The sequence below is a fragment of the Miscanthus floridulus genome, chromosome 2, assembly GCF_019320115.1.
Source record: "Miscanthus floridulus cultivar M001 chromosome 2, ASM1932011v1, whole genome shotgun sequence".
Taxonomy (NCBI): domain Eukaryota; kingdom Viridiplantae; phylum Streptophyta; class Magnoliopsida; order Poales; family Poaceae; genus Miscanthus; species Miscanthus floridulus.
In genome coordinates this window covers 48,846,892-48,918,980 of record NC_089581.1, presented here as the reverse complement: position 1 = coordinate 48,918,980, position 72,089 = coordinate 48,846,892, and the positions used below count along the sequence as shown (strand labels likewise).

General features: G+C 41.0%; 1 protein-coding gene across 1 annotated transcript; it reads right to left on the bottom strand.

The window, feature by feature from the left end:
- Positions 1-29,888: 29,888 nt before the first annotated feature.
- LOC136536511 (ABC transporter G family member 50-like) lies at positions 29,889-52,949 on the bottom strand. Its single transcript, XM_066528778.1, is given in 24 exon segments — positions 29,889-30,757; positions 33,806-34,060; positions 34,138-34,309; positions 34,491-34,581; positions 34,584-34,717; positions 34,879-35,012; positions 35,727-35,794; positions 35,797-35,809; positions 41,394-41,684; positions 41,788-42,120; positions 42,222-42,295; positions 42,525-42,641; positions 42,722-42,875; positions 42,949-43,052; positions 43,135-43,295; positions 43,395-43,708; positions 43,808-44,083; positions 44,183-44,484; positions 44,601-44,691; positions 44,769-44,822; positions 45,046-45,122; positions 45,219-45,378; positions 50,626-50,708; positions 52,862-52,949. Coding segments are annotated over 24 exon segments (3,813 nt in total). The 3' UTR covers positions 29,889-30,490.
- Between the last annotated feature and the right edge of the window lie 19,140 nt (positions 52,950-72,089).

Here is a 72,089-nt window from a genome sequence, read left to right as displayed (position 1 = left end):
AAAATCCAAGGGGTACAAGGAGCATCTAGCTGATTTGCGGGAGACTCTAGAATGCACAAGAAAACATGGTCTAAAGATGAATCCTAATAAGTGTGCTTTTGGAGTGTCAGCTGGATAATTCTTGGGTTTCATGGTCCATGAGAGAGGAATCGAAGTTGGTCAAAAAAAGCAGAAAAGCAATTGATGAGGTAGTTCCCCCGACTACTAAAATAGAGTTACAATCTTTGCTTGGTAAGATTAATTTTATCAGAAGATTCATTTCAAATTTGTCAGAAAGAATTCTGCCATTTTCTCCCTTATTGAAGTTGAAAAATGATTAAGAATTCAAGTGGGGTGACATACAATAAAAGGCGTTTGAGGAGATAAAAAAATATATAAAATGTCCACCTGTGCTCGTCCCTCCTCAGAAAGGTAAGCCTTTTAAGTTGTACATATCGGCTGATGACAAAACAATTAGATCGGCCTTAATGCAAGAGTTTGAAGGAAAAAAGCGAGTTATTTTCTATCTAAGTAGAAGACTCTTGGATCCAGAGACAAGATATTCTTCCATCGAAAAGTTATGATTGTGCTTATATTTCTCTTGCACTAAGTTGCGACACTACTTATTATCGACCAAATGTACAGTTGTTTCTAAGGCTGATGTGATTAAGCATATGTTATCAATGCCAATACTGAATGGGAGAGTGGGGAAAGTGAATTCTCGCGTTATCGGAATTTGACTTCAAGTACGAATTAGCTAAAGCAATCAAAGGACAAGTAATGGCCGATTTTGTCACCCAGCATCATAAGCTAAGCATTGATTATGTAGAGCCGGTACCTTGGACGTTGTTCTTTGATAGATCATCATGCAAGCAAGGTGGTGGCATTGGTATCGTTATTATTTCACCTCAGGGGGCAAGTTTTGAGTTTGCTCTTCCAACTGAACCAATGAATACCAACAACCAAGCGGAATATGAGGCTATTCTTAAAGGACTTCAGTTTCTTCATGAAGTAAAGACTGAAGCAATTGAAATATTTAGAGATTCATAGTTAATTATTAATCAGTTGATCGGCCTATATAAGTGCAAAGAAGATACTTTGAGAGGATACTATGATGAGTGCCAAAAATTGCTCAAGGAATTTCTTTGTCTCTTTTCAACATATTCCGAGAGCACAGAATCAAGAGGCTAATCGTTTAGCTCAAAGTGCGTTAGGTTATCGAGTGTTTCAAGAAGTCTTGAGTAGTGAAACCTCGAATGATGATTAGAGAGTTAAAATAGCTGATTACCTTAGGAATCCATCACAAAAAGTTGCTAGAAAGTTAAGATATAAATTGACTAAGTATGTGTTACTGGATGATCAGCTATATTACAAAACAGTCGATGGGGTGTTGCTCAAATGCTTATATTAAGAGGAAGCTAAGGTGTTGATGGGCGAAGTACATGAAGGGATATGTGGGGCTCATCAATCTGCTTATAAGATGAAATAGATTATTCATAGAACTAGATATTTTTGGCCAATAATATTGGAAGACTATTTTGAATATTATAAGGGGTGCCAGGACTATCAATGTTTTAGTAATGTCTAGAAATCGCCTGCATCGGCTATGAATCCTATAATCAAACCATGGCCATTTTGAGGTTGGAGAATTGATTTAATTGGCCAAAATTTTTCACCCTCAAGTAAAAGACATAAGTTCATATTGGTAGCAATGGATTACTTCACTAAGTGGGTTGAGGCAATTCCTTTGAAGACGGTAACCTCAAAGAATATGGTTGATTTTGTCAAAGAGCATATTATGTATTGTTTTGTGATTCCTCAAACTATCACTACCAATCAAGGGATAATGTTCACATCAGAAGAGTTCAGAGATTTTACTGCCAATATGGGAATCAAGCTACTAAATTCTTCTCCTTACTATGCTCAGGCTAATGGCTAGGCAGAGGCGTCTAATCAGATTATGATTAAGCTGATCAAGAAATAGATTGAGGAGCAGCCAAGGAAGTGGCATTCAACGCTTAATGAGACACTATGGGCATATAGAATGGCCTATCATGGATCGATTAAAACGTCACCCTATGAACTTGTGTATGGCCATAATGCGATCCTTCCTTGGGAAGTTCAGGCTGGATTGAGGCGTGTCACATTGCAAAATGATTTGTCAGCTGAAGTCTACAAGAATCTTATGATAGACGACTTAGAGGACTTGAGTTGCCATCGGCTGCGTGCTCTTGAGAATATCGAAGCCAATAAACTGAGGGTTACAAAATATTACAATAAAAAGGTCAAGAGCGAGCAATTTTCTGAAGGAGAATTGGTCTGGAAAGTAAAATTGCTGATCGGGTCAAAAGATAGCAAGTACGACAAATTGTCACCTAATTGGGAAGGACCTTATCGGATTAAGTGTTGTGCACTTGGCAATGCTTATATTTTGGAAACGCTAAGAGAAGAGGAAGAATTTGGCAGAGCAATCAATGGGAAATATCTAAATAAGTATTATCCTAACATTTGGATCAATACTTGACAACTGATTTGTTCGGTCGTCGGCTCTAATAGCCGAAACCAGAAGAGTATCGTCTCTAGTACAAAAAATAAACCTAGAAGGGTAGAAGCCGGTATGATATGTATCACCTATAAGAGCAAAGCAAACACAAATAGATTGATGCATGGAATATGAAGTACGAGGCAAAAGAAAAATCACTTAGAACAAAGGAATTGTTTGCTGATATCGTCTATTACAAGCTATAGGCCAGAAAACACTTTGTTTATTATATCATCGACCTGAGAAGTAAGGGCTATAGAGTTGGCGGTGCTGAAGCAATCCTTGACCAGGCACTCATGATCCCTAGGGTGTGCTATGGCTGGAAAACCATGGGGAAGAAGCCAAAGCTCATGGCCAGAATGGGCTTGCACAGCAGCCAACACTATGGCAGCACCATGACGAACGCCATGCAAAGTGACCTCCCTGACATGGTTCGAGATGTCATGTAGGCGAACCACCAGGATGGCACCTCTAGCATTGATGAATCCCACCGCATACTCTGCAGCCGATCGGAGGCTTTCCAGCTGAGCTGGCAAATCTAAAAAGATTCAAAGGGGAGATAATCAGGATCTTGAGGATAAAATTGAGAGGAGAAAAAAGTTATGATGGATATCTCACCCATGATTCTAGCCTCAGCCTTGGCCAACCTATCCTCCACCTAATCGGCATCGGACCATGGCCAGAGCCGATTCTATGAGGGAGAGACAGACGGTGAGATTTTGGCCATGCCTATCGATGGAGGCTAGTAGGTCATCATTGTTGATCCGCCTCCTCGAATAGCATGGGAGCTGGTGGTGAGCTATTGATGAAGACAACCCCAAAGGCTAAACGGAGTCGGCCCTATGACCCAAGGCAATGAGGGGATCACAAGTTGCACCCTCCTAGTGATGAAGGCGCTGGCGTGATGACATAGCTCCATTGAGGGCCTCCTCAACAGACCTCTTACTGTTCTCCATGATCTCACACCTATGGGAAAGCAGAAATCGCACTAAAGACACGAAAGGTTTGAGACAAAGCGAGTTGTTTTTCAATCCATAGCCATGGCCCATATATATAGCCCAGTAAGGTGAGAAGATAAATTTTGCTGGGGTTATAGAATTAAGATCAGATACGGAAATAGATCGACACTCTAGAAATTCAGGGGACGGATAGCGAAGAGATAATAGATTTGGATTTATTGCTTCCCATAATCATAAAATATCATGGGATGGATACAAAAAGTTTACATTGACCAGCAATCAATCGACCAAGGCTTCTTTGGATTGAAGGGAGTCTAGATCCCCACAAGTCCGAAGGTCATCATGAACCAAGTCATATCAGCCTGTTGATAAAATTATGCCAGGAGAAGGGGAAAGGCCGCTTTCTTCAACAGATGCCCAGCTGATTTCTCGGTGACTGGGAAACTATGGGAAAGAATTCTGTAGCTTTCCAGATGGGCATTTGATGGAGCAAATAAGAGAAAGGTGTCCACACATTTTAGCCCTTGCAAACACTAGAACAGCTCTACGAGCATGGAGAGAAGACTCAGGTGATATCACAAGAATTCTTCTAACCGCAGTAGCTGATCCTCTTACTCGACAAGGCGCTAAGATGAGCGACACAATCACCCTATGCACAAGAATTCTTCTAACCACTCAAAATCTTCATGGCAAAAAGATAGACCTTGGAGGGTCCGGTGGACTCAGAGGCACTCAAGGAAGTAGATAGAAGAGAAACATAGCTGAATTATTGAATTACTCTCGCCAGAGTCAGATAAACATTTTATGGTTGGCCTGGAAAGATGGATCCAAGTGCCCGTGAAGCAATGATGCTCTCGTAAAAGTTTTTAAGCATGGGCTCATAAGCTGACATAGACAGTGACAAACAGTAGACCCCAGATCAAGATTCTCTACCCGTGACTGCAAGACCTATCGGGGGTACATACGTGATAATTTTGGAATAAAATTACTTTTATCTCAAAATTGGGTGGCATGTGTTTACACCGAATTTGGAAGAAGGATTGCAGGAACTCGAAAGATCCCAAGATCATGTCATCAAGGAATCAATTACATTAAGGTCGGTATCAACTGATTTGAATGCAGCACTGGTATCAGCTGATTTTTTTATATTTTAAATTTGAGTATAGGAAAAGCCATACTACAAAGGGAGACACAATGCTTAAGCTAACATGTGCTACCAAGTGCTCAAACATACACATACATCCTCAGATTCATAGCAAAGATAGCCTAAATTTCACTCTTACTCTTGCTATTTTGACTGGTGCGGCACTGCCGCACTTAAGCCATGGCACTGCCACGACTTAAGTGACCGTTGGGGCTGAGGGGGTATTTATACGCATCCTCTTCCTCCCCAATGGCAATCTTCTTTCTTCTACTCATATCAGCTCATCCAAAACAAAAAGGAGCTCTCTCCCTCCCTCCATTAGTGACCTTGAGCCCTCAAGCAAATCTATTAATTTCTCCATCAATTCTTGAGAGAAAAGGGTCCAAAACTCAATTAGAGAGCAGCTCCATTGATTCCTCAACTCAAAAGAGCACTTGGTTCACATTTTGTCTGGCGGTTGTGTTTATTACTCTTGGAGCTTGGCTCCTAGTCGGCTAGAGCGTCGCCTGTGGAGCTTGCCAACTTGTGTGGCAGCCCCAAAAGGTTTGTAACCATCTCTTAAAGCTAGTAAACTCACCCCTCATCTCAAGAGTTAAGTCTCTTGACTTGAGAACAAGGAAGGGTTGAAAAGCCCTAAGCCTTAGTGGCTAACTTCAACAACGTGGACATAGGCAAGCCTTAGTGGCAAGCCGAACCACAGGATAAATCATTGTGTCTCTTGTGCTTGATTTATATTACTTGCATATCATATTGTTGTTGAGGTGATTTCTAGGGTTTCTAGTTGATCTACTTGTGTGTGGTGTTCCTACTACTTCTAGCTCTCGATCTGTGACTATCATACCTGCAATAAGCTGAGAAATTTCTCTGATCTAAGTTTCCATTCACTGATTTTCAACTGTGACTCGAAGTTGTCTACAAGTGCGACAGTGCCACTGTTCTAGCCCGACAGTGCCGCCCGTCAGAGCGGCAGTGCTATAGGGTGAAATTGATAAAAGTTGTGTTTTTTATAGGCCTATTCACCCCCCTCTAGGCCAACTAGAGATACTACAGTGCATGATGGCCAACCAGCGATGCTGCCAATCAACTTTCATTGGGCTAAAGAGTTGGTGCTAGTCCATGCCTAGTATGATATCAAGTGACTGATAGGCAAGATCTTCAGATCATGTACAAATTGATACTAATGGATAGTCCAAACTACTTCAGGCATGTAAGAAGAGCAGTACATAAGTTTGCCATTGGCCACTCTAACAGCCATAGTCTAACAAGAAGCAGGGAATACTGGAAGAGCTAAAACTAGCTTCTGACTAATGAAAGAAGTTGAACTGCCGAAATCCAACAAGATCAAGATGGGCTGCTGTTGAAATTGTCCCTAAAATTGTAAGGTTTTCACCCCTGAAACCTCAAAACCATCAGCAGATAAGCAACAACAAACGTCTTCGACCTCTGATTCAGTTTCTTGATCAGTTGTCATACCCGCTACGGTGTCTTTAGAAGTAAAAAGAGCATAGAGCTCGTCCAGTACATGGAGGCTAACCTAGGCTGCACACTTGTGTTCATGTCTCCATTTCTCTCTGTAGTGATCACATAAGCCATGGGCATGCTGGTAAGCCTTGAGATCAACGACCTTCTTGTCCAATAGCTTATGATTCAGCATGGACTTGTCAGGTACCCTAGCTTGCAGGCGATCTTGATGGGGTGGTAAAGGATATCCCGCCTTTTGATTCCATTGCCTAAAATCATGCTTCCTTGATGACTCCATCGCTTCTTCCTGCAACAACACTAAAGTATGCGCAATATCTAGGGAATCGAGGCACCAAACAAGAAGGACAACATGAATGTCCAAATGCAAGCCATCTAAGAAGCGAGTGATGTAATGCAAGGCACTGGTTGAGGAATCATATGCTTTTAGCTAGTCAACTAGCTTAGAGAAACGATCCACATAGTCTTGAACCGAAGAAGTTTGGCAAATGCAGTTCATTTTGCGAAGGAGGAACTCATGCTGGTCACGATCAAAGCGGGTATGCAAGGCTTGACAGAACTGAGACCATTTCATGGTCTTTAGTTCATTAGTCACAGACTGAATCCAACGTTTAGCAGGGCCAAGGAATTACATGCATGAGCACTAAATCTAGACGGAAGAATCAATAGAGTACATATCAAAATAATCTTCAGCACAAGGTATCCAAAGTTTGAGGTTAGTGCCATCAAAGGTGGGGAAAGTCATCTTAGGCAGCCTGCCGGTGGGGTTGTGGTGGGATTCTGGTGGCCGATTGCGCGGCATGTCTAAATCAAATGCAGTGCCATGAAGCTTAGGGGGATTTATGGAGGAATCCTTCATACTCATGACTAGGGAAGTGTAACAGAACCGACCAATTATACGAAATTAAGTAAGAAAATCATCCGCCAGAGCAGACAATTTAGCTAACTTAAGCCCGTATAACCCGGTAGTCCGTGAAATCACGAAGGATTTCAAACCAACTTCCATTCTAGCCAAGATCATAATAAGTTTAGCGGTCACCATCACATATTACATAGAAGTTCGCAATCTCAGATACATCAGAGTTTCAACATAGTTATTACAAAACCAGTTCGAATAAAAGTAGCGGAAGTCATTTGTTCAAACCACACACACACTCACGTGGAGTTTAAATATAGTGCCAGCGAATGATCATCTCCAACAAAAGCATCAGACGAGACGTAAGGAATGACCATGCCCATGGTCCTAAGCATCACCAATCGCAGGATAAAGGCAGTTGATATAGTAGCCATAATACATCTGCCCATCTGCAACAAGTGAGAATAAAACCCTGAGTACGAGGAGGTACTCAGCTAGACTTACCCGACATAACCGAAAATAAGTGACACCAAGGATTATGAAGGGCTTTATAGTAGGGTAGCTGACTCATTTGCAAAAAGAAGCATTTTTAGCATTTCAAGAACCTTTCTAAAAGCATTATTGTCAAGTTAATTATTATTGACCTGTCGACTAGATTTGCACCTATACTAGAGTAAACATGTGATTAAGCAGATAATGATAACCAATGATCATTAAACAACTTCCATACTGTCATATTCATTATAACTGTCCAAGTGTTCCATAAACATTTACTACGATGAAGTCACTCAAGTCAAGTGCTCACTATCCAGGAGCGATGGCGATTCGAATCAATTCCTAACCAGCTGGTGATTTATTCCTTACACAAACCTCACTCACCCGCTAAAGTGAGATATTGATCACCGAGTCAACTTTCCAGGTATCTCGAGTTTGCCAGGAACCACATGTACCCGGGGGTCGACCGACTGCACTTTGGTCTTATCATCTCACCCCCATGTCCTACCACACCTGCTCCGGCACAGTGCGTTGCGGGCAATCTACTCGGCCCAAAAAATCTCCCAGCTTCGTGGTCAGAAGGTACTTTATCCGGCCAGCTAAATGTAAGGCATGCGTTCAACATGACTCGAGGCCCAACAACGGTCGGTCCTTAATCGACACAGACGGAAAGCACTATAGTCCAAAACTCTGCAAGTCTCCGTCCGGTCTCAACTTCATTTAACACTTAGTTATACCATGACTTCATAGTCATCCAAGCAGATCCAGGTAACCACCTATAGCTCGCAGGTGACAGGGAATCACCCGACTTCTATCGGTCTAAGCCAGCTAGGCATTGACTCGACTGCGGATACCTAGGTAACAAGGATATAGTATAACAAAGGTAGACAAGGTATAATGCAGCAATGGTTGCAAACAACTCCTGAACGTAATGCATCAATTAAAGTAAAGCATTTAATGAAATAATCGCAAACTGGGAGAAAAATGCTCCGGGGCTTGCCTCTCTCGAAGGAGCTCGGACGGTGATCTGGGCACTAAGGAAGTTCCTCAACGTCCTCCTCGTCGGCTTCTGGCACTTCCTGTGGCTGCACCTCGAACTGCTCCTCGGGCTCCTCGGGTATGACGACTGGGTTCTTGGTTTGTGATCCTGTATGATGCAATGTGCGTAAGTGCTTATGTAATCGGTGCATCGGATGAGATGAATACAAGGGATATGTTTAAATGCAAGGTAGTCAACATCATCCAAGAAAATATACTACAAGCACATGTTATCTACTGCATTCTCTTCTACTACTAATATGTTAAGTCAACATATCTTATGAAATGCTTCAAAGATACACCAAAGCTTTGCTAATTTCTTAAACACATAAAGCAATGCTTAATTAAACCCTAATTAATAATAGGTTTGAATAGCAACTTCTATTTTTCTTGCTTAGAAAAATCTTAGAAAATTACCATAGCACATTACTACCCTAAGTAGTCTATTATCAAATTTTCATGGTATTTGAATGAGTGGATTAGCCTACACAAAAATCACAAGCTGTGGCAAGATTATGAACATAAAAATACTTTGAACTGTGAAAAGTGTCAAATGACAGAGTTAGTATTTTTCCTAGGTTCTTCATAGTATACAATGACTATACAAAAATTATCACATGCATGTTTTATACAAAGTTTGCCCTCTAGCTAAAATAACAAAAATCAGCCATTAAAGGTACTTGAACTACACCTCAAAATTTTCCCACAACACATGCATGAAACATATTTTTCCTAGGAAGTACATGACATAATAAGATTAACAAACTTGGAAATCATATTTTTCTGAAGCCTATAGATTTTTCTACATATTTTTCAAATTATCAGCAATATACATGATTAAATAAAATTCTATAGAAAAGTATCTCAAAAAGGACATGCAATAATTTTTCCTAGTAGATCTGATGATAAGGAACCTAGACAAATTTATTTCAACAGATTTGGAGCAACTTTGAGTATCCAAACATTTTGCAAACCATTTCTATTTTCAAATAATAAAGAATAAATTGAAAACAATTCCTTCAATCGCTACTAGGCCAGCCCGCTGGAATCAGCTGGCCCACGGCCGCTTTTGGCCTGCGCGGCCTGAGCGCAAGGGAGGGGGAAGATGGCCTAGCAGGGCGTCGGCCCACGGCCATTCGGCCTGGCTGGCTGAAGTAGAGGCCACGCCGGCACTTGCGCTGGCGCGGCGGCGTGGCTCGGCCACGAGGCTGGCGGCCATCTCCGACCGAGACAAGGTGAGCTAGCGGGCACATGCAATGTGCGGGAAGATGGCAAATGCGGTAGGGTAGCTAGGCGGGGCTGGAGAAGAGAAGGAAGGGCCTTCCATGGCGACCGAGCACGGCGACGCCATGGCCGGCGGTGGCGAGGCTGAGACAGCTCTACCTGAGCTCGGCAGGCGGCTCAAACGCGAGCGCGACTTGAAGGAGGGCGAGGCGGAGCTGCGGGTGCGTGATTGTTGGCCGAGGTGGAGGAGTCGCGATGGATTTCACCGGCGGGTGCGTGGCGCGGCGAGAGGCAGAGCTGCGGGCGCTTGGCTCTGGCGGAGAGGAGAGGCAGCGCGGGAATGAGCCAGCGAGTGCACTGGCTTCAGCAGGTGAAGGCGGGTGCGTGGGCGCGGGCGTAGGCCGGCTGCGACGCGTGGCAGCGTCGACGGCGCATGGCCGCCACGCGGCGGGCGAGCTCTGCCGCGGTCGGGATGCGCGGCGCGGCGCGTCAGTGGGCAGGCGCGCGGAGGTAGGCCAGGCGCGGCGCGGCGCTAGGCTAGGCTGGGCCGAGCGAGGCGAGGCACGTGCGGGAGGTTGGCTGGGCCGGCTTCGGTCATGGGCCAAAAGCGAGGCGGCGGCCCGCGAAGGAGAAAAATTCCTTTTTCAATTATATTTTCAAGGAATTTTTACATGCCATCTTTCAAATATTATTTTGAGCAAGAAAATGACATCTTTTGAAAATGTACCAGAAATAAAAGTTGATTAGAATTTAATTTTCTACAACTTTGCTTTTATGACCAAAACCAAATTCTTTCTAGATTTTGAATTGTAAATTCAAAGTCCATGTTTAACTCAAAATCCTAATTTTTGGGAATTTATGTTTGAAGCCAAATTTCGAATTAATTTGAATACAACCTTGCTCCAAAAATTGAACTAAACATCGCTAGATGCTTTACAATAGTAGCCAAACATGTTTTACTAACCTAGCAAGCAAAATCAGGGCAAAACAACTCTTAAACAGGTGTACGCAACATTCAGGTTTCACACACGTTTCAAATGTTTCGAAGCAGTGTTTCAATTGTTATTTACATGATTAGGCATGTATGATTAGGATGCTTGATGATGCCTGATATGTATGATTTGCAGTGACTAAATGTAGGCATAACACCGAGGTGTTACAGGAAGGAACTAGGGTAGTGACAACCCCATGATCCTTCTCTCGGTAGCTATGTTTGTCGTGGTGCCCATTGGGCCGAGCAGCCATATAGCCCGTAGATGCAGGTGCGACGTACTGCTCCAGCTTGACCGAGGTGTTACAGCCTTCCCCCCTTATAAAAAATCTCGTCCCGAGATTTGGGTTATGAACCATTTGTTATAAAAATCTTCATAAGCTTTTTGTAGATACTCTCCTGTTTCCCAAGTTGCATCTCCCTCATCATGATGATCCCACTGTATCTTGTATGTTTTTACCACACTATTCCAAGTAGCACGTTCTTTAGTGTCTAACACTCGGACTGGTTGCTCATGATACACCAAATCTGATTCGAGTTGGATACCTTGAGGTTCTATTCTTTCCTCCGGAACACGCAAACATTTCTTGAGATGTGATACATGGAAAACTGGGAAAACGGTGCTCATTGTCTTAGGTAACTCTAACTTGTAGGCTACCGGACCTCTTTGTTCCAAGATCTTGTATGGGCCTACGAATCTCGTGGCAAGCTTTCTTCGAACTCCAAACCTTTTCTTCTTCATTGGCGTGACTTTCAGATAAACATAGTCACCAACTTTAAACACAAGGGGTCTGCTTCTTCTGTCTGCATAGCTTTTCTGACGTGATTGGGCAGCTTTCATATTCTGCTGAATAATATGAACTTTCTTCTCGGCTTCTTCTACAAAGTCAATGCCATAATACCTTCTATCTCTAGGCTCGACCCAATTCAATGGTGTTCTACATTTTCTGCCATATAAAGCTTCGAAGGGAGCCATCTTGATGCTTTCTTGATAACTATTATTATAAGAAAACTCAGCTAACGGTAACCATGACTCCCATGATCCCTTAGAAGACAATACACAGGCTCTTAACATATCATCCAAAATAGCATTTACTCGTTCAGTCTGACCATCTGTCTGAGGATGATAAGCGGTACTACGAATCAAACTAGTTCCTAAGCCTTTGTGTAAATGTTCCCAAAAGTGAGCTATGAACTGTGAGCCTCTATCAGATACTATGGTCTTCGGTATACCATGTAACCTCACAATTTCTGTGATATACTTCTCGGCATATTGAGGTGGTCGATAAGTTGTCTTGACCGGTAGGAAATGAGCGGTCTTAGTAAGACGGTCCACAATTACCCAAATCGAATCATGTCCTTTTGGAGTAGTGGGCAAACCCGTGATAAAATCCATACTTATATTGTCCCACTTCCAACTAGGGACTGATAAGGGTTGCAACATACCGGCAGGTTTCATGTGAATGGCTTTCACTCGACAACATGTGTCACATCTGACAACATATGCTGTAATTTCTTTCTTCATTTTGGTCCACCAATAACGAGATCTTAGTTCTTGATACATCTTACTACTTCCGGGATAGATAGATAGCTTAGAAAGGTGAGCTTCATCCATGAGTTTATTCCTAAGCTCTCGATCCTTGGGAACCACAAGACGGTCGTCAAACCACAACACGCCCTGTTCATCCACTTTAAAGTGTTGAGACGGCTTTTCTTTTATTTTCTCTTTGATGTGGAATATTCCCTTGTCGGTTTTCTGGCCTTCTATTATCTTACTCTCCAAAGAGCAACTAATTTGAATACTATGTAATACAGCAGGATGCATTAGATCGAACCCATCTTCAAGTAATGGCTGCACATTCAAGTAATGTGACTTTCTGCTCAAAGCATCTGCCACTACATTGGCTTTTCTAGGATGATATTGCACATTCAAGTTGTAATCCTTGATCAATTCCAACCATCTGCACTGTCTCATGTTTAGCTCTGATTGGGTAAAGATGTACTTAAGACTCTTGTGATCTGTGAAAATGTTGCACACATTACCAAGTAGGTAATGTCTCTAAATTTTTAGGGCGTGCACAACTGCAGCAAGTTCAAGATCATGTGTTGGATAGTTGACCTCGTGCTTTCTCAATTGTCGTGATGCATAAGCAATGACTCTCCTTTCTTGCATAAGAACACAGCCCAATCCAGTCTTCGATGCGTCGCAAAACACATCAAATGGTTTCTTGATATCTGGTTGTGCTAGAACAGGAGCAGTGGTCAACAGTTTCCGCAAAGTGTGGAAAGCTGCTTCACACTCTTCTGTCCACACAAACTTATGATCCTTCTATAGGAGACTTGTCATCGGTTTTGCAATCTTCGAAAAGTCTGGTATAAAGCGACGGTAATAACCGGCTAGTCCTAAGAAACTTTTAATCTCAGGAACCGTGGTCGGTGCTTTCCAATTCATAACTTCTTGCACCTTACTTGGATCGACTGAAACCCCATTCTCTGACAGAATGTGACCAAGGAAAGGAACTTCCTTCAACCAGAATTCGCATTTGCTAAACTTAGCATACAGTTGATGATCCCTAAGTCTGGTCAAGATAGTTCTCAGATGCTCTTCATGATCTTTCTTGTTCTCGGAGTACACCAGAATGTCATCGATGAACACTACCACAAACTTATCCAATTCTGGTATGAAAACTATATTCATCAAAAACATGAAGTATGCAGGAGCATTTGTCAAGCCAAAGGACATGACAAGATACTCATACAACCTGTATCTGGTGGAAAATGCAGTTTTCGGTATATCCTGTGGCCTAATCTTGATCTGATGATAACCGGATCTCAAATCTATTTTTGAGAACACCTTGGCCTTGGATAATTGATCAAACAGAACATCAATATGAGGCAAGGGATACTTATTCTTGATGGTTACAGCATTGAGTGGCATGTAATCTACGCACATTCTCAACGTGCCCTCTTTCTTTTTCTTCACAAACAAGGCGAGACATCCCCATTCAGACTTGCTTGGCCGAATAAACCCCTTTTTTGATAAATCTTCTAATTGCTTCTTCAGCTCAGCTAACTCATCTAGAGGCATCCGATAGGGTCTCCTTGAAATCAGAGCTGTTCCGGGGACTAACTCAATTCCAAACTCAATCTCCCTATCCGGCGGAAGACCAGGTAGCTCATCCGGGAATACATCCGGAAATTCACACACTACCGGAATCTGATAAATAGGAATGACTGCCGTAGCACATGTAACACTTATAAGGTCTGTTCTTCGAGGCAATGGTACTTGGAAAGTACCCTCACCCAGGGGATCCTTAAGGGTAAGTACTCGACTTCCAGTATCTATGACTGCTCCCCAATCCTTCATCCAATTCATCCCTATAATGACATCCAAAACTAATCCAGGCATAACTATCAAGTTCACTCGGAACTTCCTGCTACCTAATTCAAGGGTTGCCCCTCGAACCATCCGGTTGGTCAAAACATCAGCCCCTGCTGAACTTATACGGTAACCATAACCCAATTCTATGCATAGTTGTTCATGTTTCTGTGCAAATGCTTGACTCATAAAAGAATGTGATGATCCATAATCAAATAGAACAACTGTAGGGTTTTTATTGACAGGAAACTTACCAGCAGTGACGGGCTCTCTCTCAGGAATTTCATCCACTGTCATACTATGCACTCTAGCATTATAAGTCTGCTGCTTCTTCTTGGGCGGGTACGGACAAAACCTCGAAAAATGGCCGGGTTGATCACAGTTATAGCAGGGTCCTCTTACTGTCCCGGCAGATCCCACAGCTCCTTTGGAACTGCCTTGTACCGCAGTTGCGGCTGCTTTGTTGGGCTGTACTGCCATCTTGTACGGCTTCTGAGGTCCACGGAAATTCTAACTTCTTTGCTGAGGTGGCCGGAATCTAGCGCCAGGTGCCGATGGGCGATAAGGAGGACGACCTCCCATAGGTGCTCTAGCTTGGGACGGACCACCTTCAAAGGCTCTCTTGCGTGTCTTGGCTACGGTGCTGGCGTTGTTATTCTTCTCCTGCTTCAGACAGTCGCTGATGAAGTTATTAAATCTGACACGGTTGTTGGTACCAACATACTTCATCATTTTTGGATTGAGACCCCTCTTAAAACTGGCTATTCTTTTAGCATCTGTGTCAACCATGTTGGGAGCATAGCGACACAAGTTGTTGAAGGCATGCAAATATTGCGTCATGGTCTTGGTGCCCTGACTTAACGCCAAGAATTCCCCCAACTTCATCTCGGTCAGCCCGGGTGGAATATAGACTCCACGGAAGGCCTCCGCAAACTCTCTCCATGAAATCTGAGCATTTGGAGGGAAAGTGGTGCGATGGTGCTTCCACCACATTCCTGTTGGTCCTTGCAATTGAAGTGCAGCATACTCCATTTTTAGCACCTCAGTCATCCTCAACACACGGAATTTATCTTCCATCGTGTTGATCCATTCCTTAGCATCGAGTGGCTCTGTTGCTTCCTTGAATACTGGTGGCCTGGTGTCCATGAAATCTTTGAAGCTGCTATATTGGTTCACTCCCATGCCACCACCTTGATTGTTACCATGTTGAACGTTGTTGGCAATGGTGCACAGAAAATCCTCCATGTTCTTCTGGGATTGTTCCGCGTTGCGCTGACTCCCGAGCAACTGTGCGAGGAACATCTCGGGGGTAAATGGGGGAGGAGGTGGCAAATACGGCTCATGGGGAGGTTCATTGTTGTTGCCGTGGTTTCCACCACCACCACCACCGGTCCCCGCACCGTTAGCACCGGTCTCAGTGGCCTCATACGTGGTTCGACGAGTGTTTGTCATCTGCATATTTCAGCAACAAGTAATGATTGAGTGAATCTATAATAATTGCGAGTGAAGGAAAAATTATGTCGTACTGAATTTATTGGAGAGAATAAATTCATACAATAAAACAGAGGCACAACAATCGCATCCCAATTAAAACAACAGCACTTAATCGAATTACTTCAACGGCAAACATCGCGTCCATACAACCAATTTGCCAGCATACATACACTAGACTTTTATGCGTTCAGATATCACATTCGAAATCAAGTTCCAACCACATGCCAAGTCTCATACGTTCGAAGCAACATACAATAGGTTACATGCCAACAAAAGAAAAGTCATCGCGACAGGACCTAGATACTAGCGCAAGGCAACTAGCCTACTCCTCGGGGCCATCATCGGGATCAGAGACGTCACCATTGCCCCCAGGTGAAACTACCGGCTCGTCCTCGTTGTCATCGTCGATGTCCATGCCAGCGGCGTCTGGTGGAGCATATGGGCTAACCCCATTGTAGAGCACGTGAAACTCCTCGTGCAGGTTGCCGTTGTATTCCTCTAGCTCATCGACCCTCTACAGCAGAAGGTTTCTTGCGTTCCAGGCTTCATTCCTTTCCTGAACCAACTATCCAATCATGCGGTCTGCATTGTTGTTGGCTTGAGTCAACGTATGCACTTGCTGCATAGCTCTATCACCTCTCTCAACTGTCTGATCTCGCTGTAAGTTCATATCAACTAGCTGCTCCTGCAAGCTAGCTATAGCACGTGCCTGTCTCTTCTTTTGCTTTCTCCCCTTGAGCTTATCCTGACCATGCAAGCCAGTCAAAGTCTAGTAGGTACTCTCGAGACCCTCATACGCTCTGATGGTGGCGAACATAGCACTCATTGCCTGGTTGTCGCTAGCCTGTCCTTTAGCTGGACCTCTGACCAATGCACTTCCCTAAGGCTGAACCCAAATGGCATCACAAGGATCATCCCTAGGAAAAGTGCCAGCTAGAGCTGCTGCAAGCTCACTGGGAAATCTGCTCATAATGTCCCTGATGACATGGAAGGCTGCTCCCTCTGCACCCTCAGCGGGAGTGCGACCCTCAAACTTCAAATGCCAACCATCCCAATCTGGAGCATCACCGAGAGCAGGAACCGTGATCTCCACCACTGCGAGTTCATCCTCTGCTAACTGGCTCTCATTCCAAGAGTACATCGGTTCTTGACCCTCTGGGTACCCCACATCATGGAGCACTCTCCAAAGCAAAGTCAGCATGCCAAACTCGCTCAAGAAGGTGTCCGTGGTGCGGTGCTCCCTTAGGGCCAACGGATGTCGAGGTGCTCTTCCTCCGGTGGACTTACGGGCGGTCTACTTCGTGCGGGCCATCTGTAGCAAAAGTTCTTTTATTATCTCAGGGAAACATATTTTAGGTGATACAACTTTTATCAAAATGAGATAATCAATTTATAAGGGGAGGAATGCATGACATGAATGAAATGCACAAGTAACATGATGTATGTACGTGCCGTACGTTCTCACAAACTTAGGAATAATAATTTCTAACAACGAATTTGGTGGCATACAAACGATCTCTCAAATACGTAGCTAATACGTTCTACACGATAGCGTTGTTATGTACCTGCAGAAGATTCATTTCAGCCCAATTCCCAATGAATGCATAAAAGCAGTAAAATTTTATCTACATGCTCTACATGAATCCCAGATACGTGTACAACGGTAGCAACTACCCAAACCATCGTCCTATTGACGGCATCGCCTCAACAGACGGAAGACCCATATATGAGATACCTTTGTAAAACATGCGTAGAACATGTAATTACTCCAGCATCATATAAGCATTCACCCTAGATCGGCGGTGTATCCGATCATGCTCTCACAACTCACACTTTCCGAGGCGTAGAGGCAAATGATCCATTCATTACCACTCAAACAAGTGTCACTCATACAATAGCACGCCGTATGAGCGACGAAAGAGAAATATGATGCAAGAACCCCAAGTCAGTACTTAATTAAGCCACCTAGAGTCCTTAACTGGGCATAGAGGATATGACCACTGGCACACTTTATGGTTTGGAAATCACATTTTTCAAATGCCTTTTTGTTTTAAATGCACTTGTGAACAGTAACACGCTAAACCATGCTCTGATGCCAGCTGTAACAGAACTGACCAATTATATGAAATTAAGTAAGAAAATCATCCGCCAGAGCAGACGATTTAGCTAACTTAAGCCCGTATAACCCGGTAGTCCGTGAAATCATGAAGGATTTCAAACCAACTTCCATTCCAGCCAAGATCGTAATAAGTTTAGCGGTCACCATCACATATTACATAAAAGTTCACAATCTCAGATACATCAGAGTTTCAACATAGTTATTACAAAACCAGTTCGAATAAAAGTAGCGGAAGTCATTTGTTCAAACCACACACACACTCACGCGGAGTTTAAATATAGTGCCAGCGAATGATCATCTCCAACAAAAGCATCAGATGAGATGTAAGGAATGACCATGCCCATGGTCCTAAGCATCACCAATCACAGGATAAAGGTAGTTGATACAGTAGCCGTAATACATCTGCCCATCTGCAACAAGTGGGAATAAAACCCTGAGTACGAGGAGGTACTCAGCTAGACTTACCCGACATAACCAAAAATAAGTGACACCAAGGATTATGAAGGGCTTTATAGTAGGGTAGCTGACTCATTTGCAAAAAGAAGCATTTTTAGCATTTCAAGAACCTTTCTAAAAGCATTATTGTCAAGTTAATTATTATTGACCTGTCGACTAGATTTGCACCTATACTAGAGTAAACATGTGATTAAGCAGATAATGATAACCAATGATCATTAAACAACTTCCATACTGTCATATTCATTATAACTGTCCAAGTGTTCCATAAACATTTACTACGATGAAGTCACTCAAGTCAAGTGCTCACTATCCAGGAGCGATGGCGATTCGAATCGATTCCGAACCAGCTGGTGATTTATTCCTTACACAAACCTCACTCACCCGCTAAAGTGAGATATTGATCACCGAGTCAACTTTCTAGGTATCTCGAGTTTGCCAGGAACCACATGTACCCGGGGACCGACCGACTACACTTTGGTCTTATCATCTCGCCCCCGTGTCCTACCACACCTGCTCCGGCATAGTGCGTTGCGGGCAATCTACTCGGCCCGAAAAATCTCCCAGCTTCGCGGTCGGAAGGTACTTTATCCGGCCAGCTAAATGTAAGGCATGCGTTCAACATGACTCGAGGCCCAACAACGGTCGGTCCTTAATCGACACAGACGGAAAGCACTACAGTCCAAAACTCTGCAAGTCTCTGTCCGGTCTCAACTTCATTTAACACTTAGTTATACCATGACTTCATAGTCATCCAAGCAGATCTAGGTAACCACCTATAGCTCGTAGGTGACAGGGAATCACCCGACTTCTACCGGTCTAAGCCAGCTAAGCATTGACTCGACTGCGGATACCCGGGTAACAAGGATATAGTATAACAAAGGTAGACAAGGTATAATGCAGCAACGGTTGCAAACAACTCCTGAACATAATGCATCAATTAAAGTAAAGCATTTAATGAAATAATCGCAAACCCGGGAGAAAAATGCTCCGGGGCTTGCCTCTCTCGAAGGAGCTCGGACGGTGATCTAGGCACTCCGGAAGTTCCTCAACGTCCTCCTCGTTGGCTTCTGGCACTTCCTATGGCTGCACCTCGAACTGCTCCTCGGGCTCCTCGGGTATGACGACTGGATTCTCGGTTTGCGATCCTATATGATGCAATGTGCGTAAGTGCTTATGCAATCGGTGCATCGGATGAGATGAATACAAGGGATATGTTTAAATGCAAGGTAGTCAACATCATCCAAGAAAATATACTACAAGCACATGTTATCTACTGCATTCTCTTCTACTACTAATATGTTAAGTCAACATATCTTATGAAATGCTTCAAAGATACACCAAAGCTTTGCTAATTTCTTAAACACATAAAGCAATGCTTAATTAAACCCTAATTAATAATAGGTTTGAATAGCAACTTCTATTTTTCTTGCTTAGAAAAATCTTAGAAAATTACCATAGCACATTACTACCCTAAGTAGTCTATTATCAGATTTTCATGGTATTTGAATGAGTGGATTAGCCTACACAAAAATCACAAGCTATGGCAGGATTATGAATATAAAAATACTTTGAACTGTGAAAAGTGTCAAATGACAGAGTTAGTATTTTTCCTAGGTTCTTCATAGTATACAATGACTGTACAAAAATTATCACATGCATGTTTTATACAAAGTTTGCCCTCTAGCTAAAATAACAAAAATCAACCATTAAAGGTACTTGAACTACACCTCAAAATTTTCCCACAACACATGCATGAAACATATTTTTCCTAGGAAGTACATGACATAATAAGATTAACAAACTTGGAAATCATATTTTTCTGAAGCCTATAGATTTTTCTACATATTTTTCAAATTATCAGCAATATACATGATTAAATAAAATTCTACGGAAAAGTATCTCAAAAAGGACATGCAATAATTTTTCCTAGTAGATCTGATGATAAGGAACCTAGACAAATTTATTTCAATAGATTTGGAGCAACTTTGAGTATCCAAACATTTTGCAAACCATTTCTATTTTCAAATAATAAAGAATAAATTGAAAATAATTCCTTCAATCGCTACTGGGCCAGCCCGCTGGAATCAGCTGGCCCACGGCCGCTTTTGGCCTACGCGGCCCGAGCGCAAGGGAGGGGGAAGACGGCCCAGCAGGGTGTCGGCCCACAGCCATTCGGCCTGGCTGGCTGAAGTAGAGGCCACGCCGGCGCTTGCGCTGGTGCGGCGGCGCGGCTCGACCACGAGGCCGGCAGCCATCTCCGGCCGAGACAAGGTGAGCTAGCAGGCGCATGCGATGTGTGGGAAGATGGCGAATGCGGTAGGGTAGCTAGGCGGGGCTAGAGAAGAGAAGGAAGGGCCTTCCATGGCGACCGAGCATGGCGGCGCCATGGCCGGTGGTGGCAAGGCTGAGACGGCTCTACCTGAGCTCAGCAGGCGGCTCAAACGCGAGCGCGACTTGAAGGAGGGCGAGGTGGAGCTGCGGGCGCGTGATTGTTGGCCGAGGTGGAGGAGCCGCGGCGGATTTCACCGGCGGGTGCGTGGCGCGGCGAGAGGTAGAGCTGCGGGCGCTCGGCTCTGGTGGAGAGGAGAGGCAGCACGGGAATGAGCCATCGAGCGAACTAGCTTCGGCAGGTGAAGGCGGGCGCGTGGGCGCGGGCGCAGGCCAGCTGCGACGCGCGGCGGCGTCGATGGTGCATGGCCGCCACGCGGCGGGCGAGCTCTGCCACGGTCGGGACGCGCGGCGCGGCGCGTCAGCGGGCAGGCACGCGGAGGCAGGCCAGGCGTGGCGCGGCGCTGGGCTGGGCTGGGCCGAGCGAGGCGAGGCGTGCGTGGGAGGCTGGCTGGGCCGACTTCGGTCGTGGGCCAAAAGCGAGGCGGTGGCCCGCGAAGGAGAAAAATTCCTTTTTCAATTATATTTTCAAGGAATTTTTACATGCCATCTTTCAAATATTATTTTGAGCAAGAAAATGACATCTTTTGAAAATATACCAGAAATAAAAGTTGATTAGAATTTAATTTTCTACAACTTTGCTTTTATGACCAAAACCAAATTCTTTCTAGATTTTGAATTGTAAATTCAAAGTCCATGTTTAACTCAAAATCCTAATTTCTAGGAATTTATTTTTGAAGCCAAATTTCGAATTAATTTGAATACAACCTTGCTCCAAAAATTAAACTAAACATCGCTAGATGCTTTACAATAGTAGCCAAACATGTTTTACTAACCTAGCAAGCAAAATCAGGGCAAAACAACTCTTAAACAGGTGTACGCAACATTCAGGTTTCACACATGTTTCAAATATTTTGAAGCAGTGTTTCAATTGTTATTTACATGATTAGGCATGTATGATTAGGATGCTTGATGATGCATGATATGTATGATTTGCAGTGACTAAATGTAGGCATAACACCGAGGTGTTACAGGAAGGAACTAGGGTAGTGACAACCCCATGATCCTTCTCTCGGTAGCTATGTTTGTCGTGGTGCCCATTGGGCCGAGCAGCCATATAGCCCGTAGATGCAGGTGCGACGTACTGCTCCAGCTTGGCCGGTGGCTCGGTAAAGATGGTTGGCTCGATGTGAGCAGCGGTGGTCTCGATCACCGAGCAGTTCCAATACTTGTTGAGCTTGTCGATGCGGGGGTGGAGGTCATCAACGATGCCCTCATGTTCCTGATGCAGGAGGTGAGGTCGGAGGTGACCTTCTCGATGGTGATGAGACGCACGTCCTGGCAAAGCTCGGAGTCAATGATCCTCTGCTTTATCATGGCGTCGGTGTCCTTGAAGCGCTTGTCCAAGGTCTCATCCACCTCGATGAACCAGTGCTCGAGCAGGTCCTTCTAGGTGGAGAGTTGCTTCTGGATGGTGGCCTACTCGACGGAGAACTTCTAGATCTCCTTTAGCAGAAGTTGTGTGTCGGGGTTCATGGTTTCAGTCGGCTTGTTGCGGTGGGTGTTGTGGCAGAACCACCCAAATTATATGGCCCACGTGCACCTATCATTGTCCTAAAGACCTCTGACTGCTGCACACGAGAGCCAGACAATTTTGGTACTCTGTCGAGTGTCCTTGGGGAACCCTGAATCATCCATATTTTACATCTCATACAGGATCAACATGGAGTTACCACAACATTACAACATTTGATACAAAAATAACTTATATCAGATTGCGGAAGACTTATAACATTAGGTTTTACAAAACATGATCAAGTGCCACTTAACGTAAGTTTCAAAGGGTGAGTAGAATTGTGGAAGCTACTTAGGTGAAAGATCTAAGGGAGATGAGATAGCCAGACCATGTCGAGCCCACCAACATGACTTTGATTAACAACACTACTTAGCACTTGCAACAGGGGTTAACAAACCCTAAGTACTCGAGGGTACTCAATAAGTCTTACCTGACCAAAAGAAATGACTCCAAGGGCATGCTGGCTAAAAGGAAAGATTGAAGCAAGAAGTAACTTTTGTAGAAAAGCTTACTATGAGTGGATCCTTACTTTTAATGTTTTAGCTTTGTATTTAACCTTTGGTAGTATCCAGTTTGCACCTGATCTAGCTCAATCACTTCATTAACCATCTCATCTCATGTTCATCTCTTACCCACAAGTAACCATGTTCCACTGATTAACTACAATGTATGGTCAGAGGGTTGAGTCTCCATAACTGAGGAGCACGATGATTCGAATCGATTTAGCCCAACTGGGGTTTCCTTACCACACGATATTTGCAGGTCTAGGTCTGGTCCTAAACCTACATATATCAAACTTCACTCGGATCCTCCAAAACATGAACCGGTCTGTGCTATCCGAGAGCACAGTACTCCACCTCCCTGCGCCACTCTAGGTGGATTCACAGGATGTGTACACGCTACTCTCACCATCTCCCACGCCTAGTGCGCAGTTGTCTTTTTACATAATGGAATAGTCGAGGTATCAGGCTTACCGGAGTACGTGGCTAGTACTGTAAGGTCTCGACCATACAGTGGCCTATAACGAACGGTTCTCAATCGACACAGGCGGGATGAACACGACCAGGCGAACCTGTCTGCCCACACTTACCTTAATATTAATTTCTGCTTGGTCTCAATTTAAATATTATCATTTATCATGGTATTCTTGTGACCCAAAAGTAGAGTCGAGAAGAGCTAGGCAAAGCCTATTCTCGCGAACGATGAAACCATCATTCAACTTCTATCAAATTCTAAGTATTACTAAGCATCAGGGTAAATGACCTACACATACTAGCAGGGTATGACTAAGGATACCTGAATGTCAAGGTAATTATGCAACAACGGTATTCGACCAACTCCTAATTACTTAATGCACATCTCATAAGACTTAAAGTGTAATAAAGATTTGAAAATACTAGAGAAGGGTTTATGCTCCGGGGCTTGCCTGCATTGCAGAGAAGGTTAGAGTCCACAGAAAGATCCAGAAGTTAGACTTGGCACCAACACCACGGTGGATACACCTTCTCTGAAACTTTGATCAACACGAGTCTTCTCACTCTCGTACACTACACGTAATAAATGATGCTTTGCTTAACAAGATGGACTAAATGCCATGATGCATGATGAAACGCATTCAAGTGCATTAACAAAAGATAAACAAAGTTAAGAAAGTTGAGTACAACTTTCCTTCACCAAATAACTAGGATTGTCATCATAAAAACATTTTAGTTAATTAACTATCAAGTTAATTAGTTATCTATCATGAAAGGAACTAACATGAACTAGCAAGAGATTAACATCTATCTTAAACCATGATCATTAAAAGGAACTAATAATTAAGGAATATTAATTATTATAAACAAGTTGATTATGTGGTTATTAAGAAAGCTAACACTTATCACATTATACTAGTCAAACAAGGCAATGTATTTAACTAAACATTACTCCAAGTTCAACTATGAGAGCAAACAAAGATCATTACATGATCTAATCTCATGCATTTACTAATTAAAAAGTTAATTAGTTTTTATCAAGAAAGAATTACAACTTAGCATGGACCAGCAAGAAGTGATTAACATTTTCCTTAATTCATGGTCATAATAAAGAATTATAAAAATAATCATCATTTTAATTATTATACAAACAAGTTGATTGCAAACATATCAAACAAGTAATTAGATTGCCAAGGAACATCAGTGGTTTGGATGTCCGAAAGTCCACAAACAATATCCAAAATGCACTAAAGCCATTCAAGGATTTATCTAAATCATTTTTAACATTTATTAAACAAATAAAAGGTATTTAAACACACTTAAATTAGTTAACCAATTGAGGATTATCAAAACAGTACCATAATTTTTATGAAGGCAGGTCTAAGCATGTAAAGCACACAAAATTTTTAAGCACACAAAAGTTTCATCATTAAATGATAATTATTTTAGCCTATAAAAATCATGCAATGTCCATTTATTAATTAAAAGATCTAATTTTTAAGCATAACAAAATTACTGAAAATGACCGATTCATATTTTTACATGGTAGAGCACATCATAGCAGTGCTACACAAAATTTTTCATAATTTTAACATGCTTATACAATTTACTATGAATTATACAAGAAACTGCACACTTTAATCATTTCTGAAATTCGAAAAAGGAATTAAAACATTTTTCCCAAACACACCTCCAGCCACTGCGGCTGACAGGTGGGGCTCGGGTCAGCGGAACAGTGCCCCCGCGCTGACCGTGGCGGACACTGCCGTTGACCGGTGAGAACTCGCCGGCGGCGAGGTCTCCGGCGACGGGCTTGCACCTACACGACCTCCTCAACCTCGCGCACAACCTCAAGGCAACGTACGAACACCTAGGGCATGGCAGCAAGCACGACGGCAGCTATGGCGGCTCGGCGGCGCGGCGACGCGGCAGAAACGACTGACGGCGAGTCGTCCGGTGACGGAAAGGTCGCCTACGTGCTCACCACACTCACACGAACACGTTTGAGCAACTGGTTGAACGAGCTAAGGCCGGCAACGAGCTTGGCCACAGCCATGGCGGAGCGGCGAAGCTGTGCACGGCCGCACGGCGGCGGACCGGCGTTGACAGCGCGGTAGAGATAAAACGGAGATGACCAAAACGACCAGAAGCTCACCGCGAACACGCTCGGACTGATGGTTGAAGCAGAGATGCGGCGGAGATGGCTGCCGGTGTCGAGGGCAGACGCAGCGGCCTGAACCGGTAGCGGGGTCGACGTTCCGGCGTGTCCTGCACGGTAGCGATAAAAAGGAGAGGACGATGAGCTTCACAGCATGCCAAGGGATCCAAAACGACAAGAGAGGGAGCGAGAGCTGCTCTGAAATGAGCTGGCCACGGTGAGGTCGAGCTCGGCGGCCATGGTGAGGTTGCCGCAGCGGGAACGGCGCCGAGGGTGATTGCGATGGCGAAAGGCGACGCGAGCGGGTTGGGGAGAAGCGCGAGGATGGGGCGGAGCAGTGGGCACGACCAATTGGACTGAGCGGCTGCGACGACGATGAATCGCGCCGGCGCGTCAGGTTCACCTGCGGCGGAACAGAGGAAGGGAAAGAGGGATATGGCCGGCGGCATTGCGATAAGATGGCGGGACAGCGCGCGAGCAGGTGACAGCAGCCACTGCGAAGCAGCTGCGTGCCAAGCGCGCGAAGCGGCAAGCAAGGGCGGCGGCGGCCACCGACGTTGAGCAGGGAAACAGACTGCTCATCGGTGCTACTGTTCCTACTGAAACCCCCATCTTCATCGCTCTTTTTTCTCTAGATTCTGTGCAGCAACTCGATCAACGCTATAAACAAAAGTTGTTCATCTGCACGTGCTCTCCAACATCTCTTCAAGGATCGATACCAGAAACTGGATGGTTTTGAAGATTTTGATTTTAGAAAGTGGGTACCTCAAAACTGTAAAACTGAAACAGATTTTAGGGTTTTGCAACTTGTTTTGATTAGCAACCTTTGAGTAATTTATTAACATATAATTACTAATCAAACATCATAACTAATTAGTAATTACACATTAACATGGCTCAAGCATCACATCAAGCAGTGGAACAAAGTTTGGACCAATTTTATTTATGAAAATTGATTTAGTAATTCACCAAAGTTTGAACTTAAAACACTGAATTGTATGGACTTAGGCAGAAATTGCTAATTGTGAAATTCAGCACCAAATCCGAACTTTGAGCTCAAATTTAAACATGTTTGATTTAGAAACATCATCAATTCTTGATTCCATAACATAAAGCACACTTTGAACTGTAAAATTTATATTTACCAAATTTTATTTGTTTAAGCAAATTCTCATATATAAAATCACAAAGATCCCTAATTACTAACATTGACATCATTTCATGCAACATGGGAAACATATTATAAGAAACATATGAAACACCACAATGCAACATATGAAACATCACATATGCAACATATGAAAGCTATTATTGCAACATGAAATGCATTTATGGCATGACACTTGATGCTTATGCTTGATGATGCTCATGATCAGAATTTTAGTTGCTTTTTAACATCTAGGATGTTACAGGTGTAGTGGAATCGGATTTGGGGCTTGGGCGGCGGCGGCGACGGTGGTGGTGGTTGCGGCGATTGATCCAGGACGCGTGATCTCGGCTCGACTCACAGATCCGAGGAATTACAGGACAACAGCTCACTGCGGCACGACGAGATCAACCAACCATGACAAATTGCGAATCAGAGTAGAGGGGAAACGCGGAAGAGGATTGAATAGCTTTGGATACCTGGTGTTAGCAGATGAGATCGGGAGGAGGCAGAATTGGGGAATAGGAAGGAGGGAGAAGGTAGAACACGCAAATAGACAGGAGGAGGAAGGATTGAATTAGTTCTGTTGTAATGATTCTTGTTGCCTCCCTCATGCTCTTCATCTATATAAGGCGTTGGCCTCGGCGTGAACCCACAGCCGTAGTTGTATCTAGCCTATGGTTCATGCCCACTCGGGTCCACTGACGCGCACGCTGGGTCGCCTGATTCGCGCCTCACGCCTGGGTTCGGGTGCTTCCAGCTCCGTGGTGACCGCGTCGTGTTCCGCGCTGCTGACAATGTACGATTGGGCATATGATACCATCATCCGACCAGGACATCTCATTGGAGCAATGGTGGATCAATTCATTACAAATGACAAAGTGAGAGAGAACAAAGAACAACAGCGGCCATCTGGATATACACGTGCTGAAATATCTCAAGGAGAGAAATAAGAGAATTTTTAAGGAGGTATATATATGAGGATTCCGGTGCATGATGCCATCTATGCCTCTCTATGGATAGCTTAGGAGTATATCAAAACATGTTAATGTAACTAAGTTTTGTATAGTCTTGCATGATGCCATCTATGCCTCTATGGATCAAGGGCTTATTTGGCTGCATCTGTATCTAATTTAATCCACTTGTGTTGGAGTAGATTGAGATAAAAATTAAACTAACTTACACTTCACAATCCACATCAATGTACAAATGTGGACTGAGGTGGATACGAGCGCATGTAAATAAGCCCTAATTTTTTCTTCGCTTATGCATAAGAGAACTCTTCTACTTTTCAATCTACCTCCTCATCTCAATGTTTATTTATTTTTAGGTTTCCTTATAAAATTATGGTGCATAAGTTACACCGATTATTAGTGTGGACATTCCAGAGGCCGCTGCCATTGGCCTGGCTAAATGTGATGACTCCGATTAATAATTTCATCCAGAAAAATAGATGGGCAATTAGGACCACGTGAAAAGACCAAAGTACGTTTATCTAAAAGAAAGAAAGAGATAAGGGTACTTTTTTTTTTCTTGTGGTCCTAAGCCAGTTCGAGGTTTTATGTCCCATTTTTTAAGACTCCCACAATGGCGGAGGACTGAAAAGATTTAAGGTATGGCGAAATCATTTAACATAGACAGTAAAAAATTCCTCACTAAATTGGTTTATACACATATAACATGTATCATGATCTTCACCTACTATATATCTAAATAAAAACATGCCTTTATAGTAAAATTACAATATGTGCCTATTATTTTGTCATTGCTATTGTCTCTGACGATCAACAGCAGGTTGGCTGCAGTCCGCATGCCAAAGGGCCCATACGGCCATATAAAGTAGCAGGCTAATTAGCCTGTTCGCTTGCTCGTAAACGATCGTAAATTTTCAGCCGGGAATAGTGTTTTTCTCTCACACCAAACCAGCCAGCAGTAAATAATCCACGATACGATACGGCCTCCCGAACAGGCTGAATAGCCAGCGCCAGGAGCCCGTCAATATTTCGTTGCTGTTCTTCCTCCTCTGGCCGCCGGCTGTGAGTTTCTTATGGTAAAACTTCAATTTCTTTGATGTGTTTCAGGTAAAGAGTGATTTAAGGGTGAGAATCGCTGGAAATTTAAGGTATGGCAAGCGCCATACCTTGCCGTAAGAGAGCTCCGCACCTAGACTCCCATGCGTCAGAAACACAGGTTTCATCTTCGTAAAATTGTTAGCTTATTTAATATTCATAAACTTTTATGAAACTCTCGCTGAGACCGAATTAATTCGTATGAGCAAATTTATCTTTTTGTCTAAAAGTTAACACTAGAGCCATACTCTTTCTTTAGTTTGAAAACATAAGTGCAAATTTTTTAAAAAGTAAAAATAAATGTAAAACAACCATTTTCTATAAAAAACGAGGACATAAACGTCTATAGAAAAAATAGCTTCAGCTGCCCGTTACCCGTGCGTACATGACGGTTACAACCTGACAATTAAATAATCCGGACAAATAGTTCAGGTGGGGCCCGCCTGACCCAGCAGCCACCCAAGAGGCCGAAACGGAGAAGGAAGGAGCCTCTTCGTCAGCACCGAAAAATAAGTTAAAATATGGTTCCATCTCGGAGGGAGAAAATACGGTTCTGGAAAACACTGTTCACGTAAACAGTGGTTTCGTGAGTGTTGGCCGGCCAGCCAGCCACCGGCCAGCCGAACACCACCAAGGTCGGCCTTCGAGATTTCAGATTTGTGCTCGCAACGTTGTTCAGCGGGTTTGGTTGCATTTCCCGGCGGGGAGGGGAGAACCGGAGTAGGGGCTGGCGGAGGATCGCAGCGCAGCCACGGCTAGGTCCTAGGGGTACCGCCGGTAAATCCCGCTTTCCTTATCCTTTAACCTCTGTTATTGAGCTGTTGATACTTGTGTGCGAGCCATAAATTTATGCATCTAGGATCCGTCAAATGCGTGAGTTTTCCTCTTTCCTCTAGGATATTCCTCTCTCCCCCTTTGCATCTGGCGAGTAGCAGAACGCAGTCTGCGCGCGTCGTAGTGTGGTTAGGGAGTTCCTCGTGCAGGAACTTGTCGCTGTAATCGGGGTTTCCAGGAGACCAAGGTGGCTGGAATGTCGCAAAGCATGATCTATGACTTAATGGGAGTAGGATTTGACTACTTCGCTCTCCCGGCCGTGGAGGCCCGTGGTGGCATCTTGGTGGCGTGGCGTCGCTCTGACTGGGTAGGGACTGACTCGTCTTGCTCGGAGTTCTCTGTCACTCTGAAACTGTCGTCTCGTAGTGCCCAGGATCAGTGGTGGTGGGTGGCTAACAGTGGTTTATGGCCCCTCTGTTGAGGCCGGCAAGCAGGCGTTCTTGGACGAAATCCGCGAACTCCACTCCTTGCTCTCTGGACCTTGCGTAATTTGTGGTGATTTTAACATGATCTACAAGGCGGAGGATAAAAACAATTCACGTCTCAACCTGCGAGTGATGTGTTGTTTCTGCCGCCTTCTCGACGACACTGCCTTAACCGAGCTTCACCTCCAGGGCAAGTTCACATGGAGCAAAGAACGTTTGCATCCGACATTGGAGTGTATTGATCGTGCTTTCGCCTCCGTCGAGTGGCTGGAATACTTCTCCACCCATCACCTACGCTGCTTGCCGTCGGATTGCTCCGACCATGCGCCGCTCCTCTTGTCGCTGTCCACCGTGCAATGACCAAATTTATAGTTAAGAACATTAATATTTAGGACACCGAACAGGTAGAATTTGAAAATATATTTCATGATAACTCAAATAATACTTTTTTGGTGTCATAAACATTAGTACTTTTTTGTATAAATTTGGTCAAACTTGAAATAGTTTGACTTACGACAAACCTAAAACATAACTTATTTTAGGATGGAGGGAGTATTATCAATGCAAATTTAGGTGGGATACTCCCACTGCTTGCGGTGACCACTAAAAAAAAGAGTAACACAAAATATAACTTGCTTTTTATCAGTGGAATCATTTCTTCACAAGTTCTGCTCCTTAATTAATAAGGAAAAATTCATATCTGAACACTTTTCACATGCATACAGTTTCATATATGTCGCCACTAGTTTCAGAACATATGTTTACCTCTTTTGGAAGTTTAATTTTTCAACTGATAGAGAGTAAAGAGTAACAAACACAATAGGGAATGCAGTGATAACAACCGCTACTACGCCCATCCTGTCCTGATGAAATCCGAAATAGTCATTCAAGAAAACATCAACAGTTTTTATTTCTCCAAAGGCTTTGATCTCCTTGTCTACGTTTCCATACTGGGAGGTCAACATGGAATTGAGTACCCAAGATGTAGGGACAAGGTAATACATCCACATCCACCACTTTGGAATTTGCTGAAAAGAAAAGTTGAACTGAATATGAATTCCTTCCTTCAAATAAAACGTAGAGCAGGAAACACTTGGTTCAGCAAAATCCTATTTTCCTTTACAAATAAAGTGATCATATATTTTCTAATGCATGATATTTAGGGCTAGTTTTATTCACCGTCTGAAATGGTTGACACTCAAAATAGCTTGAAACAGGGATTTTGTTCTCATCGGATAATCCGGTGTAAAGAGGAAATTGATCTGGTGGCCAAAGAAGATGTATCCAATGATTTTAGAGAAGAACAAGAAAAGAAAAATCAAGCTTCAGTGGATGATCTGACACTTGATAAATGTGTCTGTTGCAATCAAATCATAAGTGATGGTGGTTCTAGAGGTGTCCAAGCTGCATTTATAGGGTTACAAATCTAGTGCATAAAGTGGTGAGAGCTGTCTCACTGAGTCACCAGGTGCAGTGGTGAGAGCTGTCTCACTGAGTCACCAGGTCACGGGTTCGAAGCAGCCTCTCCGCAGATTTTGCGGGGGGAAGGCTTGCCTCGGTTTTTCCCTTCCCCAGACCCCACTCATGTGGGAGCCTCTGGCACTGGGTCTGCCCCTTTAAATCTAGTGCATAAAGTTTTAGACCATCGGATCAATTGTCTGGTCATTGACGCTATGCATTGCGAGCTACATGCCCATGGTGTTTCTTGCACTATTTGCATGTAGATTGTGCATTGGTCTACCATACACTAAGGTGTGGTCCATGATAGATCATACCTCGTGGACCAAGGGTCCATACTCCATAGGCCAAGCCAGGTGAACCAGAATCCAACACATGTCCAGTCTAGGCTGGTCTGGATTCGAGTCCAAGCTTTGGTCCCATCTAGATCAGACCACCTTGAACCTGTTAACTATTGACTCTTGACAAGTGGGGCCTCACCTATCAGTGACCTTGGCTCCCTATGGCGTCATTCTGATGTCAGCATGCCTATAGGCTGCCACATGTCACCCATATGATTCTACAGACTAAACTTAGTTAAATGATTTTATGGAAATATGATTTAATCTTCAGAAATTCATACCTAATTCATTTTTAACTAAAAAATGAAACTTGTACCAAAAGTCTCCTAAAAATGACCCCTACACAATGAATCTATGTTTGTGTGATTTTGGATCTTGTGATTTTCTTGATAATTGATTCTTTGTGTACTCTTTGCTGCAACTTATAGCTACTTTTACCGAGTTTCATACCAATAGCACCAGAGGAGTTCTCAGAGGAGGACGCTGCTGATTGGAGTAAACAGAGGACCCGAGTGATGATCTTTTTGACAATAGAGGTGTCATATCCCACCCACCTATACAACCGATTTAGGCATGCTACTAGATATGCTAGCGCTTCACTGTATATTGTTTCTACTAGTATGATTGTTTTGATTGAGCCTCGCCTTGTTATCACTTATTACCCTGGTTAACCTGTTGTTAGGGATAGGCTCTAGGCTTTAATTATTGCATTTTTTGACACTACTCTAACTTATCATGAACCTATTGTGGATGTGTGGAATGGTTGATTAGTATGGAATCACTTGGGAGATGATATTAGGAGTGTCGGGTGAGTGGTGAGTGGTGACTATGACTTGGCAGATAGTTGGCAAAGTTTGAAGGACTCTATTGTGTTGGGAAGGTGTGACCTATGCACCCTTTAAGGGTACTTGTGGTGGGTATAACTTAAGGTTCCACTATAATGTGGCGTGTGGACCAATTTTATACAGGATTGGAGGTGTGAGTGGTAATGGAAGATGGATTTCCATTTCGAGGAGAGGTCTTTCATTGGTCGTTAAGGACTGAGTTGGGGTAACTATGTCCACAGGACTATCTCATACACGCCACATGCCCTGTTATGGGTGGGGCTCGATTCAAGATTAGTGAGCAGATAGAACCACCACTGTTGGAGTTAGGAGATGACATTGGAGGACCAAAGTAGAGGCTTTGGTTGCCCCTAGACCTGTAGGTGCTCCATTGGGGCCAGGAAAACAGAGGATGCAGTTCAAAACCTCGAGAGTGCTAGTTGTGTCTGAGCCTTTGAGGTTATCTAAGATCGAGGATGTGGTTCTATGTAGGCTAGTTTCCAACTATTGTTCAGCCTAGGTTGTGGCCTCTGTTGACGATAGCAATCATGTGGGTACATGTGTATAACCTCTGCATTAGTTTGTAAACCATTACATAAGGACATGTCTGCAATCATGGACAGCCCTTGTGTTATTTCTATGCTAGCTAGGAGAATAGCTGTTTTTCTTCCTTTGGTCAATTAAAGTCTGGTATGAGGCCGTTGTGATGACGAAGGGGGGCATCTATCCTCATTGACTAGAGAATGCAGAGAGAATGAGTTATCGATTCGGAATTGGATGGAATTAAAGGCTATGGACTCGATGGGTTAGACTCGTGCTAGGTTTCAGTGGGTGGAATACTTGGGAACTATATATATTTATATTTTAATTTTACCTTACCCACTACTTAGGATACAAGCTCTAGAGCCAAAATTAGGATTATACCTTGTATACCACTTTAAAACAAAGCTATAGCACAATGGGGTGGGATTTTTGCTAGTACAATCATATTGAAAGATTTGGTTTCAAGAGAGGAGTACTGAAAACCATTGACTTTTGTTTTGTACATAATCACTATATTTAATCCAACTCTTATTATTCTAATATATCCATAAATGCAATTGAATTACAATATTCTGAATGTACATTTCTAGAAATGTATGCATAAGATTAGACGTGTTCAGAATGGGGGTAGTAGGATAGGAGAATTTGCACTAATTATCCTGCCCTAACAAGATGACTAGAGGGAGTAATTTCTCTACAACAGTAGAAGACCATGCAAGTTAGAGATAGTGTTCTGTGTTCATATGTCTTAGACATTCCCCCTAAATAGAATCGTTAGCATCATAATAAACTTTATGTGAGAACATAGTTGCCAAACTTGCCCTTCTTTCAACATATTTCCCTAAACGACTAATTGAAAATATAAGATATATTATAACATTTGTAATACGAACAAGAGATCCAAACTTACAGTTGCGGGTAAAATAAATCCTGAGAATAGTGCCTGCATTGTATTGAAAAATGTTCCCAGTATGGTCGCAACTTGAACATTTGGGGTTATTGAAACAAGCAGCAATCCAACATAAATATAAGAAAGAACTGAGCAGAAGGTGGTGTAGAAGAACCGTATGAGTTTGTATGCTGTCCAATAATAGCCAATTGTTGGGTAGATGATGAATGTATAGAGTAGCACTTGGATAAATACATAAGGGATCTCTATGGCAGCCTATAGAAGGTGTAGAAATTCTAATTAGCTATTTAAATTAGAATTTTTATGTTGCAAACTTGAGATCAGAGTCTGACCTGTGCAAATGAGTATGACCAGGAAGAGTACATTCCGGCAAATTTCTCACGGTACATTATAATGCGCTCTGTTGTACTGAATGATATAATTGACATATCACTGTAAACACCAAGTTGTATGACCCCCATATACATTGAACCAAGAACATTGAATAGATCCTGCTCATTGTTTCTTGGAAGGAACAAGAAAAACATAGCGATTAGCCTATTGAATCTGCTACATATATACCTGTACTGATTTATTATGATCTAGTAAATCATTCTCAACTTCTGTATAGTGTTGTACATGAGGAAACTGTGGAGGTCACCAGTAGTAAGTGAAAACAGAAGTGGTGAGTGGTGAGTTAACTTACAACAGCTTTGCATGTCTCCAGTACAATACTCCCAAGATCAACGCTATCAGTATTGTGATCACCATACGGTTCAAATTGTATTGAGGGCTTTCCAGTAAATTATGTTCTGTTTCCATAAGCAAGCTTTGAATTGTCCCCATCCATTTTGCCGAAAACAATTGGACAAACACAAGTTTTCTGAATTTGGTAGTGGAGTACTTAGTTGCTTAACAAGCTCTTGCCTCTCCCTACAAAAACAAAATAAACTTATTTATAACTTTGTAAGTTCAATGGAAATACTTTGTTGATATACTTTTTTCAGTATATGAATCTCGCTTATTTAAGGCATATATGTTTTTCCCTGTGGATCATCAAATACTGAATAGAATGACCATATGTCCATATGTACCTATGCAATAATGATTCTTGGTAGGTACTTGCGAAGTCCATATTGGATTGAGCCTCCATGGATGTTGATGTTACCTCCATCATCCAAGTAGCAGGGTTGCTATTTCTCTCTATTTTTGGGACTCCAGAAATTTTCTGTCGAGACAAAGAGGCAATAATGCACCCTATTAGTTCCTTGTTGGACCAGGAACTCGAGCCTTGCTCAGTTGGTGGCTCCACAGTGCATACCCCACCACCCAGTTTAATGCCTCTTGAACTTGAATTTGGAAGCGTATTTTTGTAATAATACGATTTTACCAAATTCCTCATAATATTATGATGTACTATATCTGGATTGTTGCAGTGAGGACACAAACGCAGATATGACGTCTAGTCATAACCTACGGTTTCCCCAAAACACTAGGACAGTACCACATTCTACATATACATTTGCCATGGAAAATATCAGTGCTATTTTGTGTACTACATATAAATGCTGGACAGATATATACCATTTACTCATCAATTTTTAAATGCAAAATGCAAGGCTGAAAGCAGGATATACATATGTTGTTCACGTGAGCTTGTGAACCATGTTACATAACAGGTACAAAACATCTTCAAACACATGTTACTTGAGTATATAGGACTACCAACTGTGTGAAAAGAAAATCCCACTGGAAACTGGCATTGTCTGATTACTAGCTGCTGTCCTCATAACCACTTATAAAAATCATTTTCTTGAGTCAGATATCATCAAGAATTTAAGTCCCACAAGAAAAATTTAATATGATTTGAATTCAAAAGAAAAGGATAAAACAAAGAACATAAAATAGATACACTACACCATCAAGATTGAAGAATACTGACCTCAAAATACTCAATCACTTTGCAAGATTGCTCTCCTATGGGTCCATTGTAGATTATATTTCCGCCATTTTCATTAATATAAGCTGCACGAAATAATACTCGATTCAATGAAGACAAATTTCTTGTAGCTGTCATGTTACCCAAATTTTTTTCCAGTAGTACTAGAAGGATCTATTTCCTTTTTGGTACTTGAAAAGAAGAAATTTAAAATAAGTTATTCTAATCATTTTTCTTTACATGCATATGAAACAAAGCAAGGAGACTAACAAGTTGAAAAAACCTATTTTATATATACCAGTTACATTTCGGTGGTCTACAGTGGAGGAAAACAGAAATCGTGTCAGTATAAACAGAAAATAAATAGTTTTTTTGGGCTGATAGGAAAAGGATGCCTTGTTTGACCATCTTTAGCTTTGAGTGGCTTGCCTCTCTGCTCAGGCTACCATACAAAGCACTGCCTCTTAAGCATTTCCAGTGCTCTTTTAGCGAGCTGGTTAGGGCCAGATAAACCGATGCCTAATAGCATTATGCAGCCAAATTACAACTATTCCAGGACCTTATATATGTAAGTGAGGCATCTCCAAGAGTATCCTATTTTTCCTCCCCAAAACATGTAGTTTTGCAACTCCTAAAAAGGGATTGGGAGGAAAAAAGAAGGTCATCTTCCAATAATGCCACTCCTATTAATATAGAGACAATTTTACATCAGGAATCATATACTATTTCTAAATGTACAGTAACCACTTTATATATTCTTCTCTATATCATTTGCATCAGGAACCCTTCCTACTCTTTATTCTTTTCACCCTTCCAACTTTAGATGGACCGATCGATACGCACGGAAAACAACAAGTCACGCGCAACGCGGAATTTCCCGAGGTGCATAATTTTAGAAGCATGGATTAGAGTCTGTTGGAGAGGGTTTTTTTTCATTTGTTAAAGCTAAGGAATTGGAAGTGAAATGGGTACCTTGAGATGCTCTAAACAAAAACTATTCCAGGACTCAATCTGCCTATTTTCAGCACTTTAGACAGTCCATCACATACTGTACGAACACCTTCACAATTGCGGATGAGTTTAATGAAAAAATGTAGTATAGCAAGATAAGCACATAATGATGGTTTAAATAAATACGATACGATTACGAGAAATAAATATCCTAGGAACAAAGTACAATAAATCCCCCAAGTAAACTCAATCTAGCAGTATGTATATATACTCCCTCCTCCCAAAAAGCATTTTTTTGTACTTGTATATATTGTTTCATATGTTTTTAAGTTTAAAATGAATTATTTAGAAAAAAAATTAGAGCGTTAAACCAGTTTTTTATTATTTTAAAAAAATACAAAAACACCTTGCTAGATGGCCAAATTTGACTAGTATTGTTAATTGGGTGGTACAAGATTTATGTTTTTGAGTTCATTGCCAAAACAAACTCGGGCAATGGTTGGATGGCCGGAAAATGGACTTCTCCCTATTTGATATTCGTAATATAAGATAACATTAGGGGACCTTCATACCGCGCTTACCATATTTGGCAAACATTTGTTTGAAAAAATAGACACTTGTCTTTAAAGACTCTTGATTTCTTTTTCACAAATAACTAATTTCTTTGTACTGGGTTGATGTAAATTATTAGAATTTTGCAATATATTGCAGAAACTTAAATACCTCATCAAAAGCCTCAAAAATTTCAGTGCTAGGCTGATGAATTGTACATACTACTGTCCTTCCTGTTTCGGAAATATTTTTTACTGCACGTATAACAATTGCTGCTGATCTAGCATCTAGTCCTGTAGTTGGTTCATCCATTAGTATGACAGAAGGGTTTGAAACAAGTTCAACTGCAACTGTTAGCCTTTTTCGCTGCTCCAAGGACAATCCATCCATTCCTGGCCTCCCAACTAAAGTATCTTTTATTTCATCTAACTCAACAGTTTTTAGGACTTCATCCACAAATTCCTGTGTGTGAACAAGAAAAATGAAGATAATGGTCAGTTGCTTATGTATATGCAAACTTTTTATTATTATCCATTCAGTGATATGCATACCAAATTTCATTATTTATTTAAAAAAGATTAATATGTGACGTGAGGATCCAGAGATCTTACAGATCTAGTTTTTTCGTTAACCTTCGAAGGCAGACGGAGCCAAGCTGAATAAGTTACAGACTCTTCAACTGTAAGCTGTGGAGAATGTATGTCAACTTGCTCACAATAACCCAAGATTCTGACAAATGTTTCTTGCACCTTGGGATATCCATCTATTCTTATGTCTCCTTCAATATATCCTCCGGTTTTCCTTCCTGCCAATACATCTAGTACTAGTAGAGTTGTCTTTCCAGCTCCGCTGACACCCATCAATGCAGAAAGAACACCAGGACGAAATGCACCAGTTACATTATTAAGTAGTTGAGAGTCTTCTTGTTGTGCAACCTTGTTTTAGCATTTCCTGCAACATGGGTACAATTCTTAGGTAGCCACACTTCAAAGAAAAGCAGGCAAGCACTATGAAAGCATTAAGAAAAATTCGAAATGGGGATTTTCAAATTACCGGTGGTGTATCAACATAGTAGTTCAGATTGCAGAACGTAAGTGCAAGTTGCATAGTTGGCATAGCCATCTTTGCTGCAAGAAGATAAATATGTAGGAGATTGCATATTTGCATGGATTCTGCTTTTGAAAGACTAACTATACTACCTTCATATATCTATTATATTAGGGAAGCTTATGTAGATTTTATATGTTGTTTTATGGTACCTTAAAAATATCAATGTAATCATTTAGTAGGCTATACTCTACTATATCATCGCAGAGTGAGGACAGGCAGGAGGTTGGTTGATGGGATTACCTTTTTGGGGCACATTTGCATGATCATCAGATTCTTTTTTTGATATTGTCTCCATTAGTGGAGCACTTTCTTGGCATGTTGCCATGATATGCTTGAAATTGTATAGCTGAAACGATAGCAGCATGGTTTGTTTCTAAAGTAAACAATAATTTATGGCATGCTATGCATTTTTATTAGTGAACTTACGTTTTCTGTAAGCTAATGCTAGTCCAAAAGCTATGTAAAAGAAAATGGTGTATCCAAGTAGGACTCCAACAGATATCCAGTAAAAATCCCAGCTATAGTCGAGGGCCATGGTTAGTCAAGATTTGGTTCCCCTACCGCCTTGTTTTGCATAGTTTCCTGAAAAAAATTAAATGTGCTGGTGAGAAAGTTGAATGTGTGATAGAAGTCAACTATTGGTCACAAAATTTCATCCTTTGCCATCTTGGGTGCAAATTCATTGATGCTATGCTGATTTGTGCATAGGACAATGGAGATACCCAAAATCCCCAGCTAACCATCCTGGCATAGAGGCTGGAACATAACGGTTAGCATATAACACAATTGGTTAATGGGTGTATATGTTCTAAATGTGCCTTATATTTGATAGTTTGTCTTACGTTTGGCAAGAATGAAGCCCTCCAAACAATTGTAAGAGTCGCTACGGAATAATGAAATGGTAGAGAAAAGACAAAATATGTGTTTGAGCATGAGAAGCAATAAATCGGTATAATGATGTTACTGATTGATGGGAGAAGACAAAGTATCAGAAATTGGTTTAGTAGATAACCTGGTAGTGATTTGAAGAAAGATTCCCCTGATTAGTCTAGACTCATATAAATTGGTTCCGTCAACAATTGTAAATTTGAGAGTTTTTTTAATACAACATTTACCTGGAAGCTGTCCATGTGTAACCAATACCATAATAGTGATGCATATCCATACAAAGTGAGTCTGATAGGGAGAAAGGAACCTTATAGGATTGAAAGCGGGTTATTGCATATGCCCATGAAGGATAGAAATAATATCTTCTTTGTTTATAGAACTTGGTAGTCTCGCAAGTTGCATTGCTTATCTCTGGTAATGCCATTTAGCATAATGATTAAAAATGGAATAATAAAACAAGCTCCCATGTAGTAATTTGCATGAGTCAAATCTGTTGTCATATGAGTCCGGTAGAATACAGACATTGTAATGACTGCAACAATTGGAAAGCTGAATAAAGGAGTAAATATTAGATTCAATATGAATGTATTAGTACAAAAAATAAGTGATATCATATTTGTAAGAATTAAGTTCAATGGGCTATACAACCTGCATCAGTTTTGAAGGCATAAAAAAAGGTAAATTCTTTTAATTCAAAAGTGTTTCCCTTGCTCCACAAGCTTGAATAGTTCCAGGTTGATAGTGAATAGTTATTGAAAGATAAAGATCCTTTCCTTCCAACTTGATTTTCTGAGCTACAGAAGGATTTCTAATTTTGTCAGTTTCTGATATTTCTTAAACATGCTTGACAACTGATGAGGAGAAACATATCTGTAAGACTCATCTGTACCGGACCAGTACTTCCTTTGGTCCTTTTTGTGCAATACCTAGTGATCCAAGTCAGAAAAAGTAGATCATTGAACTTGTGAAGTATATTTTTTTTTTCTTTTGCAACTGTTTTAGCAGTATACAGCTAATTACCTCTTGCAGAAAGTCAGCCATCCCTTTTCTCTCTGGACATCTGAAACCTGATTCCTCAAAAAAAATGTGAGCTTCGTTTCGAGGGCCATGGTAGATAATCTTTCCTTCTGCCATTAGGATCAGGTCATCAAATAGATCAAATATCTCAGATGTTGGTTGAAGAAGTGAAATAAGCATGGTGCATTCATTGATGTTGGCCAATTGTTGAAAGCACTTAATTATTCGGAAAGTAGTAGAGCTATCCAAACCATTGGATATTTCATCCATGAAAAATGCTTTTGCTGGTCCAATAATCGCAGTATCCGTGCGACCGCGACTACGCGCAAAGTTACGCGCGACGGGGGAGAATTTCCCGAGTGCATAAATTTTAGGAAGCATGGATTAGGAGTTATTGGAGAGGGGTTTTTTTCTCATCTTGCTAAAAGCTAAGGACTGAGAAGTGAAATAGGGTACTCTTGGAGATGCTCTAAACAAAAACTATTCCAGGACTCAACTGCCTATTTTCCAGCACTTTAGACACGTCCATCACATACTGTACCGAACACCTTTCACAATGGCAGGTTGAGTTTATGAAAAATTAGTATAGCAAGATAAGCACATAATGATGGTTTAAATAAATAACGATATGATTACAAGCAATAAATATACTAGGAACAAGTACAACAAAATCCCAAATAACTCCAAATCTAGCGGTATGTATATATACTCCCTCCATCCCGAAAAACATTTTTTGTACTTGTATATATTGTTTCATATGTTTCTAATTCAAAATGAATTATTTACAAAAAAATAGAGTGTAAACCAGTTTTGTATTATTTTCAAAAAATACAAAAACACCTTGCTAGATGGCCAAATTTGACTAGTATTTTTAATTGGGTGGTACAAGATTTATGCTTTTGAGTTCATGTTCAAAACAAACTCGTGCAATGGTTGGATGGACAAAAATGGACTTCTCCCTATTTGGTATTCATAATATAAGATAACATTAGGGGACCTTCATACCGTGCTTACCATATTTGGAAACATTGGTTTGAAAAAATAGACACTTGTCTTAAAGACTCATGATTTCTTTTTCACAAACTAATTTCTTTGTACTGGATTGATGTAAATTATTGAAATTTTTGCAATATATTGCAGAAACTTAAATACCTCATCAAAAGCCTCAAAAATTTCAGTGCTAGGCTGATGAATTGTACATACTACTGTCCTTCCTGTTTCGGAAATATTTTTTACTGCACGTATAACAATTGCAGCTGATCTAGCATCTAGTCCTGTAGTTGGTTCATCCATTAGTATGACAGAAGGGTTTGAAACAAGCTCAACTGCAACTGTTAGCCTTTTTCGCTGCTCCAAGGACAATCCATCCATTCCTGGCCTCCCAACTAAAGTATCTTTTATTTCATCTAACTCAACAGTTTTTAGGACTTCATCCACAAATTCCTGTGTGTGAACAAGAAAAATATCCATTCAGTGATATGATTACCAAATTTCATTATTTATTAAAAAAAGATTAATATGTCATGTGAGGTTCCAGAGGACTTACAAATCTAGTTTTTTCATTAACCTTCGAAGGCAGACGGAGCCAAGCTGAATAAGTTACTGACTCTTCAACTGTAAGCTGTGGAGAATGTATGTCAACTTGCTCGCAATAACCCAAGATTCTGACAAATGTTTCTTGCACCTTGGGATATCCACCTATTCTTATGTCTCCTTCAATATATCCTCCGGTTTTCCTTCCTGCCAATACATCTAGTAGAGTTGTCTTTCCAGCTCCGCTGACACCCATCAATGCAGAAAGAACACCAGGACGAAATGCACCAGTTACATTATTAAGTAGTTGAAGTCTTCTTGTTGTGCAACCTTGTTTTAGCATTTCCTGCAACATGGGTACAATTCTTAGGTAGCCACACTTCAAAGAAAAGCAGGCAAGCACTACGAAAGCATTAAAAAAATTCGAAATGGGGCTTTTCAAATTACCGGTGGTGTATCAACATAGTAGTTCAGATTGCAGAACGTAAGTGCAAGTTGCATAGTTGGCATAGCCATCTTTGCTGCAAGAAGATAAATATGTAGGACATTGCATATTTGCATGGATTCTGCTTTTGAAAGATAACTATACTACCTTCATCTATCTATTATATTAGGAAGCTTATGTAGATTTTATATGTTGTTTTATGGTACCTTAAAAATATCAACATAATCATTTTACTAGGGTATACCCTACTATATCATCGCGAAGTGAGGACAGGTAGGAGGTTGTGGTTGATGGGCCGGGATTACCTTTTTGAGGCACATTTGCATGATCATCAGATTCTTTTTTGATATTGGTATCTTCTTCCTGTCCATTAGTGGAACACTTTCTAGGCATGTTGCCATGATATGCTTGAAATTGTATAGCTGAAACGATAGCAGCATGGTTTGTTTCTAAAGTAAATAATAATTTATGGCATGCTATGCATTTTTATTAGTGAACTTACGTTTTCTGTAAGCTAATGCTAGTCCAAAAGCTATGTAAAAGAAAATGGTGTATCCAAGCAGGACTCCAACAGATATCCAGTAAAAATCTCGGCTATAGTCGAGGCCATGGTTAGTCAAGATTTGGTTCCCTATCGTCTTGTTTTGCATAGTTTCCTGAAAAAATTACAAGTGCTGGTGAGAAAGTTGAATGTTTGATAGAAGTCAATTATTGGTCACAAAATTTCACCTTTTGCCATCTTGGTGCAAGGAATTCATTGATCGCTATGCTGATTTGTGCATAGGACAATGGAGAAACCCAAAATCCCCAGCTTAACCATCCTGGCATAGAGGCTGGAACATAACAGTAGCATATAACAAGTTTTAATGGGTGTATATGTTCTAAATGTGCTTTCTATTATGATAGTTGTCTTACGTTTGGGAAGAATGTAGCCTCCAAACAATTGTAAGAGTGCTACGGACATGAAATGGTAGAGAAAAGACAAAATATGTGTTTGAGCATGAGAAGCAATAAATCGGTATAATGATGTTACTGATTGATGGAGAAGACAAAGTATCAGAAATTGGTAGAATAACCTGGTAGTCATTTGAAAGAAAGACTCCCCTGATTAGTCATAGACTCATATAATTGGTTCTCAACAATGTATAAATTTGAGAGTTTTTTACAACATTTACCTGGAAGCTGTCCATGTGTAACCAATACCATAATAAGTGATGCATATCCATACAAGTGAGTCTGATAGGGAGAAAGGAACCTTTAGGATTGAAGCGGGTATTGCATATGCCCATGAAGGATAGAAATAATATCTTCTTTGTTTATAGAAACTTGGTAGTCTCGCAAGTTGCATGCTTATCTCTGGTATGCCATTTAGCATAATGATTAAAATGGAATAAAACAATGCTCCCATGTAGTAATTTGCATGAGTCAAATCTGTTGTCATATGAGTCCGGTAGAATACAGACATTGTAATGACTGCAACAATGGAAAGCTGAATAAAGGAGTAAATATTAGATTCAATATGAATGTATTAGTACAAAAAATAGTGATTATCATATTTTGTAAGAATTAAGTTCAATGGCTATACAACCTGCATAGTTTTGAAGGCATAAAAAGGTAAATTCCTTTTAATCAAAAGTGTTTCCCTTGCTCCACAAGCTTTGAATAGTTCCAGTGTTGATAGTGAATAGTTATTGAAAGATAAAGATTCCTTTCCCAACTTGATTTTCTGAGCTACAGAAGGATTTTCTAATTTTGTCAGTTTCTGATATTTCTTAAACATGCTTGACAACTGATGAGGAGAAACATATCTGTAAGACTCATCTGTACCGGACCAGTACTTCCTTTGGTCCTTTTTGTGCAATACCTAGTGATCCAAGTCAGAAAAAGTAGATCATTGAACTTGTGAAGTATATTTTTTTTTTTTTTCCTTTTGCAACTGTTTTAGCAGTATACAGCTAATTACCTCTTGCAGAAAGTCAGCCATCCCTTTTCTCTCTGGACATCTGAAACCTGATTCCTCAAAAAAAATGTGAGCTTCGTTTCGAGGGCCATGGTAGATAATCTTTCCTTCTGCCATTAGGATCAGGTCATCAAATAGATCAAATATCTCAGATGTTGGTTGAAGAAGTGAAATAAGCATGGTGCATTCATTGATGTTGGCCAATTGTTGAAAGCACTTAATTATTCGGAAAGTAGTAGAGCTATCCAAACCATTGGATATTTCATCCATGAAAAATGCTTTTGCTGGTCCAATAATCATCTCCGCTGTTGCATGTTGGTGAAAGAATATTTAGTGATCATTATAATATATGTTTGCTAACCATATTTTCATTTCTCTCTTTTTTTTTTTGGAAAAGGCCAACCATATTGCTCTAATATACCTGTTGTTAGTCTTCTCTTCTCACCCCCTGATATGCCTCTTCTCATTGCATCCCCAACCATGGTGTCTGCACATATGTCTAGCCCCATGATCTACCAAAAAAATTGCTTTGTGGTAAGCCTATAATTTCCTTTGTCTAGGATTGCTTTCTTTCAGGTACTGTGTATACCTTCAAAATATTGTCTGTATGTAGCCTTTTCTCTGAAGCTCCAATTGATGTTGCCTACATAAGGCACTTTACCTTTTATTTTTCATATAGATATTTAATTTACAGAGCTGAAGTATCAATTAGGGCTCGTTTTAATCATAATTAAATAGGTAAGAACAAGAAACTATTCTTTTGATCCACATTGCAGTGTTTCATTCTTTCAAGACATGACTATGCATTATTGGTAAAACAAATAAACTAATGTCAACCTGTTTATAAAATGGGATTAAAATTTTACCTTCATGTGTTGATCTATATCATTGCCAGGTATTATCCCGGTCATCTTCTCCCTTTTGTTGACTTCATCAAGTATTTCTTTGGACAAATAAAAACACAATATTGTTATTACATTGGAATGAACTAACTTTTTTTGTGATTATGACGTATTAAAATTTGTGAAAAGGGGATTACCATCTCTACTCCCCACACATTGGCACCGTGCAGAGAAGTCTAAAGTTTCCCTTACTGTCATCTGAGGTATGTGCAGATCATATTGGCTAATATAAGCAGCAGTTTTCTCAGGTACAAATTCATCAAGTCCATAACCATTGTAAGAAATACCTCCTGTGACCTGTTGAAGGTTTCCATCTTGGCATTCAGATTGATTACACGTGGAATAATTTATCTTTCTAACCTTTGTTTTGCGAGTAAATATTGATGAAGCAGTGCATTGTGAAAATGCCTGTTGAATACTCTATCAATGATGAAATACAAACATGTAAGATGCATACATTTCTACCATGGACTATATTGGTTGTATGCATATTTAAGCATGATGTGAATCCTTTCATTATATAATTTATAGTTGTTTTATGATCTTCATGATGAATAATGTATACAATGCTTTGTAGATGTTTGATGAGATTTTGTACATTTTTCTCATGTGTGTATGCATATTTGTATGTGCTATCAAAAAGCATTTTGTTCTTAAAGCGAAGAAAAGAAATAAGCAAATTGCATGTGCTTGTATAATATGAGCTCATACATATGAGCATGTATATATTCACGTGTGCTAGGTGTATGATGATATGCTAAATACTCATTCGGCTCCAAATTATAAGATGTGTTGGGTTTTTTTAGATACATACCTTTTGCTATGAACTTAGATATACATTATGTTTAGATACATACCTTGTACACTATGCACTTAGAAAACATATTTCATAATCAATTTAATGATACTTATTTAGTATCATAAATGTAAGTACCTTTTTTGTTCAGGTTGATAGGATAGATAGACGTACTATGCAGTGTTTTCCTAAACGCTATTATTCAAGCTAAACAGTCCATTAAACAGGCTAAATAGCCAATTAAACATGGTAAACGGATGATTAACGGAAACGACGTATCAGTGTAGCGTTTACACGGTATTGTTTAAACGAGCTAAATGACTATTTAGGTGAACAGTGCAAATATGTTGCTAATGCGGTTATATAGTGCTACTTGATGAGATTAACATTGCATATGCATTAGGATCAAGTGGCGCTAGTGAGAATTAAGTGAAACATTCGCAAAAATACTAAGTCAGTGCTAAAGGTATAGGTCATCTCGGGGAGACCTATTAGAGCTAGCCATTTGAAAAGGTCTGAGAAAATGAGCTCGGTGGGGGCTATTTTTAACCCGAAGCTCTCCAGGTTAGATCACTGCCCAGCCTCTGTTTTTTTAGCATGGCAACCTTCACTTCCGGTGGCACCAAAGAGCTGACCACTGAAGTTTAGGCACAGTACACAGGTACACGCCAGAAAAAGTTTGAAATTCGGCACCAAAGCTCTCTGGTGACACCACAAGAGCTCCATACCGGAGCGTCCCCAATGCAATGGAGACATGTTTCTGTGCGCTGGGGGAGGGGGGCTCTGACACTCGTCAGATACTTTGGTACTGTGCTGCCGGATAAGTTTGTGACGAGCTGCATCACTGCTAAGGCTGTCCCAAACTTGACCGACTTTGCTACTTTCTCTAAAACATAAGAGACAGGAGTTTGGCATCGCTGACCTCATTGGCTCTTTGGATGTTGAAGAGAAGGCGAGAGCTAAGGACGTACGTGGCAAAAAAATTGTTGAGGGAAATTCTAGTGCCCATGTGGTACAGAAAAATCCTCAAAATTCCTACAAAAAAAAATTCAAGCAAGAGCTCAAACAAAAGAACACGGTACCTTTTAATAATAAGAAGGAGAACAAGGAAAAGGGAAATGTGACAAGCCCAGGCATTATGCTAAGGAGTGCGAGGAGAGCAAGTGGAAGCCTAAAGAAATATGCAAACATGGTTGAAGCTGATGGAGGAACATTGAGGTATGGTCGTAATTTATTGCATACAATTCTTTTAGTTTGTCATTCACATGATTGGAGGGTTGACACAGGAGCTAATATTCATTTGTGTGCTGATATTTCTTTATTTTCTTCTTATCACGCCAGGAGATGTTTCTCCTTGTTGATGGGGAATGGAGCGCGTGCGACTGTTCGTGGTGTTGGTACGGTCGATCTAAATCTTATTTCGGGAAAGACCGTGCAAGTGAAGAACGTGTAGCATGTCCCCTCAATAAGATGTCCTCTCAATAAGAAAGAATTTAACTAGTGGTTCGTTGATGTGTCGAGAATGGCCATAAACTTATGTTTGAATCTAATAAGAGCATACTTTCTAAGTATGGAACATTTGTGGGTAAAGTCTATGAGAGCGGAGGCTTATTCTACTTGTCCTTAACTTGATGCATGTGTTAAGCCTCTGAACAATGTGAGCTGTGATATTGAATTGAATGTTTGACATTCACATTTGTGTCATATAAATTTTGGTTGTATGACTCTCTTAGCTGGTATGAATTTAACTCTAAGATTTGATTTGGTCAAAGGTTCTAAATGCCATGTATGTGTGCAATTCGATGAAGTCATGTTTCTTGGTCCTTTGTTGATGTTCCTATTTTGTCTTTTCATATCCTGAGTGTTATCTTCATGTTTTTGAAAATTGATCAGTCTTTGGTTTTCGATGAATCTCATTTTTGTTTCTGTTTCTAGCCTAAAAGCCCTAGTTTGATTTTGGATAATTGATGAAACCTAAGTGTACTAACCTTTGGCTCTAAGTGAATATGAGATAGGTTAGTGCACACCAAGTGGTGGAGCAAGATGAAGTCCATGGTGGTGGTGAGGGACATGTGATGATGATCAAGCTCCAAACTTGGAAAAAAAGAAAGAGAAAAATAAAATGGACTTAAGCAAAGGTATATTTGATAGGGCTATTTTGTTTTGCCACTCAAGACACTAAGGTGGTGTTTGGATCCGGTGACTAAAATTTAGGAGGTGTGTCGGGAGGAATGTTGCATGTGGTGTTCGGATACTAATAAAAAAACAAATTACATAATCTGTCAGTACTCCACGAGATGATTTTTTAAGCCTAATTAATCCATCATTAGCAAATGTTTACTGTAGCACCACGTTGTCAAATCATGGGCTAATTAGGCTTAAAAGATTCGTCTCATAAATTAGTCGTAAATTATGTAATTAGTTTCGTAATTAGTCTAATACTTCATGCATGTGTTCAAACATTCAATGGACAGCGACTAAAATAAATTTAGGAGGGGCAACCAAACGCCACCTAAGTGGGTGAGTGGGTTTAGGATAGATAGCCATACTATGAAGATGGGAGAAATTCTTTGTGAAATACGGTTATCAAAGTGCCGCTAGATGTTCTAACTCATTACATATGCATTTAAATTCTAGTGAGTGCTAACACCCTTGAAAATGCTTTGAAAAAATGCTAACACACGTGCACAATGATGATACACTTTGTGGTTAGCACTTGGGAGCAAGGGTGAAGAAGTTGGAGATGAGAAATGGTCACTCTAGAGTGACCGGACGCGTCCTATGTTTGACCTGTGGCTCGGTTAGAGGCTCCAGGATGACCGGACTCTAGCTCGAGGCAATGACCAGACGTGCTGGGAACACTGTTCCTGGGTCTGGTCAGTGTGACGGGGCAACACGTAGACAGTGCAGTGAGGACCGAACTCGGTGGTGTGTCCGGTCATGGTTGACCTAACGCGTCTAGTCACGAAATTGACGCTCTGGAACCTCTCTGTTCCGCATCGGACTCCAGGAGGGCGCGAGTCTAGTCGTCTTGCATCGCAGTCCGATCGTGGTTGGCTGAGTGCGCGCGATCAGACGCAGGACTAGCGTGTTCGATATTAACTTAGCCGTTGGCGCGTGGCTTAGTAGCCGTTGGGATCGTGCGGTCGAGGTTGAACACGGTGGATGCGTGGCGCGCATCCAGCGACCTGGATGCTAGTACCGGCGGGTCCAGTTGATCCAGCAGTGAGTCTGGATCGCCTCGCAGTTTGTCCAGTGAAGGGGTATAACGGCTCTATTTGTTTGGGGCTCTATAAATAGAGTTTGTCCAGGCCTGGGCTCACTCTCTTGGCCATTTCTATTGAGAATACAACCTTCTGAGCCTAGCCATTCCTCTCCCACTCATCTTGCTTGATTGATTCATCATTTGGTGAGATTGGAGAGCATCTAAGTGCATTGCATTGAGTGATTGCATCTAAAGGCACTTAGTGATTGTGTTTCATTGTACGGATTTCTCTTGTTACTCTTGGTGTTTGCCGACACCTAGATGCCTTGGAGCAGCGAGGATCATTGAGCAGAGGGTGGTGTTTGTCTCTAGCTCCGATCAGTGGATTGTGATGGGTTCTTGTGCCTTCCCCGTGGGAGATCACGAAAGGCAACTCTAGTGGATTGTACGTGGCTTGTGGATCCTCATCTTGTGTTGGTTGTGCGGCACCCGGTTGCGGGTTAGGCGTATGATGCCTATTAGTGCGTGAGCCTCCAGGTGAGTGAATCGTCACAACGGGGATTAGCTTGCCGGCAAGCAAGTGAACCTCAGAGAAAAAAATCTTTATGTTATCTTGTCTCCGTGGATTTCATTGGTATTGATTGATTGATCATCTATTGTCTCTTGCCACGACTGGTATAATCACCCTACCACTCTCTTGTATTTACTTTCATAGTTATCTTGTGTAGAGCTTGTGGTAGCCTTGCTAGTTGAGTAGCTTAGTTTAATTAGTTGTAATTAGCTTTCTTGCTAGCTCTCTAGTGTAGCTTAGTAGAGACATAGCCTTTGTATGCTATAGTGATCATAGCAACTAGAATTGTAGATAGGTGGCTTGTCTTTTGATTAGAGCTAGAGCAAAACGCATTATCACCTTTTAGTTGTCTAACCGGTTGCTCTAGTGGCTTGTAGAATTTCAAAATAAGCTATTCACCTCATCTCTAGCTATTTAGGACCTTTCACAGCCTTTCTAATTTTGATTTAGTTTTTGTAATAAAATGTAAAAGTGGAAATAGGATAGGGTTCATCCTAACAGATCCTGTTCATTTTCATCCCTAAGTGTGATGGCCTTGGTAGATGAATTTGTGTAGATGGAGAATTTTGAAAGGATAGACAAAATTTGTGAGATGATGCAAGTGTTTTCATTCATTTAGTTATGAGTTCTCTGATCTGATGGCTCTGAATTGTGTAAATAAATTGTATTATAAATTGATAGATCAAATGCATTGTAAGCAAACTGAGGGAGCTCAGTTAGTTGGGTTACTCGTATAAGATCCTGCTCATATTAATTTAATAACATTGTTTTTTTAGTAGTAGACGACGTGCTCGTCCATATCGTAAATTGTGTACACTGTATGAATTGTAGTACGCATTGTACTATTTTCTCTGGCTACCGTAATGGTTTGTAGTTAGCCGGTAGGGATACGCTAGCTGTTAATGGTGTCGGCATACACTTTGCACCAATATCACTTTTTGTACTCCTCAGCAAAAATATCACTTTTTGTACCTTCAGAGATTTATCGAGTTGGCCAGCAAGAGCTCGCAACAATGTGCTTTTTCCACATCCAGGAGGTCCTAATAGAAAGTCATCTGCAAGGATATTGAGATAACTTTAGACTACCAAGCACTACTGGAAACGCGAATTTCCTTACCGGTGCGGTTACCGTCGGAGTAAACAAAAAACCGTTAGGAAAATTAAAAACCAATTTTCCTAACGGGGCACCGTGGGGGATAGAGTGACATGGAAATAAACAAATGTCTGATGGTGCCCTGTTAGGAAATTGATTTTGATTTTCCTATCGGTGCTGAACCAATAGGACAATTAAAAATCGTCAAGGATAGGGATACATTAAAATCATGTTGTCATACAAGTTTGTAAATTTTCCTAACCAAGTCTAGAAATTATTACATTTATTATATGATAGTTTACAAATAATTGCAATAATAACTAAATTTGATCAGAAAATTCTGCCAAATTACCATAACAACATATTTTGGGTCCGTAAACATTCTATAAAAATTCAAGCAATTTTAATAGTGGGATTATACATCCTTCACAAATAGAAACATCTCTCACTTAGTCATATAACTATGTGTCGGACTATGTAGCCATTTATGAACAATGCGTAGTACAATATTGTTAAATTCATTCAAAATTTTCATGCAATGATTATACACCAAAATCATATTGTCATGCAAGTTTGTAGATTTTCCTAACCAATCTAGATATTATTTAATTTATTATATTATAATTTAATAAATAATTACAATAATAACTAAATTTGACCAGAAAATTTGTTTGGCAAGCATATATGCCCAAAATATGATTCCATGTAAATTTTGAGATTTTTCAGACCTTTTTAGGTATTATTAGAATTATTTTATGATTCCAAAATATTCGTGTTTCAAGTAATTTTTCTGTGTGTTATTAGTAAACTGAGAAGAAATGTTAATTACCCTAACAGTTTATGCAATAACCGTAAAAAATCAAAACTGTTAGCGAATTAGGAATTTTCTTGTTGGTTATGTGCACTCACAGGTTAATTAGGAATTTTCTTGTCGGTTATTTAATTTACTATGTGTTTTCTAGGAACATCAAGATAATAATAATTTCCCTGTGTGTTTTCTAGAAATCGTCAAGATAATTACCCTGAAGGTTAATGCAATAACCGTCAAAAAAAAATTGAAACGTGAGGAAATTTCACTTTTCAGTAGCGAAGCTATATATACTATGATGAGCATTCCAGATATTTTTATCCTTTAATTTCCAGAAAGAAAAAGGTTGTAACTATTCTTGGTGTTGACATACCTGCAAGGTTTGATGATTCCGCTCACATCTTCTAGGATTTTTCTTTACTTTATCAGCTTCGACCCAAATAACATGTTGAAACCCTATGGACCAAGAAAGTCTAGTAAGCACGTTTTAATGTCTCTTAAATTTGAGAAGCATGCATGTTGTCTGGGAATATGAAATACTTATTCAGAACCAAATTAGTTGCAGTTTCGGTAAGAGCATCTTTAAGAGCACTCAATATTTTCTTTCCCAAAACATGATATTTTTCAACTCCCAAAATAGTATTGGGAGCAATAAATAAGGGCATCTCCAAAAATTTCTAATAATTGACTCTCAAAATATCAAAATTTGGTCCCACACACAATTTTGTTCGCGGCTGTTTTTCTCTCTCGCGAGATCGGAACAGAAGTCACAATCTACGTTGGAGATGCTCTAACCTCAAAAATAGGCTAGGTGTTTCATTTACATAACCAAAGGTTTTGGAAATTAATGAGAAAAAAACTAATACAGGGATAGCTTTTGTGATTCTATAGTATTATAATTTCTGCCACATGATTCCTAGCTACCATCGTCTAAAAATGTATTTTCCACAAAGATAAAAGCAGAAGGTTAATGTGTTGGTCAATATTCTTTGATACTAGATCTAATTGGTAAACCAAATGTTTTGCCTTACTGAGTAAGCACCCTTGACGCTGTTCCACAGAGATGGCAGGTAGTAGCACCACTGGAGTTATCTGCTTTCTGCTTCCACGCAAAGTTTCTCATACCTCACCTCTATTGCCGGTGGCTTCACCCCAACCCTACCAAAACGAATCACAATGCAAAAACAGTCATGTAGTGTAGAGCACCACATAGGATAGGAGTACTAGCTGTAGCTAATATAAATAAGTAAACCAGTAATACTGTAGATGGTTATGCTACCGACAGGACACACGAGTAGAAAACTTGCCTTTCAATTCTTTCCTTCTGTCTCTGCAGGAACCAGAGGTTGTCATCAACAAGCAACATGTTGTCCCGTGCTTCTTCGGCAGCTCCATTTGTGTACTCTTCTGCTACCACTTCCAACTCTGTATCGTTGGAGCCTTCTTTGTTTGCAGCCCAAGATGAATTTTCATGCTGGGACGATAGACATGAGTGTGTCTTCCAGGGAATTCCATTTCAACATTGGTCGTCTCTCTCTCTCTCTCCGATTCGAGCCCAAGGATCCTAATCCAAGCATATATATATATACATGGTATCTTCTTCCGAGCGGACCTTGAACTAGCTTTGCATCACATACTTATAATCTGACCACCTGGATTGGGTCCCGACTCTGGGGAGATGCTCATATTTTTGTCAAATTATTTATTCAATTCAATAGTACTACACAATATGGCCGCTGACAGAATTCGCTCAATTAACAGTGGCTTTCATATCAATATCGTTGACTTCGCTTTGTGTATGAGTGCCTACTTTTATTAACTTTCTAAAAGATATATTACAATTGGAAAAAATCTACTTAACCCCCTTAACTATTGGTAGTTGTTTACTTCACCGCCTCACCTATAAAACCAGATATTCTATCTCTCAAAGGCTCAAACTATTAAAATCCGTCTAAATAACCCTCTGAGGCAGTTTAAAGATGGTTTTGCTAACGTGGCATATTAAAAAGACTATATAACCCCCTAACATATTACGGTAGACTGCATGACCTATCAACTATAAAATATGATATTATAGCCCATAAAGCATCAAGTAATGTTCAAATGACTCACCAAATAGTCCTTAGGGGTTGTTTGACACTGTATCCTGCCACATTGGCCTAAACACACATGCTTTGCATGTAGGCCATTTGTTGTCTCCACCTCCCTACTCTTTCTAGACTGGCCCATCGCCCAACGAGCAGCATGTGAGAGAGGCAGCCGATGGGCCTGTGTGCAAGCATGTGTGCTTATGCCAATGTGGTGGGATACAATGTCCAAACGACCGTACATGACCATCATTTGAACATTATTAGATGCTTTAAGGGTTACAATATAATATTTTATAGTTGAGGGAGTCATGCAGTCAACCCTTGATATGCTAGGGAGTTATATAGACTTTTTAATACGTCACGTCAGTAAAACCGTCTCAGGGGGTTATTTAAACGGTTTTCAATAGTTTGAGGGGTAGAATATCTGATTTTATAGGTGAGAGGGTGAGGTAAACAACCACCAATAGTTGAGAAGGTTAGGTAGACTTTTTTCCTTTTATTTAAAAAAAATAGTATCGATACCACTAGATCCGAACAATAATTGATGATCATTTTCATTGGTTGTAAAGACCCTACTCTGTTCGCTTGATCGTTTCTGTGGCTTATAAGCCGGCTGATGCTGCTTTGTTGTAAGAGAAAAATACTATATCATGACTGATAAGCATGGCTGATACGATCAAGCGAACAGGGTGTGTTCCTTCACTTTGGTTTCTGCCTAGATAGAAACAAAGTACTAACAAATACTCCACCCATTCCAAAATTACAAATCGCTTTGACTTTTTTAGTACATCAATTTTGCTATGCATCTAGATATAATAATATGTCTAAATATATAGCAAAATGGATGAACCAAAAAAGTCAAAGTGATTTATAATTTGGAACGGAGGAAGTACATAGCAGAAGATGCATGGTATCTGTTGATGCAAAAGTGGATCTGCAAACACAAAGGGCTAATACCCGAATCGGTATCCAAGGCGTGCCAGTCGATTTGACCTGTTAATCGACAAGGATGAAGATACGAGCACTTTGGTCCTGACAACAGCGATACGCCCGGAAGTCACGGCCAAGAGGTACTCACGCGGAACTCGAGGATCGCCGAAGGTCGCACTGAAGCGATGCAGCTCGCCGAATCAATGAGAACTCGTAAAGAGAAAATAATGCAAATTGACGAAGTCGCCGAAAAGTAAGTAGATGCAAATAGGAGTAAAAATTGGTTTTGATATTGATTGATATATCTATTTACATTGCCCCTCACTCCATATTTATACCCTGATCTAAAGAGACACAACCAAACACAACTAGGACACCAAGCCCATATCTAGGGAAACACGTGACTCTTACATGAATCATACTCTAACAAATATAGAAAAGGAAATCAACTCCTATCTATTTCCCTGTCCGCCTTAATTACGATGGAAATCTCACTGTCCTTCTTCCCATCGGCATACCCCCTGTTTCATCGGCAATAGTCTTCAAGTCTTCCCTCATCAGCATACTCCTTGTTTCATCGGCAGTAGTCCTCAAATCTCCCTTCATCGGCATACTCCCTGTTTCATCGGCAGTAGTCTTCAAGCCTCCCTTCATCGGCATCACCAGCTATCGGCAACCATCTTTACAAGCTGGCTTTCATCGGCTATCAAAGTATACAGTAACTTTCCCCTTGCCGATTAGTCCACTCCGAACATTTTAACACGTGCAAAAAACGGTGTCAACACATGCCCCCCAATTTCGGAGTATAAAACCATTAATGCTCCGAAATTTACTCCAGATTACCGTAACTTATTCTCCAAGCCAAAACCTGATCTGTTATCAAATCCAATCAAATCTAATCCTGATTCACGCACTTCAGTAAATATCGCACAATCGCCAACCACTCTTGCCTTGATTATGGTTAAGATACCGAAACAATAACCCATCGGCAAGATCTTAACATGATAATGCTGTCATTTTCAGAATTAAAATATCCTGTACCGATATCTCTTCCAAGTCATGATTACTTGCCATCAACCCATCTGTACAATCCCCTGATCATCGTGCAAACAGTTACCATATCCATCTGAACCACTTCGACCTACATGCGCGCGGCATAGAGATAAGTCCAAAATACCCCTACTCCAAGCGGCTTATAAATAGATTCCTCCGGAACACTTGTCTTCTACCCTCAGACTCCAATCTTTGACATTTTCTCTTTCCGGCGGCGACTCCGACGAACCACTGCACGACCTCAACCAACAAGAACCCTTCTCCAGCGTTACCTCAAGTCTCCGGCTCGTGCCTTCATCTTCTTCAAGATAATGGCAGTCAACTTCGACGTCCCCGCGGTTCGCTCCTCTTCCATTACCTTTACTTTGATTCCCCTAGTTTTTGCAAATCCATACAGTTGGTGATTTTTCCTTTCTTTTGTTCTCCGGATCCTTCAAACTTAGGAACTGCGCAACAAATTAGTTATTCCAACCGACCAGCCGCATGTCCAATGCCTAGGACCAATGGGCAACCCAGATCCAACCGATCTGATTAATGCAGAGGTTAACAGAATCCCCTTTAGAGCCCAAAATTTCTCTCTGAATTTATGGAAAGACACATTCCGATCTTGGCCCAAAACCACCAAAGGGTGGAAAGATTGGTACTTGAGGGTTAATAGATCGATGCAAGTATACTGGGCAGAACGGAAATTAGACCAATGCATTAGGTTATCTATTGCCGATATGCAGAAGAATGAATCGATGATGATTGCAGCTGCTTACTTCTGGTCAGACACAACAAACACTTTTATGTTTGGACATGGCCCAGCTACTCCTACACTTGCCGATGTCCACATGCTCACTGGCTTGGATATTTCAACTGCCGATGAAGGCTCCATTTATGGTAGAAAATCTGAATATAGGGTGAATACCCGCAACATCGGCGGTTGGACGGGATACATTCAAGAATACCAGAAGACTGGGACACTTAACCAGAGGGAACATGCCACATTCTTGAATATGTGGTTAGAAAAATTTATTTTCTGTGGTCGATCAGTAGGACCAACCAACGCCTTCCTCCCCGCAGCTGAACTTTTGGCTAATGGCGTAAGGTTTCCTCTTGGCCGATACCTTCTGAGCTCCACTTATCATCTTCTTCATCAAGTGTCTCAGAAACTTCTGCTTGGCGAACCCATCGGCAACCTAGGAGGCCCGTGGTGGTTTATCAACATGTGGCTGAATGCCCATATGCACAAACGCTTGCAATGGGACTTTTTTGCCCAACAATTCCCACGAGAAATTGCTGAAGACCATGTGCTTGGGGATGATGAATCGGCAACACGCTCACCCCTTAATTTTGGTGAAGCCATAATTGTCCTTCCCGGAACAGAGGCCAATGAAGACCAGATCGGCAGATTCTTCCAAAACTTCTACAATGGTCTTTCTCGTGATCATAGGGCCTGGGTACCTTATATTGACGAGGACAACAGATTTCCCCTTCTTTTCAACTTTGCCGATGACACCCTGAATCAGGATAAGGAACTCATGATGGCCATCATTACTCCCAGGGCAATTCCAGTGAATACATTTGGTAGCGGGAAAAACACCAACATTTCATATGAATTTTACAACCCATCGGCAGTATCCCGTCAATTGGCTTTTGGGCAACTGCCAATCAAACTTTGCTTTGCCGATGTGATCAAACCCAGGGAAACAATCACCTGTGGAACAGATTGGAACAAGGTGGTACAACTCTCCCCCGATGCCGATATCACAGATGTTGATATATCCACCTGGACGCCAGTATCCTTCATCACCGAGTCATACAAGCAATGGTGGCGAGAGTGGAAGGAACAACTGTTTGCAACTTCTGCTCACACATATCGGCACATGATCGACCCTGAATATGCCATCCCTGACGACGCAGTAAGTTTCTTTTAACTCCTTTTTGCTTTTTCCCTACATATATCAGTAACTGACTCTCTCATGACAGGTTAACAACCCAGCACCATCGGTGAGCAAAAGTGGGAAACCCTTCGATCTTCAGCCTATTTCCCCGATATCACCGATCGGCTACAACGCCCCCACCTTAACTGCTTTGACCCACCAGAAGATCCGTACCAAGACCATCACCTCTAAGTCCAGATTGGCTACAGCTAGGGCCACTCCATCGGCTGCTGCTACAACCTTGGTCAAGGCATTCAAGGTAACAACCTTGTTTATTTCTACTTATACCGATTACAAACTGTATTAACATTAATCACCAGGGGGTAAGAGCTGCCACTGGATCGTCATCGGCAATTCCTCCGATATCAAGCACCACTTCTTTTGACAAACCTTCAGAGGTATTCTCTTGACTTCTCATTTTATCCGTTAAATATCATACCTTACACTTGTTTTGCAGCAACAATTGGGTACATCGGCAAGCGTACCAGACGTCCAAGCTTCACAACCAACAAGTGCCGATGCCCCCCAGCCAATCGTTGCCGATGCCCAAGCAAAGCGCAAAGCTTTAACAGATGCCGAGGCACAGCCAAAACGACAAAGGTCCATGCCGATCCCTACATCTGCCCCAATGTCATCGGTCATCATACCTCAAGAGCCAACCACTGATGAAGTCACAGAGGACATCCCATCGGCAAGCTCAGCCGATCCCTCACACGACACACTCCAGGTTGTTTCTTCCAGTCAAGCACAGGAAATTGCCTTGAAACAGGTAAACCGATTAACCTAGCTGATTTACAATATTCATACTTATCCTTAACCGACCTCCTTTTCTTTTTCTCAGGAACAAGACTCCCCAAACAGCCTATTCTCCTTCGCTATTGACATCTCTGACGATGATGGAGAGGAAACAAGTTCTTCCCTTGTACTGGGAACAATATCGGCAGAAACTAAGTCCAGGTTGGAAGCTCTCCTGAACTTGCTACAGCAGGATACCGCCCAACTTGTAGATGACTCGGACCCCGCAAAGGCAATTTTCAAAACAATCCGTGGCCAGGTCCCTGCCGATGTTGAAGAAGTACTCTTCCCAGCAGCCCATTTAGAGAGTCGCCAACTACAATATCAACGGGCTGCCCAACGTATTGCCGATAGAGCAGCTCAGGCTCAACTCAAGGAAGAGATGCTACAACTGAAACAAATTGCCGATGAGAAGCACAAGGGCATCGGCAACTTGCAGACTTCGGGTGCTGAACTCAAGCAGAAAATCTTGGATTTATCAGCAAGGAAGATGGCTCTATTGGCTGAATTGAAGGAAATCGAGGCAGCTTTAACTCATGCTCAACAAGAAGAAAGCCAGCTACCCAATGCCATCAAAACCCTTCAGCAAGAAAGAGATATCCAGGCTCGCAAAGCTTTGGCCATGAAGAAAAAACTCAAGCCCGTGGAGGGTACTGCCGATGACGATATCAAAGAAATGGAGGAAGCCGAGCAGATTCGCCTGCGTGCGATATTAGCTATCCAATCCTTGTTGAACTTGTAATCTTGTTTATTGTATCGGCACTTTATGAGACATTGACATCCTTGCATAATTCTAGCCGATAGGACTGTTATCGGCACTTATACTTTTATGCATCCATCCAGATACTAGGGTAATATTTCTTTAAATATTTTCCATTTAATGCTCTAGGAAACACAACCCCTTCGAGGGTTTCTAGAATATATGCGTTACCAGGAACAAACTGATTTATCCGATATGGACCTTCCCAATTAGGAGACCACTTTTCCAAACTTTGAACTTTTAGTCCCAATCGGTAAAACCAGTTTCCAGACCAGATCTCCATCGGCAAACTCCTTTATCTTCACCTTCTTGTCATACCATCTAGCTACTCTTTTCTTATTTTCTTCGATGCTAACTAAAGCCCTTAACCGATGACCCGCCACATCTTCCAACTCATCCTTCATAAGAGTATTATAATCATCGGCTGTCAGCTGATCTTGAGAATGTATTCGCCTAGAGCCAACTTTAATTTCCCAAGGCAATACTGCATCGTGTCCATATACTAACTGATAAGGCGTTACTTTGGTTGCACCATGATATGACATCCGATATGACCACAAGGCTTCATTTAATACTGTATGCCACTTCCTAGGATTTTCTTCAATTTTGCGCTTAATGAGTTTGATGATCCCTTTGTTAGAAGCCTCAGCTTGACCATTAGCTTGAGCATAATATGGAGAAGAATTTAAAACTTTAATTCCCATACCTACAGCAAACTCATCAAATTCTCCTGATGTAAACATAGTGCCCTGATCGGTAGTGATAGTCTGAGGAATACCAAATCGGTAAACAATATGCTCTTTCACAAAATCAATCATATTAACCGATGTCACCTTTTTCAAAGGAATTGCCTCAACCCATTTTGTGAAATAATCGGTAGCAACCAGAATAAATTTATGTCCCTTACTCGATGGCGGATAAATCTGACCAATGAGATCAATAGCCCATCCCCGGAACGGCCACTGGTTTGATTATAGGGTTCATAGCCGATGCAGGCGCTCTTTGAATATTACCAAACTTTTGACATCCCTGACATCCTTTAAAATATTTAAAACAATCTTCAAGAATAGTCGGCCAATAGTATCCATTCCTTCTGATCATCCACTTCATCTTGAAAGCCGATTGATGCGCACCACACACTCCTTCATGAATTTCACCCATCAAAGTTTTCGATTCATCACTACCAACACATCTGAGTAAAACTCCATCTATAGTTCGATAATATAATTCATCATCGAGGAGCACATACTTGGTAGCTTGGAACCTTATACGTCTTTCAACCTTTTTATATGGATCCTTTAAATAATCGACAATCTCCTTTCTCCAGTCATCGGTATTAACTGCCGATGTTAGCACTTCCTGAATAAGTTGATACCCTGAAGCATGCTGAGCTAGTCGATTAGCTTCCTCATTATGCAATCGAGGGATATGTTCAAGACGAAAATCTCTAAATCCTTTCAACAACTGCAAACATCTTTCATAATACGAAATCAAAGCTTCACTTCGGCATTCATAAATTCCAGCCAATTGATTTATAACTAGCATAGAATCACCAAAGATTTCAACAGCATCGGCACGTATCTCCCTCATTAATTCTAACCCTTTGATCAAAGCTTGATATTCAGCCTGATTGTTTGTCGATGTAGCAACAATCGGCAATGAAAACTCATATTTCCTTCCTTGAGGTGAAATCAACACAATGCCGATACCTGCTCCTTCACCGTATGTGGAACCATCGAAGAAAAGTGTCCAAGGGGCAATCTTCAGAGAGTCCACTGTATTACAATGCTGAGTAACGAAATCAGCCATAACTTGCCCCTTAACTGCCTTGGTTGATTCGTAACGTAGTTCAAATTCTGATAATGCTAAAATCCACTTGCCGATTCTACCACTTAATATTGGCATTGACAGCATGTACTTGACTACGTCGTCTTGTCTCAGCATCCACTAACCTTCTGCTCAGATAATAAATAACATGTTCTTTCCCTTTGAATTCTTGAATAAGAGCTGAACCAATAACAGTATCATCAGCTGACAAATACAACCTGAAAGGCTTCTCGTGTTGAGGTGGAACTAGCACTGGAGGATTTGTTAAATATTTCTTAATTTCACCGAGGGCTAACTGTTGCTCAGCTCCCCATACAAATTCCTGATCAGCTTTCAATTTAAGTAATGGACTGAAAGCCTTGATCTTCCCCGACAGATTAGATATGAATCTTCTAATGAAATTAATCTTACCGATCAAAGATTGCAATTCAGTCTTATTGGCAGGAGCAACCACCTTGTTAATTGCATCAATAGACTTCCTACTGATTTCGATGCCCCGCTGATGCACCATAAAACCCAAGAATTGACCCGCCGATACGCCAAATGCACATTTATTAGGATTCATCTTCAATCCATGCTTCCTTGTACACTCCAGTATCTTTCACAGATTGGCTAGATGTTTTGTGATATCTCCAGACTTAATCACCACATCATCAATGTAGATCTCCACTAATGTGCCGATGTATTCATGAAAAATAAAGTTCATAGCTCTCTGATAAGTAGCACCGGCATTTTTCAAGCCAAACGTCATGACTATCCACTCAAACAACCCTACATGACCTGGACATCTGAAAGCAGTCCTGGGAATATCTTCTTCAGCCATGAATATTTGATTGTAGCCTGCATTACCATCCATAAAGCTGATAATCTGATGTCCGGCTGCAGCATCAATTAATAAATCAGCAATCGGCATTAGATAGCCATCCATCGGTGTGGCTTTGTTGAGATTCCTGAAATCAATACAAACACGAAGCTTTCCATTTTTCTTATAAACAGGAACCACATTAGAGATCCACTCTGCATATCGACACTGCCGAATAAACTTTGCCTCAATTAATTTAGTTATTTCGGCCTTAATATCAGGAAGTATATTAGGGTTGCATCGGCGCGCTGGCTGCTGATGTGGCCAAAATCCAGATTTGATAGGTAACTGATGTTCAACTACCGATCGGTCTAATCCAGGCATCTCAGTATAATCCCAAGCAAAACAATCTTTATACTCCTTTAACACATCAATTATTTGCTGCTTACACTTGGAATCTAACTTAGCACTAATAAAGTAGGTCTTGGCCTATCACCATTACCGATATCTACTTCTACTAAATCATCTGCCGATGTGAACCCTTGACCTAATTTTCCATCATCGGCAAACCTATCCATTAAAATTCTTCTTCAGAACCGACTGCTTGGATCGGTGGAATTTCATAATCAGCAACTCTAAGGAACTCTTTTTCCCAAACTTCTCCTGATATGCATTTAGTTCGCTCATAAGTATCTGATTCTGCCGATGCGATGATATAAGAAGAATCATCAGGGACAACCTCAATCTTATCCCCAATCCACTATACGAGGCATTGATGCATTGTAGAAGGAACACAACAATTAGCATGAATCCAATCCCTCCCTAGAAGCAGATTATATGCACCCTTGCCGTTAATAACAAAGAACGTTGTCGGTAAGGTTTTGCTGCCGATGGTCAATTCAACGCATACTGCCCCTTTAGCCGGCGACACATTGCCTTCAAAATCTTTCAGCATCATATCGGTTTTGGTCAAGTCTTGATCTCCCTTACCAAGTTTCCGATACATCACATAAGGCATAATATTAATCGCAGCCCCTCCATCAATAAGTACCTTAGACACAGGCTGCCCATCAACTCTGCCCTTCACAAACAAAGCCTTAAGATGCTGTCTCTCGTCATCGGTAGGTTTCTCAAAAACAGCCATCATTGGATCTAGTGTCAACTGAGCTACTTGATCAGAGAGAACAACTTCTTCCTCATTATCAGATAGTGCCAAAAATTCCATCGGCAACATGAATACCATATTAACATCTGCCGATGGACCCTTATTTTTGTGTTTTACCTGCCACTGCTGATGACCGGACTTCTCATTGGAGGAATTTTCCTCTTGGTATAAATCCTCCTGACACTCACGTTGCATCCTCCTTCTCTGCATTTTTGTTAGACCCTCCGGGCACCATCGAGGAAACTTGGTTTTCCAAACCGGCTGATAACAGGTCCTAGTCGATTCCACATGGCGTATATTAGGGTCCCTGTAGAATATTTCCTCATTAGGAACTCTTGCATTTGCCATTTCCTCAAGCTCCTCTTGATTCCTCGGAAAACATCCAGCGCGTTTACCAAGCCTTTCATGTACACTAAGTCTGCCCCCTAGCCGATCATGTACTGATGCTCTGCTTCTAATCGGCTCATTAATAAATAAACCCCGATTGCCAGGTTGAAATCTTCTTTCTGACCGATTGACCCCATAATAACCATTGCACTCAGGGCAATTTTCAACAGTTGGCAATTTAATACCTTCCTCCCAGCAATGGATAAAAACGGGCACCTCCAATGATCTTTATGCCGATGCCACTCTTCCCGACGTCTTTCTTCTTGCTGTTGTCGATATCGATCACTATGCTGACATCAACCCTCCTGCTGCCTTCGATGAGTAATCACAATGCTAGGTCGAGGAGGTTTTTTAGAACTACTGCTTTCTCCCAGCAACCCCTTACTTCTTGCATCATCGGTAGTTATCCGATGTTGGGGATCCACTGATGTGTTTTTCTCAGCAGCCTCGGACGTCAATACCTTGGTCTTCCCTTTGGCCTCCAACATATTTGCTAGAAAGGGGTGTTGATCAATTTTCATCGGCCTTTGGGCATTAGAAGTACCAAACTTAATTCTCCCAGATTCAATAGCCGATTGTAACTGTTGCCTGAACACCTTGCACTCATTTGTACTGTGTGAAGTTGCATTGTGCCATTTGCAGTACAAGATCTTCTTCAACTCTTCTGCCGATGGGATCACATGATTAGGTGACAGCTTAATTTGGCCCTCTTGAAGCAGAAGATCAAATATTTTGTCAGCCTTGGTGATATTAAAGGTAAACTTTTCTGGCTCTTTTTGACCAAAGGGACAAGATATCGGCTTTTTATTCTTAACCCACTCAGCTAAGCCGATAACTGGTTCTTCATCAGAATCAGAATCTCCTACTTCTTCAACAAATGATACCTTTTTACTCCAATTCTTTTTAGGTTAAAAAACCCTAGTATCTTGATCGGAGATCCTTTGCACAAGATGACTGAGGCTTTCAAATTCCTGAGAAGCATATCTGTCTTTAAGATGTGGCAACAACCCTTGGAAAGCCAGATCGGCAAGCTGCCGATCATCCAGCACCAGACTGTAGCACTTATTTTTTACATCTCGTAGTCTTTGCACAAAGCTCTCTACCAATTCATCATTGCGCTGCCTCAATTTTACTAAATCGGTAAGCTTCTTTTCATGGATTCCAGCAAAGAAATACTTATGAAATTGTTTTTCTAGATCAGCCCAGGTAATAATAGAATTTGGTGGTAATGAAATGAACCACGTAAATGCCGATCCAGATAAAGATGATGAAAATAATCGAACTCTTAATTCATCTCTGCTAGCTGCCTCTCCACATTGAATAATGAAGCGATTGACGTGTTCCATTGTTGATGTATCATCCTGCCCGGAGAATTTAGTGAAATCTGGTACCTTGTACCGATTTGGGAGAGGAATTAAATCATATGCAGGAGGATATGGAGTCCGATAAGAATAAGGATTGACCTTGGGCTTTATCCCAAACTGATCCTTCATAATTTTTGCTATCCTATCGGCCCAAAAAGCATAAGCTTTCTGCTGACGAACTGGCTGAATTTCTACAGGAGGTACCTGCTGATATCCTTCCACATATCTTTGTGGCCCACGATCTCCAGCAATCGGCATATTTGTCGTTACTTGTGGTCCATTAACCTGTTGGAAAGGATTCATCGGCTGAGCTGCCGATGCTTGATTCTGGACACCAGCTTGCATATAACCTTGTTGAATCCCTGCAATCTGTTGATTTTGCTGAACTGTATGTTGAACAGATAACTGTCCTGACCAACCATTATTAGAACCCACCGGTACAAAACTTACCGATGGCTGGTAATTTGCTGACATTGTTGGATAATTATAACCAGTTTGAGGCATAAACTGAACCCCGGTTTGACTCATAACAGGGCCTTTCTGCTGCATCAGCAGTAAGCTTGCCGATGGATTTGAACTGGGCGTTTGAACCAAAGGCATCTGGAAAGCCCCTGGAGTTGGTTGCACAGTAGTTGTTGTGGCATATTGAGGTACTTGGGCCATCGGCGAAACAGCCGATGGTATAGGAGTTTTACCTACTGCTTCAAACACTTGAGGTAATCCAGGATTGAAAGCAGATGACTCCAGAGGCATACCATATCCCCACCAATTAGTAGGAATCTGGCTATTCTGAGACACAGGGCCTGATATAGCTGATGCCGATAGATCTGTACTAAGCTGAATTCGTCCTCCTAGTAGTACCAGATTTGATCGTATCGGTGTAGATTGAATATTAGGTAAGCCTGCTGATACTGGAGAAGAAGTAACTTCTGTACCCACAACGGCCGAGGGAGCCGATGGAGTATTGACAGATGCCGGCTCTGGTTGGTGATAGGCAGGCCCAACATAATGCGGTGACGCTTGTCCTTCTTTGAGAGTTCAAACCACAGCATTATGAACAGTATTGGACAACACATTGGAATGATTAATCAAAGCATGATTTACTGCAGAATTAACCATCTCTTGAAGTTTACCAGGATTGGAGTCAAAGGTAACCTGCCGAGGCAACAGCAAATCTTGCTTCTGGATAACTTGTCCACTCTTGTTCAGGCTAAACGATTTCAGACAAAGCTGCCTGTATTCTTCTACGGCCTTTTCCATAGCCTGCCTCTGTTCTTCCTTAAGATCTTCTTCTGATACCGCGATAATGTTCCCCGCATCGATCTCGGAATTGAACATATTGATCGGATTGATTGGTCCCACCGGGCGTGCCAAAAGATATGTTGATGCAAAAGTGGATCTTCAAACACAAAGAGCTAATACCCGAATCGGTATCCAAGGCGTGCCAGTCGATTTGACCTGTTAATCGACAAGGATGAAGATACGAGCACTTTGGTCCTGACAACAGCGATACGCCCGGAAGTCACGGCCAAGAGGTACTCACGCGGAACTCGAGGATCGCCGAAGGTCGCACTGAAGCGATGCAGCTCGCCGAATCAATGAGAACTCGTAAAGAGAAAATAATGCAAATTGACGAAGTCGCCGAAAAGTAAGTAGATGCAAATAGGAGTAAAAATTGGTTTTGATATTGATTGATATATATATTTACATTGCTCCTCACTCCATATTTATACCCTGATCTAAAGAGACACAACCAAACACAACTAGGACATCAAGCCCATATCTAGGGAAACACGTGACTCTTACATGAATCATACTCTAACAAATATAGAAAAGGAAATCAACTCCTATCTATTTCCCTGTCCGCCTTAATTACGATGGAAATCTCACTGTCCTTCTTCCCATCGGCATACCCCCTGTTTCATCGGCAATAGTCTTCAAGTCTTCCCTCATCAGCATACTCCTTGTTTCATCGGCAGTAGTCCTCAAATCTCCCTTCATCGGCATACTCCCTGTTTCATCGGCAGTAATCTTCAAGCCTCCCTTCATCGGCATCACCAGCTATCGGCAACCATCATTACAAGCTGGCTTTCATCGGCTATCAAAGTATACAGTAACTTTCCCCTTGCCGATTAGTCCACTCCGAACATTTTAACACGTGCAAAAAAACGGTGTCAACAGTATCAGTACTTTGGTCACTCCAGCAGCACCGTTGTTCACCCAGCACCAAATTGAAAATAAAATACTTTAACCATGTGCAGTACAAAAAAAAATGCTACGTCTTAATTTGTACTTTCTATTTTTTTATCATACATGTAGATGCTTACGTGTATACACGTCCACTTGTTTCATATAGACATGTTATGTTATTTATATATGAGTATCTCACGAAAGACTAATATGTAAGATCTTGAAATCGATCAAGTCTCTACATACATGCACCCACACTCTACCGAATGAGTACTTTCAAAAACTTCAACCGACAGATCTTGAAATTGATAAAGTCACCATAGATGTCTCTTGTCAAATAAGACATTGCTTACCACTAAAAAAATAGATTTGTTAAATCTTAGAATTATTCAAAAAAATAACAAGCACCTGTATGAAGTCGCTAACTTAGAATCTAGGGACACAGATACCACCACAAGAAATCTAGTGAGCTGAGTTATATTCAGTTCACTCATATTCCCGCTATTCCAAATTATGAGAGGTTTTAGTTTTTCTAGATATACTGTTTTTAATATGTATCTAAAAATATTGTATATCTAAATGTTTAGAAAAAATACGTATCTAAAAAATCAAAATTAAACGTCTTGTAATTTTGGAGTGGAGGGAGCATTTTCTAACTCTGGGTGACATGAACTAACTTATTTATTACTTTCCCAAAATTTGGTACATATAGGGAGATGCGGTTCGATGGTAGAACATGAGAGGAGAATAGTAAATAAGGCCCCCTTTGGTGGAGCTATCACCGGCTCCAGTTTCTCATACGCACGCATTATTCACATAAGCTCTTTTTCTTTCTTCTCTTTCCTTAAATAGTATGTGCGTTAAAGAAGCCGGAGCCGGTGGAGCTCTACCAAAGGGGCCTGAATATATAGTCTAAAGCTGTGATGATAGCTTGATTTATGTCATGTTTATTAAGCTAGACTAGAAGATGTGAGAAGAAAAAATTCACCCACTGCAACGTACAGCTATTTGCTAGTCTTATTATATACGTAACATTTAAATCACGTGCGAACTGATGCAGAACTGTCAGGTCAAATGTACAAATCAATGAAAAACTTGTATACGGTGTGATGCTTGACTTGACGCCTTGACGGGGGTATACGTACGTGAGTGTGACTGTTCGCTCCGGTACCACACCGTCCACACGGCCTTTTGCATGTTTTGGTAACGTACATGGTTTGAAGATGGGGATTAGGAAATAAACCACGTGGTATTTAATTCCTCGATTACTTCTGTGTGCTCCTACTTGCATTTTTTATCTGTATGTAAAAGGCTGCACATTGGGGCACCTTTTTTTTTTTGGGCCTCCTATGTGGCTACCATGCATTCCTCTTTTACGTCGTTCCCAAAATAGAGCCAGTATATTGGCAACGCATCCTCGCTTATTTGAGTCGGCACTAGTATAGCTTTCTCAGTGAATGTGGTTTTACATGCCGCTTCACTTACTTTTAATGTTTATACAATAATATATGTTGCGATGTAAAATATTACTATACATATTCACCAAGGTGAGAAAGAATATTTGGCTGCTGTTGGCTTTAGAAATCCAGCTGCTTGCAATCTTCCTGTATCCTATTACAACTAGAGACTCCTTTCAAAGATTCAATGTTTATTCCCGTGAGACGCGTTAAAAAGATTGATAAATTATTTAGAAATTCTTACAAGAAAACAAAACATCAGAATGTCAATGTTGTAGACTCAATCTTAATTTGTGCCATTGCAAATAAGGTGGTGTTAGGGCTGTCCTAATATCAATTTTAGGATTACTAGTAAATATGTTCCTAAGTTGCAACCGGGTATACTTATATGGTTATATGGGTGACTTGTTTGGAGATTCATTCAACAATTGTGTCATATGTTCCAATTTAGCTTTATAATAGGGCTCCATATTGTGCGCGTGGACGGCGGGATCCAGGGACTAAAGTTTAGGAGTTGTCACATTGGATGTCACGTCGGGTGTTTAGATACTAATCATAAAACTAATTATAGAAACCGTGACTAATTCGCGAGACAAATATATTAAGCCTAATTAATCCATCATTAGCACATGTTTACTGTAGCACCATGTTATCAAATCATGGACTAATTAGGTTTAATAGATTCATCTCGCAAATTAGTCTCAATCTATACAATTAGTTTTGTAATTAGTCTATGTTTAATACTCTAAATTAGTGTCCAAACATCCGATGTGATAGGACTAAACTTAAGGAGGGGAAACCAAACCATATTGTGTGTGTGAACGTTTGATAGTTTTTTTTCTCCTATTTCTTTCTTTAATTTTAGATTAGCAAACATGCTTGTATATTGCGACAGGAGAAAAAAAACTATCAAACGTTCATGGGGATGATGACACGAATGGTACATATATTCTTATTCTTATCCTTTCTATAAAATTTAAATTCTACTCCTTTCATTCCAAATTATAAGATAATTGGTCTTTTCTAGATATATAACTTTTGCTATGCACTTAAATATACATTATGTCTAGATACATGGTAAAAACAATGTATCTAAAAAAAAGCCAAAACAGAACAGAGGTAGTATAATTTATTTATGATGACCATGACATTAATAATATAAGTCAAGGAAAACAAATAGAGGGCTATAGCGGCGCTATAGCGGGCGGAGAGACTCAATGCTAAGCTATTTATATTTGTGCCGCTATACCAACTTTAACCGCTATTGTGTGCTATAGCCCCGCTAATTGCATAGCTTGAGCGTTCAAATAGCGGCGCTATTTTAGATTTTCCAACACTAATAGATTTTGACAATTTAATTAGTTATTTCCTACTTATCATTTGCTTCTAATTTGGTATTTTGGATAATTAAACACTAGACTTTCATGAACCATGTTATAATGTCATATTGGTAATGTTACCTAGATTTGTGGAACCTTAGAAATATATTTGTGTTCATCGAATTTCATATTTGCCATGTTTTTTTCATCAATTATTGGTATTTTTCATGTTTTCTTTATAAAAACACTATCTGTCATAGCGCCACTCTAGCCTCATAGCTTTCGAAAAAAGTTGCCGCTATTTTTAATAGCCCGCTATTTAAAACTATGATATAAGTTAATGATGGAAATAATATAACAATATCTTAATAAGCTTTTCATCGAATTAAAATACAACCTTGACATATTTTTTATCACCAATTGCAAAGCACATAAATAATTAGACATAAATATATCGTAACTTTAATTTTTATATTATCCATGTGTTGCTATAGTTAAATATTGAGTTCTAGAGGCCTACAAAAATCTGTAGTTGTAATCTCTGATTAAAGTCAGCAAGGAGTAGTTGCCGACGTGCCAAGGTTTGGTCTGCCCGTTGAGTATGATAGAATATTTCTCTCAATCTTCCATATGACAGTCCTCATCTGGATTACAGAGATATATTTATTTAGACTAAATTAGATAATAGAGTGCTCAAGATTTTAGTTCATGGTTTGATTAGTTAGACCATCAACTGATCTATTTTTTTAAAAAAGAAAGTTTTGTTCTTAATCAAAACTACATCAACAACTTAGCGGTGGAACTCTTTATTTCTTAAGGAAGGATTAATGGCTATAATGATATATTTATTATTTATTTCTGACTTTTATAAAAAAAACATCAAAGCGGAGGAACAAGCAAGAAAAACCACACGCAACACTCACAGATGGGAAGAAAAAAACGGAATACCAGACCGGAAACACGCTGATGGAAAACAGAATAATAATAAAGATGTGTAGACGGGAAAGATCTAAAAAGCGGCCACGCCGTCCAGGACTCGTATTTGGTTGCACGGATTGTCCAAGATCCGTACGGTATTTTGTCAAGATTGTCCCTCTCTTCCTAACAAGATCTCCTTGCTATATCACCCAACTTTGAAAATATTTTTCTCATATCTCATTATTTTTCTGTTTCTCGTTAAAGAATATGCATCATTCGACCAAAGTACTTCAGTACTGGTAGTCTACTACCGCAACGGAGTTTTTTTTTTCCACGCGAGAGATCTCATTCCCATTATGACATAACGGAAATACAGAATTCAGAGTTTACAGACTAAGACAGAACAAAGAAGACAGTTTGCAGACCACCTTAACTACCAGAGAGGCCCAAAGCCATACCACTGCAGAGACTACTAAGTGGCAAACTAGCCAGCTAACCAGAGAAACTAAGCAACACCAGGCTTAGACAGGTTCACAGCGACAAAAGCTTAACCCAACAGTTATCAGACAACGTAGACCTCAAAAGATGAAGGACCAGCCAGAGACTAACTATAGATCCTAACTAGTTTCCAGGTTCCATCTCCTAGTTTGATCCTCCGCTTTATGATGACTCTTCATCAGAGTCTTCCACCTGACCATCTTGAAGTAATAACTTGTTCACTTGCCTCGCTGTCTGAGCTGCTAAGACCTCCTTGGCCACCTTCAACATCAAGTTGGCGCCCTCAATCAGTTGCTCACGATCCATTTCAGCATATAGCCCTGCCCAATAAATCATAAGCGCATTCGCATGACATATTATTTCAAGAGGATTTTTGATAAATTTTCCTTCAAAACATGCTTTATTCCTACACTTCCATATTGCCCAACATACAACAGCAACTCCCCAGGGGTGATATTTTTTACCAAAGGGACGCCAAGTTTCACACCAGCGCCAGCACTGTTGCAAATTTGTTGGAATATTAGATGCCCTAAAACATTTTGCAATAATCAACCAAATAACTCTCGCAACCGGACATTGGAAAAACAGATGAGAAATAGTTTCCTTACTATCACAGAAAACACAAGAAGGATCACCTTGCCACTTTCTTTTGCATAGATTGTCTTTTGTAAGAACAGCATCAAAGGACATAAGCCATAAAAAGATTTTAATTTTTGCAGGAATTTTACCTTTCCAAATCCTCTTATGATAGATACCACACTCAGTTCTAGTCAGACCATCATATACCGACTTTACTGTGAATCTGCCACTCTTCTCAAGATTCCATACAACATCATCAGGTGTGTTATTCAAATGAAAACTTGAAGCATCTTGCCATACTTTTTCCCAAATTACTCTAAGTTCCTGAAACAGCCATCTTCTGAATACAATAGGCACACCATTCGAAGCTTGAGCTACCGTAATGTTCTTATTCTCATATAAATCAAACAGAACAGGCACAATCACAGCTAAAGGTTTTCAAGGGAGAGGGGTTTCAATTAAGAATGGCGAATTGA